General features: G+C 30.4%; 2 protein-coding genes and 1 long non-coding RNA gene across 3 annotated transcripts; all 3 read right to left on the minus strand.

Annotated features, from left to right (window-relative positions):
• Positions 1–18,681: 18,681 nt before the first annotated feature.
• On the minus strand, positions 18,682–20,375 carry LOC129322694 (uncharacterized acetyltransferase At3g50280-like). Its single transcript, XM_054969030.1, has one exon. It carries the CDS (start codon positions 20,336–20,338, stop codon positions 18,881–18,883), a length of 1,458 nt encoding a protein of 485 aa, XP_054825005.1. The 5' UTR covers positions 20,339–20,375; the 3' UTR covers positions 18,682–18,880.
• A 17,214-nt stretch (positions 20,376–37,589) lies between these two features.
• LOC129321881 (uncharacterized) lies at positions 37,590–38,145 on the minus strand. The gene is made up of 3 exons (XR_008596134.1): positions 38,098–38,145; positions 37,744–37,887; positions 37,590–37,652 (listed from the first exon to the last, which is right to left on the minus strand). It is a non-coding gene; the product is annotated as an uncharacterized LOC129321881 (long non-coding RNA).
• Positions 38,146–43,398: 5,253 nt separating this feature from the next.
• Positions 43,399–45,116, minus strand: LOC129284394 (uncharacterized acetyltransferase At3g50280-like). The gene has a single exon (XM_054919859.1). The coding sequence runs from the start codon at positions 44,592–44,594 to the stop codon at positions 43,608–43,610; it is 987 nt and encodes a 328-aa protein (XP_054775834.1). The 5' UTR covers positions 44,595–45,116; the 3' UTR covers positions 43,399–43,607.
• Between the last annotated feature and the right edge of the window lie 26,973 nt (positions 45,117–72,089).

Here is a 72,089-nt window from a genome sequence, read left to right on the forward strand (position 1 = left end):
TATCTTAGCCCTCCCCATCACATTTCACATGTTTTCCGCATCCCAGGGCTAAGATATGCACACATACTCATACAAGTACAACATGATATATGTATGTATTCCTATAACAACTTATAAATATAATTATTTATAATAAAATAATTTCATTGCACACTTAAAAGGGCTATACAGTAGTCCCACTCCTCATGGTCTAGTTCTTTCCCTTTGTGACTACCACTTTCAAAACCTATAAAATAATAACCATCAGGTGAGATAGAGTCTTAGTAAACAAATCAATCCAAAACTATCTATTAGCAAGTAAAAATATAAACAAGTAAACAAAACATTAATTATATATATATACATATATATATATATATATATTCATTTTCATAAATAATCATATCCACACGCATGACCATCCTATCACACAAAACCTCCATATCCACCTTGACTAAATCCATAGGCTCCACTGGACCAATTTTATATAAAATGATCCAGCACACCTTCAGTGGTAAAATCACCTGGCCAAAGATATTCTATATTACTTTCAGATTATGGATTTCCTCTATCACACATGCAATCGGGGTGCCGTTACTCCAACACCACATCCTACAAATGCTAAGAAGCATAATCTCCAAGATCACACCTATATAGGCACTAAGGAAAGAAATCCTCTAACACTACACCCTTTAGAGGGACATTACCATATGAAATTTCACACTAATCCATCGAGGGTGAATTCTCACCCTCTATCATAATAATGCATTTTCACAAAATATATAATCATATACCACATATGTATAAAATAGGTCACTCATTATTTAAAACATATATATAATCATATACCACATATGTATAAAATAGGTCACTCATTATTTAAAACAATCTCAATAAGTTAAATCCCCTTTCCATTCAAAATTGTGCAAGTTTCAAATCATATCAGTAACCAATATCATATATCATATTATCAAATTTACTTATAAATAGCTAAACTAACTAATAAACAAAATGAATTATCCAGTTACTTCAATGCTTCTATTTCTAAAAAGGGTTACCTGTGATATTCTTTAAACTATTAGCTATCAACCTCTCGTAGTAACTTATAAGCCACATTAATCTACACAATTTAACATTATAAGTCAATTACCAAATTGACCACAAGTACTAGTTAACACAATTAAGCTCAATTAACAACCTAATCACTTTCATTTAACAATCTTAAATCCTAACTACCCTCCATAAGCCTTCCACCAATTTTGTTAGCTTCTGTATAGTCCACACAAGAATCTCGTCCTTTAAAACATCCTAATCTAGGCCAAATTAAGCCTATAAGTTCAAAGCTCAAATGTTAATCACCAAGCTAATCAAACTAAGAGAAATTAAGGTAGAATAGAAGCATAGAGAGTACAAAACTTACATGGCAAGCGATAAGTTGCAACTAACTCCCAACCCTTTCCCTAGCAAAGCCAACTCTCTTCTCCTTCCCTTTCATGTATTTGCCCTTATTCCCTCTTCCTTCCACAAGTTGAATCACATCCTATTAATCAAATTTCTATGCCATCCACCGCAGCACACCAAGCATATTCCATAACACATGGCAAGTGAGAATATTCTCATTACAACTCACATGCTTTGCTTTAGATCACAATTCTTTTTGCTCGATCCTAATCATACAATTAGTTATCAACTCAAAATATCAATTCATTACCTAAATCACTATTAACTTAATTAATCCATTAATTTACTAATTTACCTTTAATTAGTAATTAGTTTTAAATTAAAAGTTTAGGATGTTACACTCTTGCCATTTAAAAAGATCCAGAACCCATAAAAACAAATAAAAGAATAGAAACAAGTGTAGTATAAACTCAGATTAATAAGAAGTTTGACATCTATCATGCTAACCCATATTTTAGTAACTAAACTATCACATTATCAATACACAGCAAAAAGGCCTCCAAATTATCACCATTTTAATTTTTAAAAACTCCCCTACAGCTTGCAACATTTATCAATAAGAAGTTTGACATCATACTCTTGTAGTCAATAAGAAACACTCCTTACAATATCAAATTTACTTTGTATCATACCCATATATAAGAAATGCATAATCTTTATTTCAATAACTTAAAATGAAACTCATCATTGCTTTAAATATTTTCCCTATTACTCTATCTTCTTAGTAAAGATGTTTCTCAGAAAGAAGCAAGAGCAAAAATGAAGATCAAACCCTTTATCCAATCCAAGATGTAGCTAAATGGGATGGCACCAGACATAATGAAAATGATAAATTTTGACAGAGTTTTTGGCTTCAAATGTCTTTCTAAGTTGCCTCAATTGAAAATAACAATTGCCACAGAGAAAGTAAGAAGATACTCATTGCCATTAGCGGGATGGACAATATGGCAATACAAGCATGCTCCTGGGGTTCTATTCTTGATGAAACAAGTGTGCACAATAGCGAGATCAATGATGGAAAGCTTCAATGTCGATGGCGAGGACAAGTTCACAACGTAGATGGCGGGCTAGAAGTGTAACACCCTCAAAAATACAAACCAATTTTTTGTAAATTATTAAAACCATTATCATGGTAGAAAATTTTCTTACCATGATACATCCAAGACATAACACAAGTCTTAAAATATCCAAAAAGGCAATTAAAACCATGAGGGACAGACATAATCCTCATGGTCATATAAATACTTTTAATAAAAAGGATTAGAGTTTACATGCTCCACAAAGAAGATATGTCCTAAGTTGGCACAAGATACATTGTATAATCCAAAATAAGAGGCAACGTAAAAGATGGTGTCTCATACACCATAGTTACACCTCTGGTGCTTTCTCGGCCGGACTCGCTCCTGTAAAAATATTAACCACGGGGAATGAGACTTAAAAGTCCCAGTAACCAAAAATTAATATGTAATGATGCATGCGGATGTAACTAATCATGCGATTGCTAAGTGGGCACACAAAACATTTAACCGAACAATATTTTCAAACAAACCGAACAAGTATTTAATTGCATGACTGCACCTTATATCCTCCTTTCACCATGCTCGGACGCCAAATCACCCGGCCAAAGGTGAGTTGGACCAGTGACACGCCACTCATTGGGTCCAATGAGGGCTTACCACGTGGTAATAATTAACCGAACAGAAATTCCCATTAACACCATACATTAAAATACCCTGACAAGTCATGCATCATTCAAATATCCAAACAGAAATATATCCGAACAATAATATCTCATCATGATAAACAAAAATAAATTTTTAATCCACTTGGCAATGATTTCACAGAAGTATATAACAGTATTTATTTTCAATAATTCATAATTTTTTCAAACAACAAAACAACACATAACCATTCACAAACACACCCATCACAACACATTAATAATGGTTACCTTGTGTCTTGAATAACAAGTTCCCCTTTCACAACTCCTTTTTCACCACTATCTTTGTCAATATAATCTACATAATTATTTCACAATACTATATATTAATTTTACATTAAATAAATAACTCTAATTTAAATAGTTAGAAAGTCTTAGATCTATAATCCATATTAACACTAATTTAAGATTTATGCCTCATTTAACTTCCAAATTCTTTTCTAAAATTCTCATACCCTAATAACTATTTTTTTTATCCTCAAATCACTTCTAGTATCACAATTTCATCCTTCTATATTCTTAAAATTCGTCCAAAAATAAATTAAAAATTTTAAAATTATCCTGAAGCCTCAAATCACCTTTCTATAACCTCAAAAATACCTATTCATACTTAAATAAATATTTAATAATCATAGGTTTATCCCTACATCTCAGATTGCACATAAATTCAACCATATAGATCTAGATTTTAACTCAAAAATTCTTAAACATGAGTTTCAACCTCAAGAAAATATTCTATAATATTTATTATATCCCTAAGAGTTTTAACCTATATTTTTAATCCATCATATCATCAGATTAACTATCCTATAGAAAAATCCTAATCAAAATATTTACTCTATCCTACAAAATAATCATATCACTAGAAAGCTAATATTATTTAGAAAATAACTATAAAATTAATTTTGTAATTAAATAAATTTTTAAATGCTAATCTAAACAGGAAAGTTAGAACATACCTGAAGAAAAAGAAAATAATCCTCCCTTGCGAGAAAACGCCGAGCAACGTGAGAGGAAGAGAGAAAAATAATATAAAAATGGGATTGTGAGTCCCAAAATTATATTAAAAAAAACTATAGGTTTGAATTTAATTATTCAAACCTTTGGGCCATAAGTTGCAATTTTCTCTAAATTGCATCTTAGCCTCTCATGCTTCCTAATGCACACACCCCCTCCTTTTTATACATGAAGGCACCTCTTCTCTTCCCTCATCTAACCAATGTGGGACTTAGAAACAACAACCTTCCACCCCCCTTTTTTTTGTTCCTTCTACCTTCTCTCTTTTTTTTTTAACACACACATAAAAAAAATTATTTATGTATTATATCTTAACTAAATATTGCTTATGTGGTTTTAAATTTAAATTTTTAAATTCATAATTAAATACCTAACCATAATACTATTTCTAAATAACCTCAAATAATATAAATTCCTATTATTATCATTTTTTTCCTCAAAACCTAAATTCCACAATTTCTTTATTATATAAAAATCAGGATGTTACAATTCTCCCCTCCTTTTAGAAATTTTGTCCTCAAAATTTAATAGATAAGCTTAGAAACTATGTACCTAAGCAAATAATTGTGGATAATCTCGCCTCATACTCTCCTCGGTCTCCCAAGTAGCATCACCTAGGGCTCCACCCTTCCAAATCACCTTCACAAGTCGGATGGTCTTATTGCGCAGTTGTTTGTCCTTAAAGTCCTCAATTCGCTCCGGTTCGGATCTAAAGGTCAAATTCTCCCTCAATTCCACTTCTTCAGGTTCAATAACATGGGAGGGATCCGGGTTGTACTTCTTCAACTGTGATACGTGGAACACATTATGGATACCTGCAATCTGTGGAGGTAATGCAACTCTATATGCAGCAGATCCAATTCGCTCCAAGATCTCATACGGGCCCATAAATCTAGGTGTCAACTTCTTTGCCTTAATGGATCTACCAATGCCTGTCACCGGAGAAACCTTTAAAAATACATGATCTCCTACTTCAAACTCTAATGACCGTCTCCTCTTATCGGCATAGCTCTTCTGTCGGCTCTGAGCTGTTAGCAATTTTTGCTTAATCATAGCAATCTTTTGGGTGGTCTGCTCTACAATTTCTGGACCAATGATACTCCTCTCACTTAATTCTGTCCAACACAAAGGCGATCTACACTTCCTTCCATACAAGGCCTCATAAGGCGCCATCCCAATACTAGAATGATAGCTGTTATTATAAGCAAATTCAGCTAATGGCAAATGATTATCCCAACTACCTGGTAGTTCAATGGCACAAGCTCTCAACATGTCCTCCAAAGTCTGGATCGTCCTCTCTGTTTGTCCATCTGTTTGGGGGTGGTATGCGGTGCTAAAACTCAGTCTGGTACCCATAGCCTTCTGTAGCGCACCCCAAAAGTTTGAAGTGAACCTTGGGTCACGATCTGACACAATTCTAGAGGGTATACCATGAAGTCTAACTATCTCCTTAATGTATATCTCAGCAAATTTCTCTAATGTAGAGGTAAACTTGATCGCCAAAAAATGAGCCGATTTGGTGAGTCGGTCTACTATCACCCAAATAGCATCCTTACTCGAGGGTGTTCTTGGCAGTCCAGTGATGAAATCCATGGAAATATCATCCCATTTCCACTTTGGAATATCTAACGGTTGCAGTGTTCCAGCTGGCTTCTGATGTTCTATCTTTATCTTCTGACACGTTAAACATCTAGAAACAAATTTAGTTACATCTTTCTTCATTCCTGGCCACCACCAACCTCGCTTCAAATCATGGTACATTTTAGTTATACCGGGATGAATTGTATATTTGCTCCTATGAGCCTCTTCTAAAAGGATATTCCTCAATCTTGGATCATTAGGTACACAAACTCTACCTTTATACCTCATCACTGTGTCCTCAGAGATGGTAAAATTTGGGGCCTTACCTGCCACTATCTCCTTCCTTATATTCTTCAAGTAGTCATCACTCTGCTGTGAGACTCTGAGATCTTCCCAAAATTTGCTCTCAAAGTCTGCTACCTGGAGTGCGGCCATTTGATGTTCAATCACATCCACTGGAACATCATGAAAACTGTTCCACAAATGATATTCATGAACCATCAAATGTGCAGCATGAATAGTCTTCCTACTTAAGGCGTCAGCTACCACGTTAGCCTTACCCGGATGGTAATGTAATTCAAAGTCATAATCCTTCAGAAATTCCATCCATCGTCGCTGCCTCATATTAAGCTCTTTTGATCAAATAAATACTTCAGGCTCTTATGGTCACTGAAGATTTGAAACTTAGATCCATACAAGTAGTGTCTCCATATCTTCAGAGCAAACACAACTGCAGCCAACTCCAAGTCATGTGTAGGGTAATTTTCCTCATGTGGCCTCAACTGTCTAGAGGAATAGGCAACCACTCGGTCATCTTGCATCAAAACACATCCTAAACCCTTTAAAGAAGCATCAGTGTACAGAGTGTACGGCACCACAGGGTTAGGAATAGTCAATACTGGAGTAGTGGTTAACCTCTTTTTCAATTCTTGGAAAGCAGCTTCACATTTGTTAGTCCAAATAAATGGGGCATCCTTTTTAGTCAGCTTAGTCAAGGGCATCACAATTTGTGAAAATCCCTTAATAAAGCGACGATAATAACCTGCTAAACCTAGAAAACTTCGTATCTCCGTTACAGATTTTGGCTGTTCCCACTTCATCACTGCATCAATCTTCTAGGATCCACCGCAACTCCATCTCTGGACACAACATGGCCCAAAAACTTTACTTCTTGGAGCCAAAATTCACACTTGCTTAATTTGGCATAAAGCTTATTTTCCCTCAAAACTTGCAAGACGATTCTTAAATGCTCACCATGAGCCTCCTTCATCCTTTGAATAAATAAGAATGTCATCAATAAATACTACTACAAACTTATCTAAATAGGGTCGAAAGATCCTATTCATGTAATCCATGAATACCGCAGGAGCATTCGTAAGTTCAAACGGCATCACCATGAATTCATAATGCCCATATCTCGTCCAAAATGCTGTCTTAGGTATATCCTCCGCTCTTACTCTCAATTGGTGGTACCCTGACCTTAAGTCAATCTTTGAGAAAACTGTGGATCCCACAAGCTGATCCAGCAAATCATCGATTCTCGGAAGTGGATATTTGTTCTTGATGGTTACTTTGTTCAATTGTCTATAATCAATGCACAATCGGAGGCTTCCGTCCTTCTTCTTTACAAAAAGGACTGGAGATCCCCAAGGTGAAACACTCGGTTGATGAAACCCTTCTCAAGTAGCTCTTCAATTTGCTTTTTCAGTTCTGCTAACTCTGAAGGGGACATCGATAAGGAGCCTTAGAAATTGGCCCTGTACCGGGTACCAATTCAATTGAGAACTCTACCTCACGCTTTGGGGGTAAACCGGAGACTTCGTCTGGAAATACATCCGCAAATTCTTTGACAATTGGGATATTCTTCACGCCTTCATCAATCCAGCTTGGATAGAGAAGAAAACCATGTAGGCCTGGCAACCCTTCTTCATACATCTATCAACTTGCGCCGCCAATAAGAAAACATGATCTTGAGTCTCGACTGGGGTCACCGACAAAGAAGATAAAGACACACTCCTCTCTCTACAATCTAGGATAGCACCATTTGCAGCCATCCAATTCATTCCCACAATTACATCTATACCTCTCAGTGGTAGGATAATTAAGTCCATAGTTGTTTTCCTATTTTTAAACTCGACCACTAGGTTAAGGCATGCCCTAGCAGTCCTCACAGATTCTCCCGCAGGAGTAGACACATTCATATCAAAAGGTAAAATACACACAGGCAAATCAAGGTTCTTTACACAAGTTTCAGAAATAAAAGAGTGTGTAGCACCCGAATCAAATAGTGCAATAATATCATGATGAAGGATTTTGATGTTACTTCTAATGGCATCTGGGGAGTTCATGGTGTCCTGAGTAAGAGCAAACACACGGCCAGAGACAGTAGGATGTTGGGAAGGGTTCTTCATATTTGAGCCCTGGTTGTCCCCACAAAACTTTACAATATGACCAGGTTTCCCACAAATGTAACAGACCCAGCACTGTCCGAAATGATGACGTCCGCATTTAGTGCACTGCTGAGAGTTCGCTGTACTCGAGGTAGGGGTAGATATTGTTGGGCTCCTCTGTGACCCGTGATAACTACTATGATAGCTCCTCTGTCCTTGGGCCCTTTGAAATGGACCCTTCTGCCTTCCTTGGTTCCATGAGCTACTCGAACCCTGATGGTTTTTCTTCATAATGCCTTCCGGTGGGTCGAGGGTAAGTTGGGGGTCTACTATATGAATAACCCCTCTTCTCTCTCTCGACCTCCTTCTTACTGCAAGCTACTACTTGTAGTTTTATGCACATTTCGTCATAATCTCGGATATCTAGATGAGCCAATTGCTCCCTCAATTCTGGTCTAGCCTTCTCCAATAAGCGCTTGGCCTTCCATTCAGAATCATCCCTATATTGCAGGTACGTGGAGTATCTAGATAACTCTTGAAACTTAGCAATGAATGTGTCCTTATTGAGGTTCCCTTGCTTAAAGGCATGGAACTCCGCTTCCTTCTCAGACCTTAACTCTGATGGAAAGTAATGTCTGAACAATTTTTCCTTGAATTCCTCCCAGGTGAGTGTAGAATCATCCTTGGGCCCTGCTATCTCCCACCAATCTCTTGCTGCTTTCACTATAAGCACTAATGCTACTTGTACTTTTTGATTGCTGGTACATGTGATTACTCGAAACATGGACTCGAGTCTCTTCACCCATTCCTCTACCACGGATGGTTTAAGGTTACCATCAAACGTAGGAGGGTTAAACTTCCTAACAGTTTCCCACACATCAGTAATGGTCGGTGGGGCTCTCTGTTCCTCCTGCCTAATTTCCTCCCTTCTAGACTCATGATCTCTCAGAGTGGCAAGATGTGAGGAACCGCCTTCCCCCACATGACTCTCAATATGAGCCCTATCTCCATTTTCAGTTACCTTTTGCCTCTTTAGCTCCGTCAACTCTTGTTCGTATCCTTGAACCTTGTCTGTTAATGTTTTTACAAGCATTCTCAATTCTGCCAAGTCAGGCTCCTCATTTGGCAGTGGCGGTGGCAGGTGCTCATGTTGGAATCCTGAGTTACCGCGAGTAACAGGCATTTTCTCTCCCTCCTAAAGGATACAAGATATAAATAATAAAATTAGCCTAGTTATATAATGGCCATACAATGAGAAGCACCATAACAATGTATATTGCCAACCGACTATATGCAATGCACCACACATAATAAATACATATTAAATTCACACAAATAATAGTTTCAAACAAAAGTTTAAATAAGTGTTATTAAAATATAGGCTTGAAACATAATGCTCTGATACCAATATGTAACACCCTCAAAAATACAAACCAATTTTTGTAAATTATTAAAACCATTATCATGGTAGAAAATTTTCTTACCATGATACATCCAAGACATAACACAAGTCTTAAAATATCCAAAAAGGCAATTAAAACCATGAGGGACAGACATAATCCTCATGGTCATATAAATACTTTTAATAAAAAGGATTAGAGTTTACATGCTCCACAAAGAAGATATGTCCTAAGTTGGCACAAGATACATTGTATAATCCAAAATAAGAGGCAACGTAAAAGATGATGTCTCATACACCATAGTTACACCTCTAGTGCTTTCTCGGCCGGACTCGCTCCTGTAAAAATATTAACCACGGGGAATGAGACTTAAAAGTCCCAGTAACCAAAAATTAATATGTAATGATGCATGCAGATGTAACTAATCATGCGATTGCTAAGTGGGCACACAAAACATTTAACCGAACAATATTTTCAAACAAACCGAACAAGTATTTAATTGCATGACTGCACCTTATATCCTCCTTTCACCATGCTCGGACGCCAAATCACCCGGCCAAAGGTGAGTTGGACCAAGCGACACGCCACTCATTGGGTCCAATGAGGGCTTACCACGTGGTAATAATTAACCGAACAGAAATTCCCATTAATACCATACATTAAAATACCCTGACAAGTCATGCATCATTCAAATATCCAAACAGAAATATATCCGAACAATAATATCTCATCATGATAAACAAAAATAAATTTTTAACCCACTTGGCAATGATTTCACAGAAGTATATAACAGTATTTATTTTCAATAATTCATAATTTTTCCAAACAACAAAACAACACATAACCATTCACAAACACACCCATCACAACACATTAATAATGGTTACCTTGTGTCTTGAATAACAAGTTCCCCTTCACAACTCCTTTTCACCACTATCTTTGTCAATATAATCTACATAATTATTTCACAATACTATATATTAATTTTACATTAAAATAAATAACTCTAATTTAAATAGTTAGAAAGTCTTAGATCTATAATCCATATTAACACTAATTTAAGATTTATGCCTCATTTAACTTCCCAAATTCTTTTCTAAAATTCTCATACCCTAATAAACTATTTTTTTTATCCTCAAATCACTTCTAGTATCACAATTTCATCCTTCTATATTCTTAAAATTCGTCCAAAAATAAATTAAAAATTTTAAAATTATCCTGAAGCCTCAAATCACCTTTCTATAACCTAAAAATACCTAATTCATATTTAAATAAATATTTAATAATCATAGGTTTATCTCTACATCTCAGATTGCACATAAATTCAACCATATAGATCTAGATTTTAACTCAAAAATTCTTAAACATGAGTTTCAACCTCAAGAAAATATTCTATAATATTTATTATATCCCTAAGAGTTTTAACCTATATTTTTAATCCATCATATCATCAGATTAACTATCCTATAGAAAAATCCTAATCAAAATATTTACTATATCCTACAAAATAATCATATCACTAGAAAGCTAATATTATTTAGAAAATAACTATAAAATTAATTTTGTAATTAAATAAATTTTTAAATGCTAATCTAAACAGGAAAGTTAGAACATACCTGAAGAAAAAGAAAATAACCCCCCCTTGCGAGAAAACGCCGAGCAACGTGAGAGGAAGAGAGAAAAATAATATAAAAATGGGATTGTGAGTCCCAAAATTATATTAAAAAAAACTATAGGTCTGAATTTAATTATTCAAACCTTTGGGCCATAAGTTGCAATTTTCTCTAAATTGCATCTTAGCCTCTCATGCTTCCTAATGCACACACCCCCTCCTTTTTATACATGAAGGCACCTCTTCTCTTCCCTCATCTAACCAATGTGGGACTTAGAAACAACAACCTTCCACCCCCCCTTTTTTTTGTTCCTTCTACCTTCTCTCTCTGTTTTTTTTTAATACACACATAAAAAAAATTATTTATGTATTATATCTTAACTAAATATTACTTATGTAGTTTTAAATTTAAATTTTTAAATTCATAATTAAATACCTAACCATAATATTATTTCTAAATAATCTCAAATAATATAAATTCCTATTATTATCATTTTTTCCTCAAAACCTAAATTCCACAATTTCTTTATTATAAAAATCAGGATGTTACAAGAAGTCTTCACAATTGGCTGATTTGATAAAGGCATAGTGATAAAATTGAAAGTGGTCTTAAAACTTCTAAGGGCTAGGCTCATCCTAGGAATCAATGTTTGGGGGGTAAGGATAAGAGTCAATTGAATCAAGATAGTTAAGATAAAGGGTTGATAGTGGTGGGCGAAGGAGAGTGGTAGAGTAATGAAGGGGACCTCTATGAATAGTGGTAGAGGAGAAGGAGAAGAGATTTGCGGAAGTGCCTGTTGCTGCTATGTTGACAAAGAAATAGCTTGTGTCATAAAAAGTAGGCCCCATAAACTAGTCATTTCAACATAAAATGGGAGAGATAATGGTTGACTAATAGAAAGAAAATTTATAAAGTGCCCATCGCTCCTTGAAGAAAAGTACAAGGGTAAAAATTCTCTTTAATTCTAGTCTAAACTATAAAAATTGATTTTCAATAACGGCTAAAAGTTGAAAAGTCACCTTTGAAAGTTTTCAATAGCAACAAAAAGTCATCACAATGTTGTATCAATGGCAACAAATGTCACCACAAAACAAAAAACATGTCATCATAAAAAGATAGCCATCACTGAAAGTTGAAAATTGACAATAATAAATGTCACTATAGAAACTGCACATCAATGGTAACTATTCAGTCACTGCTAAATCTTGAGCATCAACGGCGACATTTATCGTCACAGAAACTATCAATCAGTGAATACAAAGACTTTTTTGTCACCATTGAAAAGTGATACTAGTCTATCTAGCCACGTGGTGCCATGTCACCCTCTCACTTCCACGTGGTGCCGCGTCACTTGCCACATGTCACTCTCCACATAACGCCATGTCACCTTTCACATGTCAGGCTCATCTCATGCCATGTGTCACTGTGTCATCCATATATATTTCTATTTCACAAAGTACCTCCTTCATGGCTTGAACTCACGGCCTCCTTTTTTGTGTCCTACTATTTTGCCACTAAGTTAGAATAAATCTACAGTATATTATTGCATAGATAAATATATATTACTAAACTAAGCATGCACACATATATCTTAAATATTAAATATTATAAAATATTATTATTAACATTAAATACTTCAATTCAATTCTTTTAATTTATTAAAATTGAAAATTATATTATTTATTTTGTCTAAAGTAAACTATAAATATAATTGAGACCATATCATTTATTTTATTTATTTTAATTTTTTACTTCTCAAGGTTATTGTATTATTTATTTTAATAGTCATATTTATCATTATAATATAAAATATTTAAGAATAAATAATAAAAATATAGATGATTATATATTAGATCATAATTATTTATTTTTTGGACTAGTTTTAATTAAAATTTTATTTTAATTTTAATTAACAATAACTCTAAAGTAGTGTAATTGGCTTGTTTTTACATTATATTTTACTTTTTAAATTATATTTTATAAGAAAGTTATACACTATATTACCTAATTTTTTATATTTATGTCACAAGATGGCATCAAATAAAAAAAATCATATAGCATCACATACATAGATATATTTTCTATATTGTAAAAATTTAATGTAGAATTTTAAAATATCTCACTTCTCTTCTTTTTTTCTTGCTCTTTCTTATCATTAGCCATCAAATTGAGAATATCTAAACCAACATCAAGCTTCAAAGTTACTGGTATTAAATGTAAAATTTGAATTGAAAAATTAGATTAAATAAAATATCATTTTATGAATGAATAAATTTAACTATCACATGTCTAATTATTATAAATAGGTAGTGTTATTGTTTGAAATATCAATTAAATCATAAAAAATTTGAAATTAGAGACTCATTACCACATTATATGTATTCCAAATTAAAATATCAAACAACATGTTTTTAAATGAAGTTATTACTTCATATAAGAGTATGCATTGGTCAATTTAGCTAGATTTGATGTTAATTGACTAAAATCAATATACCAAACTAGCCTAAATAGTTAGGCCGAATAAAACTAAATATTACTTGATAATAAAAATTGACCTAAAATTATATGATTTTGCTTTATACTTTAGTTTGGCTCATTGACATTAGCTAATATCTTAGCCTTATCTTAAAATAATTTCATACCATAAAATATATTAAATGAAAACTCATTACATTATTTTATATATTCATCATAAAAATTACAATAATGCAACAAAATTAATGTCTTAAAATGTTAAATATTGGGTTGAATAAAAAATAAAAAAATTATGATGATAATACTTAGTTATTATTAAGTGTTATGAAAGTCAATCTTTCAGCAACAACATTCAAAGTTGCTACAAAAAGTGTGAGTTTTTACGATAACATATACTTGTTGTCATTGAAAATTTAACAATCAACAATGATTTTATATTGTAGTAGTAGAAAGTCACATTTTTAGTGGTGACTCTGCATGTAATCATAGAAGGTCAAACTTTTATCAGTGATTTTTGATGTTGCTATAGATTGTTAATTTTTAATAGCGACTTTTTAGAGTCACCCCTAAAGGTCGTCACTAAAAGTTTTTTTGTTGCAGTGTTTTTCTTACTCATTTTTAATTTTTTTAGGTTTCTTTTGTTAATACGTTTGTTTTCTTGGATTGATCCTTTTTATTATTTTCAACTTAACTACGCCATGGATATGACATACTCCCTTGATTCAAAAATATAAAGCATTTTTTAGGGAGTTGGATGTTAAAAAATATAAGGTATTTTTAATCTTTTGAGGTATAATCATTACCTTTTTTCAAAAGTGCTTCTATTGATAATCACTTTACATTTATATTTATTGTAGGGTGTTTAATAGGGATAACTATGAAAAGATAGAGTTAGTTTGAAAGTAAATAGCTACTTTATTAGGCGGTGAAATTTAATTAAAAATGCTTTATATTTTTTTAACAAAGGGAGTATTTTTCTATTTCGAAGTTACAAACTCAAGAATAAGATTCCACAACTACTGTTTTTACAATTAATATAGCTTTTTTTTTAGTCCAAAAAATTATGTCGCAATCCATTAAAAAAAATACTCAACCCAGTTGTTACTGTTAACCTAAAAATAAATAAATAAAATTTATGTATGTGGGTTAATGAGCACCTTCCAAAATCTGCAAAATTAATATTTCAATTTGACCAAACTTTTTTGCATCGAGCTGCCCAAAAAAAATAACGAAAACCTAGGTACCTTAGGTGTTTAATTCATTTCCTACAAACAATGAAAAAAAAAAAACAATTAGATACCTTACTGTAGTATTTTGTAGGACAGTTTAATATGATTTTTTTTACCATAAAAAATAATGAAAAGAAGTAAATTTATAATTTTTAAAAATGAAAAAATTGTAAAAAAAAATGTTTTATTGATAGGTTGGTAGAAATATAATCAACAAGAATACGAGTTATGCCAGCCCACACTACAATACCAGCAAATTATGAGTTGACTCATATTACTAACTCTAAGCTACTCCTTATGCTATGAAAAAAAAATAAAAAATTAATGATGACAATAAAATGTGACTAGTGATTAAAAATTTTGTAACATCTTAACGCCATTAAAGAGGACAATATTAACAAAAAAATAGTAGTTACTACATCTTTATTTATATTTAAAATAAATAGAATTTTAAAATTTGTCTTATAACTAAAATTGGTGAAAGTATATATGACATTCAAATGAAGCATGTCTTGCTAATGGTTTCACGACTGGTGAGTAGGGAATAGTGTTGTTGATCATTTAGCAACTATGCTTTGTGGATGCTAAGAAGTTAATAGCCGATGCGTGGCTGTACGTGACCACAACTTCTTTATCTGAGGTTCTAATTCATGTTAATGAGTGCTTTCAGCTATATACTTCACCCGAATTAAAAAAATAATAATTAACCTGTTAAACATGTTTTAAAATAAAAAAAAATTTCAAGTTTACTTCTATTAAAAATAGGGAGAGAGAAATATACAAGATATGATAGGACATAAAATTAAATTTACAATATAACTAAAATTAAAAAAATAATAATAATAACTCTCATATCATTTTTTGTAAAATTAAATCGGCCGATGAATTGGTAAACTAACCATGTGTTTAATTTGGTTTTGTTATTTTATTTGGCCATAGTTGACCTCAATCAACCAAGGAGACCTGAGATCAATCCGCCCAACTCACGAGTTAGGTGGGTTGGGCGGGTTATATATTTTAAGTTAGAACACTCCAAAATCACGTGTTGTTTGGAATTTTTAGTTGAGGGAAGGAGATTCTTTCCTCATCCATATCTCCACCTTTAGTTAAAAAAAATAAAGGATTTAGATTCAATTATTTTATAAAACAATTATCATAATATTATACTAAAAAATAAATAAATAATTTTAAACTGTTATAATTTAATCTGCATAGTTTATAACTGCAATAAAATAAATAAAAAATTTAATTTATAAAAAAAAATAATAACAGTATACAGCTGTAAAGCGGATCAAATTTTAATATTTAAACTTATTTTTATTTTTATATGATAATTATTTTATAAAATAAATAAATCTGAACCATTTATTTTGTTATTTAAGGGTAGAGATGAGAATGAGAAGAAGAAGAGGAGAGAAGGGATAAGGAGAGGCTCTGGGCCTAAGGAACACGTGGAGAAGAAGACGGAGACGACAAAGGAGTAGCGATAATGGAATTGGAATCTGTAGAATGCGTTGGTGGTGGGACCACAGATGAAGACAAGACGGTGGAGATGGGAGGATTAGTTTGCAGGGGCGAAGGCGGCTGAAAAATTAAGGCCAGGGTGTGTGGATGCTCCACTGGGAAAGACGCCACCCTCTGATGTCAAATTAACGTATGCCTCTCGCTAGACAACTTGTTTAGAGTGCTGTGTAATAATAAAATATTTTTAATCATTTCAAACATATTACAAAAAATTAATTTTTTTAATATCATAAAAAATATATATTTTTTGTTATAATATTTTGCACCGAGCCATTGTACTATGTTACAGCCGCTTTTTTTAATCTCAAGCAATGTTATTATTATTACTTGATAACTATTTTATTAAAGTGGAAGTTTTGTTAAAAAATTTTTATATTTTTAAACAGAAAAAGTATCTCTAATTAGGTGTCTCCTAAAACAATTATTATACTCTATTCGATCTTATTTATAAATTATTTTTATCAACTTTATCAATACCAATATAATAAAAGTATAAGAAATAAAAGTAAGTGAAATTTTAAATATAACTCTCAAATAAAAAACAAAAAATAAAAAAATAATATAATATTATTTTTTCTATCTTTCTCTCTCTTATTTTTTTAAAAATAACTTAAAGATTTTAATTTAAAATAAAATAATTTCATCAACTAATAATTTATAAATTAAATTAAATTATATTTTTAAAAAATGATTAATATATAAGATCGGGGAAATAGTTGCCAAGTAATGCAAATAGGGGGGGAAAACATTTTCTTGCGCTTTGTTGTGTCATGATCAATAAGAACTGATGAGAACCGAGACTGGTATACTGCTCTTTTAGGCCGGGTACGTTTTGAGGATCCAGGTTTGAAAGGAAAAAATAAATAATAATAATAAAAAAATTTTAAATTATATAAATGACACTTCAGTCACTAAAAATACCATAATTCCATTGAAATTTATAGTGACTTTTTTGACATTAATAAATTTATTGAAATGACCAAATTACCCTTATAACAATATTAGGAATTTGACATGTAAACTAATGATTTGTTATTGCATTGTTACAAATATAACAAGTAAATTTATGATTATTTAAATAAAATTTGTGATTATTACTTATTATTTCTAACACTTATAGTAATATCAAGAATTTGACATGCAAACTTAACATTTATTGTTATATTATTGCGAATATAAAAAGTAAAGTTATTATTATTTAAACAAAACTTGTGATTATTACTTACTATTTTCAACACTTGTAGGAATATTAAGAATTTAACATGCGAATTTGTGATTTGTTGGTGTATTGTTAAGAATATAAGAAAAAAATTATGATTATTTAAATAAAATTTGTGATCATTACTTGTTATTTTCAATACTTGCAATGATATCAGGATTTTTATTTTCAATAAGGCAATTTAATCATGTATATTAATTCATTAATAATAAAAAAAATTTTAAAAATTTTAGTAAAATTATAATATTTTAAAAGACATGTCATGTATCTAGTTCAAAGAAATTTTAATATAATTTTTCTTAAAAAATTTTAAGACATTTTGATATAAAAAAGTTTTTAGACTCTATTCTTATAAATCTTGCAAAAACATACTTGAGCTTGGGATAGCGCTTGAGCCCTTATAATTTTTTTTGTAACTTTATTTATATAATTTATATAATTTTTTAAATATATATATATATAACACAGCTTGTTAAATGTTTATTCTATGTGTTGAAGATAAAGTTATTTGATGTTGTTGAAGTATCACCACCACCTCCAAGTAAAGACCTCCCTCTCAAAGGTCTAATACTTTATTTTTGAATGAAGATTGATAATAATGAGGATTAAAGAATGTTTACATCTTATACATTTAATTAAGGTACTTTAAAATTTATATATACTTCTTTTAAATTATAATATACGGTATTTTTTAAAAGTCTTATGTGATCCAAAATATAATGTATTGTGTAACTTTTATAATTATTCAATTATATTCTACTTTATTTATCACTTCTTTTAAAAAAATGATGAACTACAATTTTAATACTCGTTATCAAAATATTTATATAAAATATTTAATAATAATAAAATTATAAAATTATAAATTTTTTTTAAAAATTAAAGTTTTAACTAACTTAAAAAAAAAACAATTATGCAAGCTTTTGGGTCTGAGCGCTGGACTTGAGAAAAATATTAATTTTAGGATAAGAATAAGCTTGGACTAGACAGCCTGCTCAATAAAGTCTAACCGGCTATTGTTGTTGATAGCTCTAGAGGTAGAGAAATGACGAAAAAATATATTAAAAAATGTCTTTAAATAAAAAATATTCGCCATAATTTTATTTTATTTTTAAGAGATCAAATACGTACAAACAAGCATACTCACACACTTATCCCTCCACCACATGGGATAGGAATATATGAAACGCACAATCTCTCTATTGGAAAATGAAAATATATTCGTTATATTTTTAGCCTAATTATTACGACAAAGATAGAGATGCTCAATGTTTAGAGCCGAGTCCGAGCTACTTTACTTGATAACTCTGTTGGTGGCCGCGGTGAGGGTGAAGGCGGCGCTACCACATGCATCAACTCAGGGTCTCTTCCCAGAGCTTCCAGTATTTCACAGGAAGCACAAATCTCGATGTCGAAGCTACCTTCTTCTGCTCCGGCATCAACCGCCAGCTTCCACACCATTGCATTGGCCGGACCGCCGCGAACCGCCTTCGGCCGTCCCCAGCCGAAGTCAATGGCATAAAAGTTGGTTCTCGGGGAGCTACTTGATGTCATAAGCTTCCCAATTAATATGGCACTTTGTTTACGCATCGTTGGCTTTTGTACCCAAGCTTCAAAGTCTCTCTTAATCCTTTCTTCTGTGTATGAAGATAACATCTTGTTCATCTCCAAAGCAAACCTCCCACGTCCTCCATCTCCCACCAAATCCCTTACTTTCATTGTCACAGTGGAAAATAAAAGTAATGTGATTCCAAAATAATTGTCTTCTATTGGTGGGTGAGAAATTCTAGATCTAGCAGATACATTAAATCTGAAAGTGACTTCTTCTTCTGGATCAAGATTCTGGTTTCTGGTCACAGATCTCCAAACATGGGCTACAATAGCTTGATAAGAGGAGATTTTATTTCTGATGACACCATCTTCCACCTCTGAATTAACTTTTGCTTTGAGTTCTGCAAGTTTTTCCTTTTTGAAGTGAAATATCCTCCTTGAAAATTGAGGTGACTGAAGCGAATTAGTTGACTCCTTGTGATAATCCTCCATTATTTGTTTGAATGGGATTCGTATGGGTCGTTCAATATTATCATGAGGAAACCATCGCTCAAATGAAGCTAGCTTCGAGTCTGAAGCTATTTGGTTTAAACCGTTTCGAGAGATCTGAGCCCATGTATTCAATAAATTCCAGAACGGCTTCGCCTCAGCAACACAATGGTTCACAGAGCAAGAAATGAAGATGCCATCAACCAGCTCTGTGACTTGAACCGCCATTAATGGAATCCGAGTTGCTTCGAAATTCTTCGATGTGATGAGTGGGAAGAACAATTTCACAACTGGAGGAACATAAGTGGGTTCGAGGATGTCGGCAATTGTAGTGTTGTCAACTATGGCATGAACAAAGCTTACTCCGGCGTTGTTACAACTGATGAAGACAGAGGAAGACGTGTCATCGCCGCCGTGCGGGACAATAACAAGACGGCCGGCAAGCGGCTGGAAGAAGTCGAGTGTGCGAGAAAGCGAGTCCTTCAAGTGCTGGATCACTGTCTCTGTGTGTTTTAAGGAAGATGATGATGAGGGTTTGTGAAAGAGAAGTCCCTTTTGAGCGTAGCCAAGTACTAAATATTGAAGATCCCATGGATTCAGGTCGATTTGTTGATGTGAGTCACCATTATTAGGGTAGTTTCGTGCTTGGATCGTAGTCGTGGAGATCACTCGGAAGGCCTCTATCTCCATGGATGATTTGTGACGTCAAAAAAGTATATTAAGAATAAGAGTGTGTTAACAGACAAACATGAAATCTGAATAAATGTGGAGAAGGCATAGTAAAGAAAAGGTCATAGAATAAAGTGAGAGAATAGAAAAAGAAAAATTAATAATTATTTTAATTATTTTAAAGTCCTCCCGTGCTGCGTCAATGAATAAGCTCTTTTAGGCGTTTCTTTGAAAATACTCATATGATTCCAAAACCTTTTTTGACCATTTTATCCGAACAGGATTTTATATTTTATAATGAACTTTTTACTTTTTAACCTAAGGTTTGGACTCCCCAATCTTAAAAAAATAAACCAAACATACCTTTGAGAAGAAAACCAGATTCTGATCAAGTGAGCCGCGCAATCTCACGTGACACATGTATAGGTTGTCACATCACATTTGATGGCGAAATGACCGATAAGACCGACTAACATGCGGCTTGTTTCGTTGTTTGTTTGTTTTTTTCTTTTGGGTTGAGAATGTGCTCACTCCGTGATAACGATAAAGCAATTTTAAAAGTATTTTATTATTTTAAAATATAAATAATTAAAAATTTATTAATATTTACTTTTTAAATAGAGAAAGAATTTACATAATATTATAGTATAATATTTAAGTGTATATGGGGCATTTTTAATATTTTATAAGATTTTTTATTTTCTTATAAAGGTATCCTTATACCGAAGAGGGTAAACATTTAAAAGAAAAAAAATTAAAGAAAGACGAACAAATTTAAGAACTATAATAAATTTTTTTGATAAATTCACTCATTTTTTTAAATTCTGTTTACTTATTTTTTTTATTAATAATATCATAATTTAGTGCCCTTCTTAAGTGTAGTGTGGTGCATGGTTAGACCAAGAGCCTTCCATCTGCCAATACATAGCCGATCGATCTAACCTATGTGGCTATTTTATCTCTCATCTCTTTGTCTCACCTTGACTTTGAAAATAAATGGTTAATGGTTAATAAATGGCTTGACATTTCAATATTAACAATTTTAAATCTGTGGTCGCGGTGATCATCATTATCATTATCGTTTTTATTAGTGGTGATGGTTATACATTGGTGATGCGTGTAGCTCCATCTCACCTTATCCCTCAAATTTTGAAGTATTGAACAATATTTATATCCTTGAACTTGTAAGTATTGGATGTCCTAACTATCAAGTAAAATAATATTGCCTTTAAATTTTAAAGGGAAAATAACAATCTAGCATCTTTGGAGTTTGGAGTAACCATTTCACACAAAAAAGATCAAAACACTCTTGATTTTATATTGTAGGATCAATGGACTAAATTATAAATAATTTTGAGTATGAAATGATAAAAATACCTTGGCTTTTCTTTTTTTTTAAAAAATCAACTTCATAATAACCTACACTAGCCCTATCGGATCACCACCAAATGTAACACACCAAATTTTTTTTATTAAATAATTTAATTCAACCATAGTTGGGTTACAACCACCCAACACATTTTATATCAATAATTTTAATATAAAAATATTTTATAATTGGCTTCAACTCCCACAATACAACATTTCAGTTAACTTTTTACCTTCCACCTGCCATTAAGCTAAATCACATTTGTCCATCCTTCTACTCTCAACAAGTAAAATAACTAATTTAGTTAATTTTCAAAACAAGCTAGTTATTTGGTCTCATAATTATACCATTTTAACCAATCCAAAGTAAACCAAATATTAAAATTACAGTCATCCAAAGTGTACCAAAAATAGAAATAGTTTAAAAAACATGATTACATTTATATATTCATAGAATTGACAATAAACAAAAAACCCTAATATTGGCAATATAACACATTATAAATCATAAATCAAATACCCAAAAGAGATAGTGGATCTATGCCACTAAGCCTCTGGGACTCCTCCACGTGTCACTCATGGCTCTTCTCCTGAAAATTGTTAACCACATAATGAGACTCAAAAGTCCTAGTAACCAAAGCCAATTTATCATAGTATATATAAACAGTTAAATATGTGCTTATTAAGTGAGAATTAAAAATAATATAATTCCAACAAATATAAAAAATATTACAATACACACAAATAACCATCCTTATATCCCTCATTAACCTCGAGCCGTAGCCCTCACTTGGTGTTAAATTACCCGGCCAAAGGTAGATTAGCCCGAGCCCTTACAAGCCACCTATTGAGCTCTAATAGGGACGTACCATGTGACACATAAATACAACAACAATAGCAAATCTCCCAACACCTCCCACAATAATCAAACAAAATCCATAATAATATTGCACAATTATACAATATTACAAAATTCATAATTTTCTCAATAATCACCCAATTAATATGAAGTAACACTAATCACAAATTAAAAGCATGGTTACCTCGTGACTTTTTCAATAAATTATTCCTTAAAATTTCTCTCCCACCACAATCTTCACCAATAATACAATTTACAAATAATATATTATTTATAAATATTAGTTTTAATTTTTGAAACTAATAAAATAATTCTAATAATAGAATTAAAAATGTAACATAATTCTTAATCTCAATCTTAATACAAATCTAGAGTTAATACTATTAAGTAAAATTTTTAACTCCTCTTTTAATTATCAATAAACATTAATAATCTAAAAATCAACTTCTAAACTAATTTCTATTATCAAATTTTTCTTTTTATTTTATAAATTCGCACCTAAAATACTCAAAAATTAAAAATTGAGTCTCTAGCTTAGAATCATAATCCTATAAGCATAATAATTCATTTCTCATCCCAAATAATCATCTAAACCTCAATAAATCAACATATATTTTCAGATCTAGTTTAGAATTTGATCCATAAGCCACAAATTCAAAGATCATCGACAAATTTATACTCTAGAACATTTATTATACTACTAACAACCTCATAAACCATATTTATTTAACATAAATTCATCCCTCTTCCAGATCCTAAATTTTCTACCACCACAAAATCAGAAACCAAAGAAGAAGGATGACTAAGAAAAATTTTAGAACACTTACTTAGTCTTGAAAAACTTAAAATCACACCCTAAATATCCTATTAAAAACTCTTACCTTAAAAATTTAGATCTTTCGCACTGGCAACTCACGCTCACAGACGCTCTCTCTCTGCCTCAGCTTGCGCACAGGGAAGAATGAAGAAATGAAGGAAACAGGTGAGTTTTTATAAAAATTCAGTGGGTCCCATATTTTTTTTATTATTTCTTCTTTCCTCTCTCGTCTTTCTTTTTTTTATTATTTGATATGTAATCATTACGCGACCGCCGAAAGCAATCTCGTTCTTCTTCTTCTTCTTCCTTTTCTTTTTTTAATACCTTTTCTTTTCTTTATTATAATAATAATAATTTAATAATATTTTTTTATTATTTTTTATTATTTTTTTAATTTTAATTTAGAATTATATCCTAAGTTAGATTTAATAATCATCTCTTACTAATTTGCTTACCTCTAAATATTTTTTTTCAAAATTTCTATTAACCCAAATTAACTATTAAAATTTAAATTGAGATATTACAATTCTCCCCTCCTTTTAAAAATTTTATCCTTAAAATTTGAAGTTAGTAACTATTAACTACTTACTTAATCAAAAAGACGAGGATAATCACGTCGCATACTGTCTTCAGTCTCTCAGGTAGCATTACCTGGAGTTATACCTTTCCAGATTACTTTAACCAATCTAATGGTCTTGTTTCTTAATTGCTTGTCCTTGTAATCCATAATCCTTTCTGGTTCAGCTCTGAATGTCAAATTCTCCCTGAGTTCAATTTCCTCAGGTTCAATTATATAAAAAGGATCTGGTTGCTACTTTTTCAGTTGTGACACATGGAATATGTTGTGTATTCCAGCAATTTGGGGTGGTAATGCTACTTGATACGCTACTGGTCCAACTCATTTTAAGATCTCAAAAGGCCCCACAAACCTTGGTGTCAACTTCTTAGCCTTAATAGCTCTTCCAACACCAGTTACCGAAGAGATTTTCAAAAATACATGGTCACCTACTTCAAACTCAAGCGGTCTTCTCCTCTTATCTGCATAACTCTTTTGTCTACTTTGAGCTGTGAGTAATTTTTACTTGATTAAAGCAATCTTTTGGGTAGTCTCATCAATAATGTCCGGCCCCAAAATAGTTTTCTCACTTAATTCTGCCCAACATTGTGGCGATCTACATTTTCTTCCATACAATGCCTCATAAGGTGCCATCTGAATGCTAGAATGAAAACTATTATTGTAGGCAAATTCAGCTAATAGCAAGTGACTATCCCAATTACCTCTAAGCTCAATGGCATAAGCCCTCAACATATCTTCAAGAGTCTGTATGGTTCGTTCTGTTTGCCCATCGGTCTGGGGGTGGTAAGCGGTGCTAAAACTCAGACTAGTACCCATGGCTTCCTGTAATAACTTCCAAAAGTTTGATGTGAACCTCGGATCACGATCAGATACAATATTTGTCGGCACTCCATGCAACCTCACCACTTCTCTTATGTAAATTTTAGTTAATTTTTCAAGAGAATACGTGATATTGGTAGTAAGAAAATGAGCTGATTTGGTGAGTCGATCTACGATTAACCATATAGTATCATGACCAGAAGATGTTCTAGGCAATCCTATAATGAAGTCTATAAAAATGCTGTCCCATTTCCACTCTGGAATATCAAGAGACTGTAGCATTCCGGCTGGTTTCTGATGCTCAATTTTGACTTTCTAGTAAGTTAAACAACGAGTTACATGTTTAGTTACATCTCTCTTCATCCTTGGCCACCACCAACCACGTCTCAAGTCATGATACATCTTAGTTGCTCTTGGGTGAATGGTATATCTACTCTGATGAACCTCCTCAAGTAGGATAATTTTCAATCGAGCATCATTAGGCATATACACTTTACCTTTATATCTTACGACATCATCATCGGTCACATCAAAATGTTCAGCCTTTCCAGCCCCAATCTCTACCCTAATCTTATTCAAATGATCGTCCTTTTGCTGCGTAATTCTAATTTCTTCCTAAAAATTATTCTCAAATTTAGTAATGTGTAGAGCAGCCAAACGATTCTCGACTACTTCTACATTTACTGCATGAAAACTATTCCATAATTCATGTTCTCTGACCATCATGTGAGCAGTATGTACAAGCTTCCTGCTCAAAGCGTCGGTAACTACGTTAGCTTTCCTTGGATGATACTTCAACTCAAAGTCATAATCCTTCAAAAACTCAATCCATCTGTGCTGTCTCAGATTGAGTTCCTTTTGATCAAACAAATATTTTAAACTTTTATGATCACTAAAGACCTCAAAAGAAGAACCATAAAGATAGTGCCTCCAAATCTTCAAGGCAAATACCACAGTAGCAAGCTCCAAGTCATGAGTAGGGTAATTTTCCTCATGAGGCTTCAACTGTCGAGAGGCATAAGCCACTACTTGATCCTCCTGCATTAATACACAACCTAAACCTTTCTTAGAAGCATCAGTATATAAGGTATAAGGAGCAGTTGGAACAGGTAAGGTGAGCACCGGTGTGGTGGTCAACCTCTTTTTTAGCTCCTGGAAAGCAACTTCACACTCATTCGTCCAAATAAATGGAGCATCTTTTCTAGTCGACTTAGTCAAGGGCATTGCAATTTGTGAAAAACCCTTAATGAAACGACGATAGTAGCCTGCAAGACCCAAGAAACTCCTAATCTCTGTCACACTTCAAGGTTGTTCCCATTTCATCACTGCATCTATCTTACTAAGATCCACCGCTACCCCTTCTTCTGAAACAACATAGCCTAAGAATTTAACTTCTTTAAGCCAAAAATCACATTTGCTAAGCTTGGCATAGAGCTTGTGCTCTCTTAATATCTCCAAAATAATTTTAAGATGTCTAGTATGGTCCACCTTATCCCGAGAATAAATAAGTATGTCATCAATAAAAACTACAACGAATTTATCGAGATAAGGCCTGAAGATTCGATTCATATAATCCATGAAGATAGCTGGGGCATTTGTTAACCCGAATGGCATCACCAGGAACTCGTAGTGCCCATATCTAGTCCTGAAAGTGATTTTAGGGACATCCTCTGCTCTGAGCCTCAGTTGATGATACCCTAATCTTAGATCAATCTTAGAAAACACCGCTGAATTGACTAATTGGTCTAACAAATCATCAATTCGAGGTAAGGGGTACTTGTTCTTGATGGTTACCTTATTCAATTGTCTATAATCAATACACAATCTAAGGCTTCCATCTTTCTTTTTCACAAATAGTACCGGTGACCCCCATGGTGATACACTCAGTCAGATAAACCCCTTCTTTAACAACTCTTCAATTTGTCTCTTCAACTTAACTAACTCCGATAGAGACATCCTATAGGGTGCCTTAGAAATAGGCCCCATACCAGATACGAGCTCAATCGAGAACTCAACCTCTTGTTCTGGAGGCAAACCGATCACTTTAGTAGGAAAGACGTTAGGGAATTCTCTTACTACTGGAATCTGATCTACACCTTCTTCAATCTCTACCTTGATTAGAAGAAAATCATAAAAGCTTGACAGCCCTTTCTTATACATTGTTCTACTTGAGCGGCAGACAACAACATAGGACTTTGGGACTCTACAAGGGTTACAGTAAGAGCTGAGAGTGACACACTCTTTTTCTAACAATCAAGTACAGCTCCATTTGCAGACAACCATTCCATCCCCACAATAACATCAATCCCAGACAAAGACAAACAAATGAGGTCTATAGTAGTTTTTCAACCCTCATACTCAACCTCTACATTTAAACATGCCTTAGCAATCCTTACAGTCAAACCAGCAGGAGTAGAAATCTTCACATTAAAAGGCAAGGTACACACAGGCAATTTACATCTTTTCATACATTTATTAGACACAAAAGAGTGTGTAGAACCCGAATCAAACAAAGCACAAACATCATTATCAAGGATTCGAATTATACCTCGGATAGCATTAGGGTTGTTAGCAGCTTCCGGCCCAGAGAGGGCATACACTCATGCTGGCACTGTAGGTCTCTAATCATTACCCTTATTCTAATTTTGATAGCAGAATTGAGCAATATGACCAGGCTTCTGGCAGATGTAACTAATCCAACAATCACCAGAATAAAACTTTCCACACTTACTGCATGCTTGATTACTAGTAGCACCAGAAGTAGGAGTAGAGGTTGCTGGGCTCCTATAGGACCCCTGACTCCCACTTTGATTTCCTCTGTAGCTCTAGCCCTTATGGTAGTAGCCCTTCTTCTTCTGATTTCTAAAACCTCCAAAAACTTGGTTGCTCCTCTTCTCTACTCCACCAATGGGTCTAGTGTGGATAGGGGGCTTTCCATGAGATTCTTTCCTCCTCTCTCTATCAGCTTCTAATCTAGCCTCTCTCTTCCTCCGAGAGACTATTCGAAGCTTATTGCACATCTCACTGAATGTCTTGATCTCAAAAGGGGCTAACTGTTCCCTTAGATCAGGCCTCGCCTTCTCTAGTAATCGTTCAACCATCCACTCCGTGTCTTCATATTTCTGGAGGTAAGTAGAGTATTTAGATAATTCTGAGAATTGTTCAATAAATTCATCCTCATCTAGATCACCCTAGCGGAATGCATGAAACTCAGCCTCCTTTTCTGCTCTTAGTGCAGTAGGAAAATAATTATCGAATAATATGGCTTTAAAATCTTCCCAAGTAAGAGAAGAATCATCCTCCGATCTTAATGTTTCCCACTACTTCTTAGCACTCTTCTATAACAGGAATATTGCCTGCTGCACCTTCTGATTAAAAGTACACACAACCATATGAAAAATACTCTCCAATTGATCTATCCATTCTTCAACCACTGCTGGCTTAAGATTTCCATCGAAAGTAAGAGGATTAAACTTACGAAAAGTACTCCAGATCTTTGTGATCGTGGATGTCTGTTGCTCAGAGTGGAGACTCACATTCTTCGAACTAGTCTCATGGTAAGAAAAGGAAGGTAAGCCTTCATCAGCAGATTGGCTCACATTGTATACCTTGGTATGGCTTCCTTCTTGTTGGCCATTTCCCTCTCGGTTGGAATTCTCCTTATATTGTCTTAAAGCAGCCAACTCTTCTTCTTGTCTATTTATGCGGTCACTAAGATTTTGCAGTAGATCCATTATTTGCCTCATGGTTGGCTCACCCTGCCTTGGTTGTGGCTGTATGGGCTCGCCCTGCCCCATTTGTTGCTGTATGGGCTCCGGTTGTGGCAGTAAATGTATGTCATTTCCTATTAGCTCTATAGAATCACCAGCAATTTTGCCACCTTTCTTAGTTTTGGACACCATCACTCCCCTCCTAAAGGATGGAAGTCACATAATTAAGTCAACACTAATCTCAAGACAAGAAAAATAATGGAGAAGTATTATGATTTAATAATGTATATTGCCAATAAACTAGGTTAATGTATAACAATTTCATAATTTATAAGAATCTTGAAACATGTAGCTCTGATACCAAGATTTGTAACACACCAAATTTTTTTTATTAAATAATTTAACTCAACCATAGTTGGGTTACAACTACCCAACACATTTTATATCAATAATTTTAATATAAAAATATTTTATAATTGGCTTCAACTCGCACAATACAACATTTCAGTTAAATTTTTACCTCCCACCTGCCATTAGGCTAAATCACATTTGTTCATCCTTATACTCTCAACAAGTAAACTAAATCATATTTGTCCATCCTTATACTCCCAACAAGTAAAATAACTAATTTAGTCAATTTTCAAAACAAGCCAGTTATTTGGTCTCATAATCATGCCATTTTAACCAATTCAAAGTAAACTAAATATTAAAATTACAGTCATCCAAAGTGTACCAAAAATAAAAATAGTTTGAAAGACATGATTACATTTATATATTCATATAATTGACAATAAATAAAAAATCCTAATATTGACAATATAATACATTATAAATTATAAATTAAATACCTAAAAGAGACAGTGGATCTATACCACTAAGCCTCTGGGACTCCTCCACGTGTCACTCGTGGCTCTTCTCCTGAAAATTGTTAACCACATAATGAGACTCAAAAGTCCCAGTAATCAAAGCCAATTTATCATAGTATATACAAACAGTTAAGTGTGTGCTTATTAAGTGAGAATTAAAAATAATATAATTCCAACAAATATAAGAAATATTACAATACACACAAATAACTATCCTTATATCCCTCCATTAACCTCGAGCCATAGCCCTCACTCAGTGCTAAATTACCCGGCCAAAGGTAGATTAGCTTGAGCCCTTACAAGCCACCTATTAAGCTCCAATAGGGACGTACCATGTGGTACATAAATACAAGAGCAATAGCAAATCTCCCAACACCTCCCACAATAATCAAATAAAATCCATAATAATATTGCACAATTATACAATATTATAAAATTCATAATTTTCTCAATAATTACCCAATTAACATGAAGTAACACTAATCACAAATTAAAAGCATGGTTACCTCGTAGCTTTTTCAATAAATTATTCCTTAAAATTTCTCTCCCACCATAATCTTCACCAATAATACAATCTACAAATAACATATTATTTATAAATATTAGTTTCAATTTTTGAAACTAATAAAATAATTCTAATAATAGAATTAAAAATGTAACATAATTCCTAATCTCAATCTTAATACAAATCTAGAGTTAATACTATTAAGTAAAATTTTTAACTCCTCTTTTAATTATCAATAAACATTAATAATCTAAAAATCAACTTCTAAACTAATTTCTATTATCAAATTTTTCTTTTTATTTTATAAATTCGCACCTAAAATACTCAAAAATTAAAAATTGAGTCTCTAGCTTAGAATCATAATCCTATAAGCATAATAATTCATTTCTCATCCCAAATAATCATCTAAACCTCAATAAATCAACATATATTTTCAGATCTAGTTTAGAATTTGATCCATAAGCCACAAATTCAAAGATCATCGATAAATTTATACTCTAGAACATTTATTATACTACTAACAACCTCATAAACCATATTTATTCAACATAAATTCATCCCTCTTCCAGATCTTAAATTTTCTACCACCACAAAATCAGAAACCAAAGAGGAAGGATGACTAAGAAAAATTTTAGAACACTTACTTAATCTTGAAAAACTTAAAATCACACCCTAAATATCCTATTAAAAACTCTTACCTTAAAAATTCAGATCTTTCACACCGGCGACTCACTCTCACAGACGCTCTCTCTCTGCCTCAGCTCGCGCATAGGGAAGAATGAAGAAACGAAGGAAATAGGTGAGTTTTTATAAAAATTCAGTGGGTCTCATATTTTTTTTATCATTTCTTCTTTCTTCTCTCTTCTTTCTTTTTTTTGATTATTTTATATGTAATCATTATACGGTCACCGAAAGCAATCTCGTTCTTCTTCTTCTTCTTCCTTTTCTTTTTTTTAATACCTTTTCTTTTTTTATAATAATAATAATAATTTAATAATATTTTTTATTATTTTTTTATTATTTTTTTTAATTTTATTTTAGAATTATATCCTAAGTTAGATTTAATAATCATCTCTTACTAATTTGCTTACCTCTAAATATTTTTTTTAAAATTTTTATTAATTTAAATTAATTATTAAAATTTAAATTGAGATGTTACATCAAAGCCCTGCCATTGGTGGGCTATTGACGATGACCAATCACCAAAGCTTCAGCATTAATGACTAATTAAATTGATTGGTGGGAAAGGTAGTCGAGAGATTAAAAAGATAGCAATTATTAAGGTTATAACAAAAATAATAAAAATATGCTTGCTTTTTTAAAACAAAAAAGAAAAAGGAAACTGCACGATAGCATCAGCCCTATCAAATCACCGATGGATCATAACTGGAGACCCTACCACCGATAAGCATATTGATGGTGACCAGTCACTGAAGCTCTAGTACCAATGACTAATTACAAAATTGGTACAAAATTGGTAGGAAAGGTGGCTTAGGGGAATTAAAAGGATAGCAATCATGAAGGTTACAACAAAATGTTGATTTGTTAATTTTTAAACATAAATTATTATTTTATTATATATACTTGTTAACCTAACATAGTTGACTAAAAAATTCATGTATTTTACAAGTTGTAATTTATAAATTGAAATTTAAAAATCATTGAAAAAACTTGTTCATGTAGGCAACAAATTTAGTTTTAAAACCACTTCTTTGTTATAGTATACTGAGAACTTGTTAATTTTTAAATGACATTTGTTGTTTTCCTAACTTTACTTGTTAATTTCATATGATTAATTACAAATTGAGAGGCTTAAAAATTCATATACTTTAAATGTTCTCGTTGTAAATTGACATTTAAAAGTCATTAAAATAACTTGTTTATATATGTAATAAATTTAGTTTCAAAACTAGTTATTGGTTATAGTATAATGATTTGTTAATTTTTGAATGACACTTATTATTTTTTAAACTTTACTTACAAATCTGACATATTCAATTATAAAAGTAAAAAAAAAAGTAAATGTATATTTAAAAAAGAAAGAACAAATATTTTTTAAATATCAGAAACTAGGATACAACTTATATTATTTATGCATGATTAACTTATATTTTATATTATGTAGATTGATTTATTTAGTCGTATTTATTTTTTAACAAAAAATATTTAATATTTATGGCTGAAAAATTACAATTACTTTATATGTTTTATAAGTATAAAAAAACCAAAAACAATTTCCTCAAAAAAAAAAAACGAAAAACAAAATTGGAACTCATTGTCATTTCAAGTGAGTGGGCGCAGCAGCGTTGTAGTGAGCACATAGCTGAAGAATATCAAAAAATATTATTACTTCCTCTGTATGCACTTCCCATTTAATAATTATTCTCAATTCAAATTATAAATATTTTTTCTCAACTAAATTTAGTAATTTATTATATATAATTTTTTTTATTTTATCCATTATATTTATTAATTTATATTTTTATGTAAAGTTATCTTTCATATATCATGAATTTCATTGATAATAGAGACTAATGGTAAAAAAATAATATATAATTTTATAAGAATTAATGAGGATTTTATTAATATGTTAATTTAAAAAAATCTTTATATTTTGAATCAAATGGAGTATTTATTTAGGAATGATAGTTAAACACTTTTAAATTTATAAAAAATTTTAAATTTTAAATTTTATTCTTCATTGAAATTAATGATCATGGTAAAATGTCTAATAATTAAAAATTTACCAACAATTTTGTGCAATTAAGAAAGGTAATATAAAAAACAATTAACTATTACTTTTTTATCCTATACTCATTTAAAACCAAACCAAATTTTAAAATTTGGGAGTATTTCTTGTATTTTTTATTTATAAATTACTTCCAACATTTTCATCATAACCAAAAAAAATTTAAATATCATTAACATTGTCTAATAATTTAATATATTTTAAAAATGAAAATACTTCATCATTCCTTCCCAATATTTAATAAAAAAAGGTAAAGATAAAAATAATAACAATTGAAATATCCTAAATACGGTCGATAATAATGATTGAGATACTTTATAAAAAATGTTTTTAAAATTATTTACAGAAAAAAATAACATAATATTATTATATAAATTTTTTATATAGGCACATATTTAAAATTTTATATACTTTATTTTTTTTTTTACTTTTTTTATATTAATATTATTTTTTTATATTGTTATTAATATAATGGGTAAAAATAACTTATCAAAAGTACATGACGAAATATATTTTTGGATGATGTGGTGGGGTAAGGGGACAATGGTGGGGTAAGGGGACAAAGATGAGACAGAGCTGTGATGAGCTGGCTCGCTGTTGATACGAATCGACTAGATGCTTTTGACAATAGTACGTAGCTTCCTGGTTGTTTTAGTTGGCGATAAGTTATATTCAGAATGTGAAAGGACAGCTTGAGGTAATGTTTTGGGGCCTGTTTAGATACCTTTTTAAAATTAATTCTGAATTTAAAATTATAATTTTAAAAAATTTTATTCAAACACTCAATTTCTCCAAACTCCCATCTAATTTTCAAAACTTCAATTAAAATAAGTTAAAATTTATTTCATTTTAAAAAATCAATTATAAACATTATTAACTTATCACTTTAAATAATAAAATCATCTACTAAAATATAATTCTAAAAAAATTATCAAAACATCATCAAGTTTATCATAATTAATTTTTAAAAATTTATTCAAATATCATCACATTTTAATAATTAATTTTTTTATAATTAATTTTTTTTTTCAATTGAAATCTAAACACAATTTGTGTGTCCTTTCTTGGTATTATATTGTTGGAAAACATATTCATTTGTAGTTTTATTAGATTTTAATTTTAATTTTTATAATTTTTAAATAAATATTAAAACTATAAAGATATGAACAACAAATGTCTTCTAATTTTGTTAAAATCATAGAGATTTAAAAAACTAAAAAAATTATAAAAATTAAAAATAAAACTCAATAAAATTATAGAAATGGATGACTATGTTTTCCTTATATTATTTACAAAGAGTGCTCTATAAGCTTCTGTATTTTACATTGTTGCATTATTGATGGTACTATGTTATACACCTGTTTTCATTGTGATTTGATGAAAAATTTGTCTTCATAATACATAATATTTATGTGTGTGTGAATGAACTAACATTATGAGAAATTATATTATGCAACCTTGAATATAACCAAATATTACACTCCATCATTTTTAAATTATAAAACACTTTTAAATAAAATTTTACAAAATAATAAACCTTATTAAATACACTTAATGATCTTACTGTTTTAAAATAAAAATATAAACTTTTAAAAATACCTTTCATTTGATATATTGAAAGAGAGATGGACAAAAATTTAATAGAGAAAGAAAAAGAGTAATTTTAGCATAAGTCTATTAAATAAAATCTTAATTTTTTCAAAATGTGTTATACTTTGAAACATCAACTCTTTGCTTAAAGTGTTTTATAATTTAGAATAGAAATATTAGTATACTCCTTTCAGTCCAAATTAAGTAACTTTCTATATTATAATTTGCATGTCAATAAAATTCAATTGTGTTTTTTTTCCAATGAAAATATAATGGAAAAACCAAAGAAAATATTTTTTAAAATATGTCGAAACAAAGTTAGTTGGGAAAAAACTTGGAACAATTTGGATCAGAGGAAGAAAAGGTTACAAGTAACTTCAGGCGATACACACACAGAGATGATGATTGACATAAATATAGTAAGAGGTTTTTCTATTTTAGTGGTGGGAAGGTGTTGTTTTATGAGTTCTGGACAATAAACGTGAGATGGAAAGGAAAGATCTAATATTCTATTTGAAAAATGTTTCTCAAGTTTCTCTCACCTTAAAGGTAAATACTCAATTTAACAAGTCCAACTCTTTGAAAATTTAAAAGTTCTTTAAAAATCATACATACTAAATAATATAATAACTTGATTAAAATTTTTATAGTGACCTCCGAGGGCATGTAAACCTATTGGGAAAACTGATAGAAATGTCAATTAAAATAGAATAAATTTTGACACGGTTATAGGTCCAAATTACTTATAAGGTGAAAGTGTCCTCAGAATATAAGAGACAAGGTAATTAAAGCATATCAAAAAATATTTTGACAATTAATTTAAAGGAAAAATCAAGGGTAAAATGATTAAAAGAGAATAAGGATAAGAAGGGAGTTTTAGAAATACGAAATTAGGAAAATCAAATTAAGGTAACATAATAAGCACAAGAACACAAAATAACTACCCCTGCAATAATTTGAAGCTTTAGAAATTTTGGATCAAGGAGCCTTGCCAAGTAACTTAAGAGCTAATAGAAACTTTTATTCCCAAAAGTGTTCTTGTATGATAATTCTGACATTAGGAAAAATATTTTAAAATAAATTTGGCAATAGAAGTTGAGTGGGAACTTGATTTAGATGCCAATTGATACATTGTGGAGAGAAGGAAAGGAAGAAAAGAATAGAGAAAATAACAAATAGATCTCAAGCGGATTAATTAATTTAAATTAAATTTTAAATGTTAAATTTTAAAAATTTACAAATTCATCTTTTAATTTTTAAAATTTTATTAAGATGAATTTGTAACTTGTGTTTTAAATTTATAATTATTTTATACATGAACAAGTCATGTTCATACATTTATCATGTCCCTTGGTGCCGCGTGTTTGCCCATCTAGCAAAAAAAGATGGAAGAGGATGAAGAAAGAAGGGGATGAAAGAATATGGACGAAGACGACGAAGGAAGATGAACTAGAAGGAAAGAACAAAGAACACCACATTGTGTGATCCAGTGCTAAAAAACTTGATCACGCCCAAAACCCTTTGGATATTTCCATGTTTTTTATGTAATTAATTTGCACACAAAATATATCATATATCCATTTTTGACATGATAACCCCATGTCAATTGGAGTCATAGACATGAAAAAAGTCATACTCATAAACATGAAGGCGTTAGATGAGGGGATGGCAGAGGCAGAAAAAAGTGTGCGTATTATATTACCTTTTTTAATTTGAATTACTTAATTAAATTATTTTTAAAAATATACCGCTTTTATTTATTATCTTTTATTTCAAAATATTTTTTATTTCTATTATTCTAACTCATTAAAACTTATTTGTATTTCTATTAATTAATCTTATTTAAAAAAATACAAAAATGTTGTGTTTTTATTATTATTAAAATTATTGTTGCATGTTATATAAGATATTAAGACTAAGATATGGCTGAATGTATTGATAATTAACATGTTCTTATTTAAATTATATTATTTTATTATGATTGATTTGATTTTGATTTGACTCCCAATTGAAGTCCTGACTTCTAATTTCTAATCTTAGCAGATTCAATAACTAGGATGGTTCTCAGTACCTTAATAAAGTCAGGAATAAGAATTGAGTTTGAAGATTTTGTTTAAATAAGGGTTTGAGTTTTGAAATTAATTTTTTTAAAAGTAAATGGGCTTGAGGGCCTAGCTCTGAGAAGCCTTGTGAAAAAGGGTTCGGGTTCGAGTAGCCTTTCAAGCCTTGATAAATTGGTTATCACACACACACACACACACAAATACATACATATATTTGTTTGATAATGGTATAATTTGATTAATATTTATTGTACGTAATGAAAAAGAAGTTGTAAAGATAATTGGCATTAAATCTTCACCTCCATCTTCAACAAGTGGACCTACATTTGAGGGATATAATATTTTATTTTTAGATGATAATGATGAGGATTTAGATTACATTGATGCAGATTTTAATCTTCATTTTAAATTTTAAATTTTAAATCTTTGTCAAATTTTATGTGAAACTTTAATTTGTTTTATGTTAAATTTTAAAGTATTATGTTTAAATTAAAACGTTAGATTTTTTTTGAGAAAGAGGGATTAAGGGCCCAGCCCTCAACCCTATAAATAAGGATCAAGCCTTAAAATTAAGTTAAATTTTTGGTAACCAAGCTTTAAGGTTGAGCCCTTAAGGGCCAAGCTCATAAGGGCTGAGCTCACCCTGATTCTCACATATATTATTAACATGAAGTTATTGAATATGCCACCCTCTTTTTACTACAATAGTAAGTAAAGTATGGACCATAACTATTTTTGCTATAGGTGTAAAGGTCTTATGGAAGTCTACACCTTCAACCTGTATAAAGCCTTTTGCAACAAGGCGGGCCTTGTGTTTGTCAATGTCTCTATTTGGCTTGTATTTTATTTTGAAGACCCACTTGGAGTCAATATCTCTCTTGCCCAATGGAAGTTTTTCAATAGTCCAAGTGCCATTTTTCTTCGAGGCATTAATTTCTTTCTTCATAGCATTAATTCACTAACATTTATGGTGGACAGCTTCTGTAAAGTTTTTAGGCTCATTCATAGCAGAGATGCCATTAGAAAGGCTTTGTGTGAATTATTGAAATGATCATAGGCGACATAATTGGATAAAGGATATACCTAGGAAGATGCTGACGTAGGATTAGGTAGTGATAGGGCTATAGAGTGCGGCAATTGAACCTCATAATCACTAAGATGTTATGGTATCTCTCTGTGTCTTGTGCTTTTATGTAAGGGGATAACAAGAAAGCTTTGACACTACCTGACAAAGCTAAAACTTTCTACTTCTTTCAACACTAGGAGAATAATCAGTACATCTTAGTGCATTCCATATCATGTAAATTTGAAATCGCAACATTGACAAAACTCACCTCTCCGTGCCCAGACCTAAGGCAGTGCAAGTCAATGCTCTCAATATAGATTTGAGTCACAACAAGAAAGCTTTCTCCCTGATACATGAGGAGAAAAAAACCTTAGATGTTGTTTAGAAAAATTTTACTTGCTAAAGTAAATGACAACTGGCAAGGAGAAGATTTTTACAGCCGTCAATAAGATTTCCTTCCAAGCATTTCTTGCAGATATCCAGAGATCTCTTAGAGGATATGTGCCATTTATGAAAAAATTTGCTGGATCTTCTCTCCAGGTTGTATACTCTTCTGGATATATTTTCTTAGCATCCGCTGCCTCCAAACCAGGAACATACTGTTTCAGTTTATGTTTAAAAATTGTAGAAAAGAACATAGGTTGTATCCAACAGTGACATACAGATCATATTTAATAGCATTTTACGAGACTACACTCAGCAGCATTAACTTTTGCAGGAAAGGAGTCTTGGCATAAAATTATTATAAAGTGAAGTTGCTGAACGTTTTCAATTGAACAGAGAAATCTTACCATTTGTCACGCCTTCTAGATGATATAGACACAACTCCTTGAGTGGATGATATAACGTCATTCATTTAACACTACTTCTTTTAAACCAATTTAACACAACTGACTATCCAAGAGTTACTACCCCAACAATAGTTCTTCAAACTGATCATTTAGAATTTGCCAACCTTGAGTTTGTTTCTATTATAGCTACTTCTCAGTGTTCATAATGGATGTAGAAGGTTGCACTATTTTCAAATTTTGTTATAGAGCATGAGTGGGATTCTGGGTTTTACGAGGTTCATGCATTGCAGCCATGTGGGTCCTACAACAAGAGCTGCATGGTCTTTTTCTTTTTGATTTCATGTCTATTAATTTTGGTGTCTGCTATTTTGTCTTAGGTTGTTGCATTCATGTTCATGCAAATATGTTATTTTCTTTGCTAAGGCTTTATCAGATTAAACTTTGGTTTCTTAAATCCTATGACAGAAATAGTATTGAATTGACCCTTGGAATCCAATTCAAACAAATGCTTGCTGCTCTTCAAATTGTTAGATTCAGACTGGTCTTTGGACTGGTTTTATATGTCCTTCATGCGAGCTCTACTACACATCATCTACTTGTTCAAGAATACTACAACTTGGGCGTTTTGGAATGCTATTTTTTTGCTTCTCGAGTTTGTTGTTTGGATTTTATTAAGTCTGTTGTATCTTTGTTTCATTCTTTTATGCTTTATAGTTTGAGTTTGTTTTTTGTTCTTGTTATGGGTCTTTAAGAGTTCTTCTTTAAGGGCATCTTACGTGTACTCATTTTACTTTTAGTTTTAATAAAAGTTGCCTTCATATCGAAAAAAAAAAACTCAAATTTTATATAAATAGGTTGTCTTTGAAATAATTTTTATACATGCAGAATTTTCATAAAAATTCACTAGTAGAAAATAGGCCATTTACATCCATACATCTACATCAGTTAAGGCTCACATAGTGTAGAAATAAGAGGCAATGGCATTTTTATAAATAAATAAGAATTTGACATGATATCTACACCAGTTCTATATGTGTAAGCGGTATAGTTATAAATATCTAATTTGGTTATAGGTGGAAACGGTACAGATATATTATGTATTTATATTTTTTTAAAAAAATTCTTGAGATATCTACACCAATTACTCATGGCACCGATATAGATATATAATTTTTTTAAAAAAATATTATTGAATATCTACACTAGTTGGTAGTTATTTATGGAACTAGCGTAGATATATTTTCTAATTTATAAAAAATATTTTTCAACATAACTACACTGGTTAGTACATTTAACCGATGTAAATAATTCACTATTTACATCGGTTATTATGTATAACTGGTGAGATGTGAATTTTAAAATTTTGCTTTAAACCTTTCTTCGTTTATTTTTCATTGCTATCACCTTTGCACACTTGAATAGAAACCCAGAATCTCTGTATGCTACTTGTGCTCATATCATCAATTCATCTAGTTTGGTTCATGGCTTGGTTCTTTGATTCAAACCCATTTCATGGTTCTTTGATTCTAATCTCAAAAACCCAAAATCTCTACTTGTGCTAGTGCTCATGTTCATGTTCATGGTTCTCTAATTCTAATCTCAGAAACCTAAAATCTCTCCGTATGCTCATGTTTGTGGTTTGGTTCTCTAATTCAAACCCATTTCATTTTTCAAAATCATCTATATTTCACTGAGCTGCATTCGATGATTCAAACACAAATTGTCTTATTCCTTTGCTACGACTAAGCTTGGTGGCTTGCATTGCCTTCTCCCTCAATTCTTCTCTAGCTTTGTCACTTGTACTTGAGCAACCTAGAATCCCATGTATGTTTTTTTAATTTTTGGGTTTTAATCCTTTGGTTTCCTATATGTTGATTTTTGATTGATTCTGGCTTCCCTTTGAATTTGGTTTTAATTTTTCATTTTCGTGTATGATTTATTATGGCTTTCCTTTGATTTGCAATAATTTATACTGTGGTGTAAATGAATTACATGCAAGTTTCTGATAGTTTTGTTTGTTGACCAGGGACCCCAAGAAGTGGAGAACAGCACAAAAGTTTTTTTTTTTTTTCTAAGCATGCAAGGGCGGACTTTCAGGTACATTATGTATGCCCTGTTACAAGGTGAAAACTAGCATGTGTCCTTGAAAATTTTAAGAAACGGTTATTCTCAAATCCCATTTAAAGTTGCATAAATATACATAAATTATTGCATGATAATTGTTCTTGTTATTTTCAAGTCTACATAAAAGTTACATGCAATCATAAAATTACTTTGAAATTTTATGTTGTTTATTAATGTTGTTAATTATTGCTAGATAATTATTAATTATTACATTTTAACCGTTAGCTGAGCAACTCCATCACTAACAACTAATATATATAGCAATAATTGACAATTTCAGTAGAAAATATGAGACTTTAGAGTAGTTCAGGTAAGAGTTCAGAGGGTGGGAAAGAGAGAGGGGGTGGGGGAGAGAGCGTTTGATGAGGTAAGTCAGGTTGACATTATTCTCTTTCTTCAATAGCGTTAGCAGCACATTGATAGAAGGTGCTAGCTACCACATTTTTCTTACTTCATAATTTATTTTGTAATACTTCATAATATAAGATATCAATACTTCTCAAAAAATAATTTATAACTAGATTTATACATTTACTTTCAATAAAATAAAACTAAAATAAGATAAAAATTAAAAATCGTAATTTTTTAGGAATAAAAATTGAAATTAGCTAAAAAAATAAATAATATTTAATAATTTAAGTATTTAGACCAACTCAAAAAGCTGAAGGTGTTAGGGTTGAACTTAATTTTATAGAATTTTTCATATGTCTGCATATTTTAAACTCAACCTGAATAAGTCAGGTCACCTGAATTACCGATTCTATTAATATTAGATCCTTGTAATTATTTTGTATTGTAAGTTATTAGTATTTTTTAAAAAATAAAAATTTATTCAAAATGATTATTAACAAAATTTACAATGTTTAAATTAATTTTTTATTAAAAGACTTTTTTAATATTATTAAAAAATTATAGATAAAATTTACTATTAACAAAATTTACAATGTTTAAATTAATTTTTTATTAAAATACTTTTTAAGATTATTACAAAATTATAGATAAAATTTTTTTTTTAGAAAAGAAGGGGAATTAACATTTAATCATTTTCGAAGAAGATAAAAAATTAATCATTTATTCATTATTTTTGAAAAAATATGGACAAGATGAAAGTAAAAGATATTTAACATAAACTAAAATAATACATATTTATAAATAGATTATATACTTTATTATTGTCATTTAAAAAAATAAAATTTAAAAATTGTTTAAAATGTTATAAGAAAATTTTTTATTATTTATATTTAAATATTTTTCATACTAAATTTATTTTCCTAATAAAAATAATATTTTTTGATGAAAAATAAAAATAAATTTTATTTAAAAATATAATATAAATAATTATATAAATTATTTTATCATATTAATATTTTTTTGTTACTGTTAAAGTTTTTTTAAAAAAAATAGTATAACTAAATCCCTTCATTTCATGGGTCATATCCAAACATTTTATCACGGTGATGTTGTTTGTCATCTCAATTCGATTTTCTCTTTCAGATTGCGCTTTTTTTGCCTCAAAGCCTAAAACAAACGACATATAGACCAAGAACCTAGCTAGCATCAGACATGCTTATAATAAAGCACTAGTTGATTTAACGAGGCAGTCAGTTCAACTACAAGAAAATTTGTTGGCCGAGACTCTTTGTCCAAGTATATTAGAATATATGAAAAGTTAAATGTAAAAAGTTTTACTTTAAAGATAATATTCTTGAAAGTGATATTGCGGTATTCTATACTCAACAAATTATCAACCAATCTTAAGTTTCAATTTAAGATCAATATTTGAACACGAAAGGCAATAAATACAAAGCTAAGTGGAGCCCTCTTAAACTCGATTGGATTAAACTTGACATCGATGATTTAGTCAATATTGATAGTACTGTTGTTTGTGGGGGCACTATTAAAAATGATAAAGGAAATTGAATTAAGGGATTTGTTAAAAACCTTGAATACTATTTCAAATACTATAGCTGAACTCTTGAAAATTCTAAAAGATTTCAAACTTTGTTGGAATGAGAAACTTCCTAAAATTAACGTCCACTTTGATTCCTTAGATGTTTTATCACTCATCAATAGTATTTGCTATGATAATCACCCACTCTTTGCGATTATAAAAAATATTAGGAATTTTATTATGAGAAACTAGGTGGTTACTTTTTATTATGTCTATAGAGAAGTCAAAAAATACATTGATCTTCTTGCTTATATGACATTTTATCATAATTTTGATATTTGTATCTTTAATAACCCATCCCTCGAATGTAATAGCCTCATAGCTATAATTATAATAGGACAATAGTTTCTTGTAAATTCTCTTGGCCTTGTATTAAAAAAAAGCACTAGTTGATTTTTTTAAAAAAAAAGCATTTTTTGCCTTTCTATAAGCACATTATAAAAGTATGAAGTACTTTTTTTTTAATGAAAATATATTAAGTATGTTATCCAACATCTATGTGTTGTGTTAATTTTGGCCATATAGATAAAACTTCTATGATAATTTGTTAAACTTCTATTTATAATAATCAAGTTGTTAATTAGTGAACAGTTATATTAAATATCTATCTCATCATCCAAATATCAACTTCACTCAATAACTCTAGAAGACTACATAATTGTGTGAGGAAAGTCATAATTATTTAAATTTTGTTGGATTGATTGATATCTTTACAAGATTTCTGCAAATAACACACGCCTAAAGCTTCTTTCACATGATACATTATGTTTTTAGATATTCCATTCATCTCAAATTATAAGATAATTTAAAATAAGATTATATAAATTAATAAAGCTCAATAATAATACTTTATAAATTTACTTTTTCAAAAAATATTGTTGTTATTGTTGTTGTTGTTGTTGTGAGGGTAAACTTAACTTTTGATCCTTATATTTTACTTGCGTTTTACTTTTAATTCTTATGCTTTTATTTTTTATTATTTTCAGTTTTTCTATAAGTAAAGTATAGAGATCTTGGAAGAACCCAAAATAATAAAAAAAGTATAAAGATTAAAATACTGAAAAAAATATAAGAATAAAAAATAAAATATGAATAAAATACATGGATTAAAAATTATATTTACCCTTATTATTATGATAATGAATAATATGGCAAGCAAAGCCTGAAAGGTTTACAAATTATAGAAAAAACTATAAATTTTTAAAATAAATATTCACACACTAAATCATTATACTATAATATTATTTTAATTCTCACCCTACTTAAAAAATAATATTAAAAAAATATAATCAATAAAAACTTATTTCTCACAAGTAATCTTATATTTTAAGATAATGAAATTCTTTTAAAATTATCTTCTAATTTGGGTAGCAAGGATTATCACATTTCCTGACTGATGTCGAGTCCGCGCTGGCTCCTTTACTTTATGCTAATGTCAGAGTCGAGTCCGGGCTACTTTATTTGATAACTCCGCCGGCAGCCACCGCAGTGATGGCGGTGCCACTGCATGCTTGAACTCAGGTTCTTTTCCCAAAGCTTCCAGTAATTCACAGGAGGCAGAAAGCTCAATGCCCAAGCTACCTTCTTCTATTCCTGCATCGACCATTAGCTTCCACGACTTTGCATTGGCCGGGCCGCCGCGAACCGCCACTGGCCGTCCCCAGCCAAAGTCAATGGCATAAAAGTTGACTCTAGGAGAGCTGCTGGTTCCCATGATCTTCCCGATTCTGCTACGTAGTGAACGCATCGTTGGAATTTGTACCCCAGCTTCAAAGTCCCTCTTAATCCTTTCTTCTGTGTATGAAGTGACCATGTTGTTCATCTCCAAAGCAAACCTCCCACGTCCTCCATCTCCCACCAAATCCCTTACTTTCATCGTCACTGTAGCAAAACGCACTGTGATTCCAAAATAATTGTCTGGTATTGGTGGGTGAGAAATTCTAGATCTAGCAGCTACAAGAAATCTGTAAGTAACTTCTTCTTCTGGATCAAGATTCTGGTTTTTGATCACTGACCTCCAAACCTGTGCTAGGATAGCTTGCAAGGAGGAGATTTTGTTGCTGATGACACCATCTTCTTCCTCTGAATTAACTTTCGCTTTGAGTTCTGCAATTTTTTCCGCTTCAAAGTGGAATATCCTCCTTGGAAATGGAGGTGGTTGAAGCGAGTTAATTGACTCCCTGCGATAATTCTCCATTATTTTTCTGAATGGGATTCGAATGGGCCGCTCAATATTATTATGAGGAAACCATCTTTCAAATGAAGCGAGCTTTGAGTCTGAAGCTATGTGATTTGAACCATTTCGAGTGATCTGAGCCCATATATTCAATAAATTCCAAAATGACTTCACCTCAGGAAGACAATGGTTCATGGAGCAAGCAAAGAAGATGCCGTCCACGAGCTCTGTGACTTGAACCGCCATTAGTGGAATCCGAGTTGCTTCGAAGTTCTTAGATTTGCTAAGCGGGAAGAAGGATTGGACAAATGGAGGAACATAGGAGGGTTCAACGATGTCGGCGATTGTAGTGTTCTCCGCCGTGGCATGAACAAAGCTTGCTCCGGCATCGTTGCAAGTGATGAAGACAGAAAAGGCATCATCATTGTCGTCATGGGCGACGACCTCAAGACGGCCGGCAAGTGGCCGGAAGAAGTCGAGGGTGGAAGAAAGCGAGTCCTTAAGATGATGGATCACCGTGTCTGTGTGTGTTGAAGACGATGATATTGCAGGCTTGTGGAAAAGAAGCCCCTTTTAAGCATACTCGACAAGTAGAAAATGAAGATCCCAGGGACTGAGATCGATTTGTTGAGGTGAATCACCATGAATAAGGTGGCTTTGTGGTCGGATTGTAGTTGTGGAGATCACCCGAACGGCTTCCATGGGGTTGGGTGGGTGGTTGGTTGTATTGATGAATACGGGAGGTTTAAATTTGTTCTGCAGATAAGGTTTGAGAGAATGACAAATAAGAATGTTATAATGTCAAATTAAGAATTTTAATATTAAAATATGGTAAAAGTATTACTAAAATTTGCGAAATGTCACTGTTAAAAAATTTTAATTTAATATTAATATTTTTAAAATGTTTTTATTCGTCATCCTCCCAAAATGTTTTGTCGGATTAAAGTATGTCAGAGAAAAAGTAATCTCATTAAAGCTGATGCGTTTGATGAAATGCTGTAAATCTTGTACTAAAGACAAGAGAAGACACTGCAAAAGCCATTAAATGATGATTTCGAATTTGTTGGAATGTGATATAAAAATTTTCTCTCGCGTACTGTACGGTTTAGTTGTTTATAATTTACAACAACGAGTTGAATCAGTATGATTTCAGTTTTCTTTAAAAAAAAAAAAAAACAATTAGTTCAATCACATTGCCATGAAGTATAATTCTTTCTTTATTTGTAAAGAGTTGATGTTAATCATTGATTAATAACGAGGGAAAATTAATTAGCAGGTGTTATAATTCTCCTCAATTTTAAATTGAATATTTATAGTTATTTCGTTTTAGTCAAACATTTAATTATATTTTGAATAATTTGATTTACAGGTAAAGTATTATTTGTATTCTTTTAAATATTGACAAAATATTTTTAAATTTGGACATATTAAATTAAATTTTTTTGAAAAAAATAATAATCATTGGCACAAAATATAATTATTTGAATTTTTTTCTTTAAAATGAAATTTAGAATTTTTATACTTTTGCTAAATTGTTGTTACTCCCTCCATTTAAAAATATAAGGCATTTTTTAAAAAGTTGGATATTAAAAAATATCAGGCATTTTTAGTTTTTTAAGGTGTAATCATTGTCTTTTTTTAAAAGTGCCTCTATTAATAAATGACTTTATATTTGTTATAGGGTGTTTAATAGAGGTAAATATAAAAAAATAGAGTTAGATTGAAAGTAGATAACTACTTTATTGAAGGATAAGATTCAGTTAAAAATGTTTTATATTTTTTAATGGAGGGAGTATATAACTTCAAAATTAATTACATACTTTTTATAACTAAAATTAGGTTATGTCTTCTAAATAATTTATATAGTTAAGGGTCATTTTTACCACTCAACTTTATCTAAAAGGTCAACAAAAATTTTGAACTCAAATAAGGGTTAATTCTATCTCAACTTTAAAAATTCTTTCCCACTACCTTGACATTTTTTCACCATCTCTTCAATGTTAGTGGGCTGCATATTATTTTTTTAATATATTTTATTATAAAATATTTGAATTATGGTGCCCATTGATCCTTTAGATAAAATTTGAGGAGCAAAAATAATTTTTAACCCAATACTTTATAATAAAAAATATTACAAAATAAAATATGAGGCCCACGAGTGATAAAAATATAGTGAGTTAACATTAGGGATAATAAGGGAGAGAATTTCTTGCATTGAGGGACATAACATATCTTTATTTGAGTTCAAGGTGTTCGGTAACCCTTTGAATAAATTTGAGAAATAAAAATAATCCTTAATCCTAATTTATATACATATAGAATTTTTATAAAAAAATTTAATAAAAATGTAAACATTGTAATTTTCTATAAACTTCAAGAGTATTTTTGTTTTAGAAAAGTTAATCATTCATTAAGAATTTTAACTTTCTAGGATTAATGTATCTATTGAAAAACCTTTCTAAAATAGCTTGATTAAAATAAAATAAATTATAAGATCTAATTTAAAATTGAAAAACACTATAAGGATTTTCTGATAAATTTTTTCCACGATAATATCTTAATAAACTAATAAAATATATATTTTATTTCCAGTTAATTATTATACTAATAATATTTTGTGCAGCCATTAAAATAAAACTATAAAAATCACCAAAGAAAAATATAAAAAGAAAAGTTAATCATTTGGTCCTTGTAGTTTTTACTTAGTTGTAACTCAATCTCTCAACTTTAACTCGTTATAATTTAATTCTTAAAGTTTTGACTCAGTTATAAATTAATCCCTGAACTTTGCCTCTTGCAATTTAGTCCTTAAAGTTTCAACCTCTTAAATATTAATCTCTATATTTTTAAAAAATAAAATTATAAAAATTAAAATTTTTTGAACTTTTAATATTTATAAATATTAAAATGGCTTAGTAATTTAAGATATTAGTAATAAATTTTAAAATATTTTTAATTTTTATAATTTATTTTTTAAATATAGGGATCAATATTTAAGAGGTTAAAATTTTAGGGACTGATTGTAAGACATAAAGTTTAGGGATTGATTTACAATCAAATCAAAACTTCAAGAATTGAGTTATAATGAGTTAAAATTTAGAAATTGAGTTATATTGGATCAAAACTATAGAAATTAAATAATTAATTTTTCCTATATAAAACAAAATATTCATGAAATAACCCGCACAAGTTTTTGCACATAAGATCTTCACCGATGTTCTTTACTTTAACTCCAAAAATCTGCACAAAATAAATATGAAATAAAATGTAATGGCCAAATTGTGACAAAAAAGGAAAATTAAGCCAAAAAAAAATCCATCAATTTATAACAAAAATAAATTCCAAATTATCTCAATTAGCAGATGATTTATAATAATTTGTCTTGTCAATCTGTTGGTTTGCAATAATTTATGCTGTGTAAATGAATTACAATGCTCGTTTGAATTTCAGTTGGGTATAATAAATTATGAGAATAATTAATTAAGTAATAAATTTTAATCATAATTAATTATGTTATAATACAATCTGTTTGAATACTATTTTTTTAAAATTAATTTTAATAGAATTGAAGATATTTTAATAATTTAATCAGAATTAATTTTTAGTTATATAAATTACTATATAATTTAATTCTTAAATACCAAATATCAATTTTATGAAAATACAAAGTTTAAATTTTATTAAGGGAAAAAAAAAAGAGTTTAGTTTTATTTTTATTAAATTATGTGTTTTTTTTATAATTTGTTGGGGCCTGTCTTTGTAATTTTTTTCAATATTTTTTGACAAGCTTTTTCGCAGAAAACTCCTATTCTCAGCTTTCGAAAATAATTGATTTTTAGCTCAAAAATTGATTAATTAAAAAAGTGAGTGTTTGAATAATTTTATGAAAAATGAATTTTTTAAATTAAAAATTAATTATTTTTGCTATTCAAGCACACACATAAGCAAGTTTCTGAAAGTTTCCTCGACAAGCGACCCCAATTGTGGGTTTATGAAAAAGTAGCCCCTTTTGACAATATCCGAGAAGTAGAAAATGAAGATCTCATGGATTGAGCTCGATTTGTTCTTGTGAATCATCATTAATAAGGTGGCTTCGTGGTCGGATCGTAGTTGTGGAGATCACTCGAACGTCTTCCATGGGGCTGTGAGTGATATTTCTCTACAATTGCTTTAAATAGATCAATACGATAATGTCTATATATACGATTATACACGCATTACAAACAGGAAAAATAACTATCTACATTTGAAAGTAAAAGGACTATGAAATTTATTTTTTTTCCCTCTGTTTTTTTTTTTTGGTAATTGAAGAGTTTGAACTTTTAAATTATCCAAAAATGATAAGAGTTCAATCTTTTATCGCACTTGCGAAATTTTTCATGATAATTGAGAAGTTTTAAATCCCATGACTTCTCGATTCTAACAAAAAATTGTGGAATTTTAATTTACATTCTTAGTAATTAATGATGTTGTAAGATATTTTTTAAATTGTATGTTTGATAAATAAAAGATATGTTAATTTTTTTAGTAGAAATGGAAATTCTATGTTACCGCTCAAAAATGCTGTACAGAGGCAAAGCTGGTTTTCGCTCAAAAAATGCTGTACAGAGGCAAAGCTGGTTTTATAAGATACTTTATTAATTAAAAACTATTTTAAACTTGCTTATATTTATATTATTATATTATAGATTAATTTTTAATATGATATATATAATTAAGTTGATGGAAATAGAAAAATTTAAAAGTAGAGAGGATTTTTAGGATAATTTATATTTATTTTAAAAATAAAAGAAAATTTGAAATTAGAATGTTTATAGCATTTGGGAATTGTTGCTTCTACACAGCACTCTGGCGTATATTTATTTTATTTGTAGTACTCATTTCTAAAAAAAAAAATTCCAAAAAGTCTGGAAGATTTTTTTTTCTTTTACACTGTATTTCAAAATCAAAACAACATAATATGGCTTGCTACCTGGCAAAAATCTGTTTTGAAATTAAATTTTTAACATCTTCTATAAAAACATCTTTGGATGCATTACAATATATTTTTTTAAAAAAAATTTGAATTATCTATGGTTTATCTTGGTTCTGATATTTGTAAAAGTGTTTTTTTTCTCTTAATAATAAGAGGCTGATCTATTTAATATTTCATATGTAATATCTCCTTTCAATGTTCTTATTATTTCTTTTAATTTTCCTTGCTCTAGTGCTTTGGTTTGGCTAATTTGGGGAAGGTTCAACTTGTGAGTAATTGTATTTCAATGTGTTTTATTCTTTTTGGGGTCATGATTGAAGTTTTGGAGGGACCTCCTATTTCTATTAATATAGATTCTCCTTTTGGAGATTCTTTTATGGCTTTAAAATTTTGTGTTTTTTTATATTTTGAACATTATCCTATATTGTACAACCATATACATGACTCCTTTTTTCTATGAGTCTTGACTACCTATTTCCATTATTAAAATTTCTCTACAATCTTCATCGCTTATTCTAGTTACATAATTTGGGAAACAATTAAAATAGAGTGGTCCTTCATATAAATTTGACTGTATAATTACTACTAAGGACTTTTGAAAATCTTTTTCTTGTCTCTTATCTCTTAAGCATATAAATCTAGGTTTGTCTAAACTTAATCTAAAGTTATTTGCAACTTGAATGATGCCTATAGGCATTTATTTATATTTTTCTCTATATTTTCTTATAGTTTATTTATGAATCATATGAATACACAATATCTCTTCATTAATTCCTATTTCTCTTTCTATAGATTGGGTTATATGAGAAAAATCAAATATTTTTTTATAAACTTCTTCTTTCTTAAAGTCGGCATACATCAAATTGGTTAATTTATCTGGTAAATCTGCAGAAGTTTTTTTGTTTCTATAAACTTGGTTTTCTTTACCTCCTCTTCTATTTCTTCTTTAGGTTCACTATTCTTTTTTGATTGTAGACTATGATTCTTAAAGCTCATCTTATCTTCTTTTCTGGATTCAGATCCTAAGATTTTACTGAACCAACTTATTTTTTCTATTTATGCTATGTTTATTTTCTACTATTCTTATTCTTCCTATGTTTTTAACGGGAACATTTCTACCTAATCCAATAGACTTAATAACACCGTCGAGTCTAGGCTCATAGACTTACCAATATTTCCATATCATAGAAGAATAAAATAGTCTAGAAATAAAAATAGTTTAAATAGAATAATAAATAAGTATATAAAAAAACCATTAGCTTTGATACAATTGGGATAATAGGGTGAATGCATGTGACTAACAAACATGTGACTATTAGAGTACAAAAAAGTTAAAATAGAACATAGATATAAACATATATCTTTATTATTATAAAGAAAAAGAGCAAAGTGCTTACAAAAAAAAGTTCGAGAGGAAAGAAGAAATTTTACAAGTGAAAGGGGGGACAGAGGATGATAGTTTTAAAAAGAAGAGAGAGGAGATAAAATTATTCATATCTGTAAGAGGAGAAGTTTGCTTCTTTTATAGACTTCAGGACAACTTTAGTTAACTTTTTCTAACTCTAGTTAATTTGCTTTTGGCACCCTTTTGACCTTTAGCTTTAGCTTTTTTTTCTTTTCTTCATGTGTTTCACTTATCTTTGTCCTTTTTCTTTTTCTCTTTTGTCTATTTGCATCTTTGTTTGTTTTTTTTTTTTTTTTTTCTCTTTTGACTATTTTAAACCTTTGTCGACCATATCTTTACTTTTCTTCTCTTCGTTTTCTTTTGTCACTTCCTTTCTTTTCTTTATGCTTACTATCCAATTTTTACTGTTGACATCGACTGTCTTTACTTTTGTCTGTCGAGACTAATTGATATTCTTCAAAATTAATGCCAAATATGTCTTCATTATTTATTTCTTGAGTAGAGGATCCCACATCAGAAGCTGCTTGTGATGCTACCTCTCAAGCATCACAAGCAACTTTTGATTTGGATCCTCTACTCAAGAGCATCACAAGCAGCTTTTGATTTGGGATCCTCTACTCAAGAAATAGACAAAGAAGACATACTCGGTGCTGATTTTAAATATTATCAATTAGTTGCCGACAGACAAAAGTGAAGATAGTCAATGTTGATAATAAAAATTGGATAGCAAGTATGAAAAAAATAAGGGATGTGACACAAGAAAAAGAAGAGAAGAAAAAATAAAGATATGACTGATAAAGGTGCAAAATAGTCTAAAGGAAAAAAGAAAGAAAACAAACAAAGGTGCAAAATAGTTAACCAAAAAAAAAGAAAACAAACAAAGTCATTCTGAAGTCAAAAAAAAAATAAAAAAGAAAAAGTGAAGCATGTAAAGAAAAGAAGAAAACATAAAGCCAAAACTCAAAATTAAAGGATCGTCAAAAGCAAATTAGCTGAAGTCAGAAGAAGTTAACCACAGTCACTCTGAAGTCAATAACTTGTAGATATCAAACATTTTATCACCTCTCTTCCTTGTAAAACTATCATTTCCCTTCTACTTGTAAAATTGTCCTTCTCCTTCCTCTCAGACTTTTTTTTTAGCACTTTCTACTTTTTCTTTAAAATAATAAAGACCTATGTTTATATTTATGTTCTATTTTAAATTTTTTTTTACTCTAGTAGTCACATGCACTCATCCTATTATCCTGTGGGTGTGTGAATGTTAATGCATTTATTACATATTATATAAACATTTTTTTTTTGAAGTAAAAGGGGCTAAACCAGTAGAGGATTGAACCTCCCACTTCTCCATACAAAATGGGACTTGGATTTCCTCGGAGGGAAGCCTCCGCTATGGGTTTCTTTGACTGAGGAGAAATCTGAATCATCTGAATTTAACGTAGATGGTCCAAATTTAATGTTTTTATTTTTATTTTATATTTTTTAAAATAAAAAATTATATAAATTATAAAAATTTTTATAAATTATTTCACTAGTTTGCACAATCCAAATTTAATATAGATAGTTCAAACTTAATATTAAAAATTTAAAAAATTAATATTAAATATGTACTATTTAAAGTTGCTGGATAATTAATTTATAAAAATTATAAAATTTTAATATTAGATTTGGACCACATATTTTAAATTTGGATTATTCAAATTAGTGAACAGATTTATTAAAAATTTTATATTTTATATATTATTTTAATAAATATAAAATAAAAATAAAATATTAAATCTTAACTATTTAAATTAAATATGAATTGTTCAAATTTCTGCCCACTTAGCAGACACTTCCCTCGTAGGAGGAAGCCAAGTCCTACAAAGCGATTACTTTATTGCTAGGATAATATATCAAGTTTCAAGGACGTATATTGATAAATATGTAACATGCACGCACCCATAGATATTAATTCTTGCACACATGTGGTTATATGTCCAAGTCATTTTTTTCTCCTTCCCAGCCATCCTCCTCTCTGTGTGTCCTTTTTCTCAAGAAATCAGTCTCAATATTCATCTTATAAATCTTATAAATAAGCACTAAGAGTTTATCATTTTTAAACTGTTTAAATCTAATATGGATAGTGTAAATTTATAATATTTTAATTGTGTTTTATTAAAAAATATTTTAATGAATACAAAATTTTAAAAAAAGACAATATCTTAACAGTTAGTTTTTTTTAAAAAAAATAATTTTTATTTAAAAAGCATTGGTTAAAAAACTAAATTTGAACTATCAAATTAGATCTAATCAACGGTTTAGAACAATGAGCTTTTAAGTGCTTATCATAGTGGTTTCCTCTCTCTCCTCTTTCTTTGTCATTCTCTACCTCTGTCTCTCTCCCTCTCCCCCCTCTCTCATTGTCTCTAAAGAAAAACTACTGTGCTCCTTTTTCCATGGCTTAGAATCCGATGCAGGACATCCTTCATTTTGCTAATGTAATTAAAAACAAGAAAAAATTTTTCTCCTACCCTTGTAAATAGGATCGGAGAGATTAGGTTAAGAGCCTCTAATGTGCTCTTTTCTAATAGCTCTTATAATGTCTCAACTTCTTAATTTATTTTTCATTTTTTTTAGATTATTGACTTTTACATAAAATAAGAGACATTTAAATATTTTGATATCTCAAAATGATGAAGATTTGTATTTTTTATGATTTTTAAAGAAAAATATCACAAATACCCCCTTTTATTTTTGAAAAATCATAAAAAATATAAATTTTCACCATTTTAGGATATCAAGATATCTAAATATCTCTTATTTTATGTAGAGGCCAATGATCGAAAGAAAAATAAAAAAACAAAATTGGAAAGTTAGAGTGTTACAAAGAGTATAAAGAAGGGCATATTAGAGGCCCCTAACCTAAAGATTAGGTAACTAAATATTCAAGCATCTAACTATCACATTTAAAGTATGTGTAAATCAACAAACCACTCATTACTAATTTGATGGCTAATTCAACCTAAACAATTTTCTGGACAGAAAATTTCTCTAACCAGTCACCTAAAGTGTTAAGCTACTGAAAAACACTAAAAGAGTACAATGATTAATATACAAGCTAACTTCTCAGTTCAATCCCGGCCCAAAGCTATATACAATTAATCAATCACAAGAGCTAGCTGTCTCTGTGCGCGCGCGCGCGCGCGTTAGATCAATCAATTATTATCAGAATAAATGAAACAGCATGAATAAAACCAGAAAATTAAAGAGGAAGAAATCGAAGTCAAGCATCAAACCAAGCTACTCCGTTAAGCTCCATGGCCGATCGAGAGTATTCAATCGTCAAATCCATGCTTGGAGCTGATTACATGAAGAAATTTAAGTCTCATGACAAGAAGAAATGAAGTGTGGAGGAGATCAGGATGGAGAATAGAGGAGATGAAAGCGAGAGAGGAAAAGGACAGGGTGGAAGTGGCCGACAAAAGGAGACCCACGAATTCATCTTGAACATCTTTGTTGATTAAAAAGATCAAACTATCCCCAAAATCCTAAAACAAACTAAAAAAAATACACAATGAAAAATGTAACTAAAATAGTATAAAATAAAATCTCCATGAAATGATTATAAATAAACCCAAGTTTTTTCACATACGATCTCCACCAATTATACTGATGATATCTTATTTAACTTTAAAAATATGCAAAACGAAAAAAAAATTAATAGGGAAAATTAAGCTAAAAAATCCATCAATTTATTAATTATGAATTAAATTATTAAGTCTCAGTTATTTCATTTAGTGGATCCTTTTTATTCTCAAAAATATTAATTTATTAAAAAAAGATTTTCAGTGATAACTTTTGGTAATGATTTTTAAGAGTGACCGTTGAAAAATCTAACTTGAATAATAATACCATGATCAATATCAATGTCAGTAATTCACTTTAAAAAATTTGAAGATTTCAAAATGCAAATTAAATGAGTGTGTGTGAGTGTAGCTTTAAAGTAAGCAAAAGTGTTGAGTAATGCTTCAAAGCCACATATATAGTCACGTTGTCACCAATAGAGTGGCGGAGCCACATTGGGTTGATGGGTGCAAATGCACCTCCTCACTTTGAAAAAAAAAAATTGTAAATAGGATATTTAAAATCTACAACTTTGCACCCTCTGAATTAAATAAAAAATATTTAGGCTAAAAAATTATTAAATATATAATATTTTAATGATTTAAATAAAATATGAAGAGTGTATTTACAATAAAAGATCATATTAATCTATTCAATATAATTTTTTAAAAAAAAAATAATGATAAAACTATTTATGTTTTTACAATTTTAATCTTAGTATAATTATTATTTTTTTACAAAATTATTTTTTAATAAATTATTTCGCACCTCTAGCTCAGGTCTTGGGTATGCCACTAATTATCACTATTTTCATGATTTGGGGATAACCTCTTCCTATTCAAACTAATATGAATTTCCACTATGTGGTATCATTATTATTGAAGATGGCTTTATGGGCACTTTGGGAATGTCAAGACTTGAACTCTAGATTAAGCTAATTTAACTCCCTTGACCTTGACCAGATAAACTAAGCGTTCCTAGTAGAAATAGTGGTTTATTTATTATTGTTGATATTTATCTTATCTTTCACTTGAGTAAGTCAAATATATTTGTTAGGATATATAGATATACCCACAATCTCCTCTTTTTTTTAAATATATTTTCAGTTATTACGTCTATATATTATTAAGGCAGCTTCGTGCTTAGATGGTAGTTGTGGAGACCACTCGGACGGTTTCATGGGATGGTTTGTGATGTTGTGTGGTGTTTCTATGCACTCAATTCACTGCCACTAATAGACTTCAAACAAGAAAACCAAATTCTCATCCAGTGATACATATAATCAATCTAAACCATTCATTTGATCTCCTACATCACTTGTATAGGTTGGGTCAGGCACCACCCTAACCCAATGCGTGACCCTATATACATATTGGAATGTTGGGCTTCTCATAGGCTTGGACCAGGTTTTGGCTCGATGCCCAAAATTTATTTTAAAAATAATTTTAAAATATGAAAATTAATTTATTAGCCAACAAAAAATGTAATTATAATTATTTAAAATGATTTTTTATAAAAGTAATGTTAAAATTTAAAGTAATAATTATAATTATTAATAATTATTCATTATTTTTACTTGATATGAAGTAAAAAAATCAATTTTAAATATTTAATAAGATGAAAAATTAAATTATAAAAAATAATCATGATTAACATTAAAAATAATATAATACATAAAAAATCAATATTAATATATCTTTAATAACAGTTCCTTTAGCTCTAGTAACTTATTTGTCTTTCTTTATTTTGTCCTCTTCCCAAAATGAATGCCATCTGTATATTATTATTGTTACAATTTTTTACCTATTATTTCCATTACAAGTCATTCAACGTCCCCTGTGAAATAAGTTGGATAAAGAGAGTCCAAGAAGCCATGCAAAAGTAAAACTGATTATTATTTGATTCTTTTCATGTATGAAATAATCACTAAATATACTCATTTCATGAGAAAATAATTTGTTATAATGATTTATATTTCAAAACTTGCCCTATATTTGAATATAATTATTATTCATACATATATTTTTATTTAATTTACAGTATTCTTTCAAAAGTTTATAGTCATATTTTAAATAAGAGCTGATATATATAATATTTGGTTTAGTTTTTTCTTAAAATTAATAAGATTAATAAATATACAACTAATTTGTACAGTTAATATAAATTATTTTTTAGTAAATCAAACATAGTAATAAATATACAACTGCTAATATATACAGTTAATATAAGTAAATAATCAGTTTAGCGCTATTCAAAAATTTTAACAAATTTAGCTAGGTCATAAAAGATGAAAAAACATCCTCCTTTTTTAAAAGCTTCAATCATTAATCGATATTTATAGGCATTTGTGTGATGTGATGATGTTCGTGTCATCCAACAACAGTAGAATCATTTTGTTATATATTTTCAAAATGAGGAGGATTTGAAGTTCATTCTGTATATGTTATGAGACATGTTCTTCAAGGTTTCACTCTCTCTGTTCATACTTGGAGACCTAATTTGCCTATCTCCAAAGTTTATTTGGATCATTTCTATGATCTGGATTCAAGTATTTGGTTTGCCATAATAGAATATTATATAATGAGTCTATTTTTACTTTCATTGGGAATCACTTAGTCCTTTCATTAAATTTGACTAGTTTCAAAGTTTGTCTGAGCATTCTTTGAATTCTCTGTTTCATGAGCTTCAATTGTTTAATAGAGATATGGAGTTTTCTTCATAATGGAACATATTGGCCAACTTTGTTTAAATGTCTTCAGTTTGGTCCCCTCTCCAAACACTATACTTTCTAAAGTTAGTATTTGGTGACAACACATTTAATGTTTGAACTTGTGGGCCCCTTTTCATTCAAGTTGATTTTTATGGTGACTGATTTTATTGTAAATCACTTTTAATATATTTTATTGAAATTAAGAAAAAATTTTAAATTCATTAACTGCGTATAAATTTTTATATTTTGTCTCTATCATATGCATAATTTAATAGTGTACTTTCTTTCACTGACATTTAATGGGAGATAAAGTGGGAAACTTGTGGTAAAAATTTAAAGATATGAAAAAAAAAATCTTTTTCTCTCTTCTTTATAAATAGGAGTAGGGAGAGAATTTTATTAAAAAGGGTACGTAACGTCAAACCTTCAAAGCCCACTGTTCAGGTTATTTTGCTCTCACTATTTCCTCTTCTTTGCTATGCGGAGTCTTGCATAAAGATGTGTTGATTTTTCAAGTAGTGTGATGCATTACAGGAAGTATGCAGCCTATATATGTTTATGGGCTTACGTAGGCATTTTAGTCTTCAAAGATGATGAAGATTTCATGCCATCTTTACCTGCTTGCAAAAATATTTTTAACTTCAATTTGAAAGGCTCTATATGGGGTTCAGATTTTTAACCATGGTATTTCTACTTCCACCGTCAAGTATAGGCAAAAAGCATACCATTCTCATTTCATATATTCTATTTATCAAAAAATTTATCCTAAAATTGGAATAAGGTAGATATTTTGAAAATTAGTGTGGACTTTTTTGTTTCTATACTATTTTTGGTCAAGAGGAATGGGTTTCATGTTGCTTTCAACCAAAAAAAGCATGCATGGTTTCATGTTACTTCAATCAATACTTCTGTTTTGTTTCATTTTATCTACATGTTTAATGTTGGTTTTTGGTTGGTTAGATTCTGGTTTATGCAGCAGCTGGTTACGAAGGTTGCGAAGTCTATACCACGTCGTTCCGGCAATACACCCATAGTGGTGGTATGGTTTTTTTTTTTTTTTGTTGAACAATGGGCTAAGCCCAAACAAAACAAGGCACATTACACGAAACTATGAGCAAAGACTCCTAATTTATCTTGAAACAATACAGATACTATCTCTCTAAGAGGTAACTCTAACAGCACGCAATTATCAGTACGATTGACGCTCTACTTGGCAAGCCAGTTAACACAGCCATTGCCCTCCCTAAGTACATGCTTAACCAAGATCTTGTATCACCATTAATAAGCTCCACACCATGCTTCTATTGCCACAACTAATTTGACTTGAATCCAAAAGATCCTGCGTATGTTTACAGACACTCATAGAATCACTTTCCACCACAAGCTTCTTAATCTTTAGTTGTTTTGCTACTCTGAGACCATGATATACACCCTATAGTTCAGCTTTTATAGGAGCGCACCGTTTCAACTTACATGAAACCTCCCAACCATTCATCTTTAATGTGACGGAGCAAGCCTCCGTAACCAACTTGTTCAAGTTGACCTGTCACATATCCGTCAACGTTCAACTTCACCCACCCATAAGGTGGAGGTTTTCCATTTAGACATTCCTCGAGATGATAACATACACTACAAAAAAAAATGACTTTTGTGACTTTTTGCGGTGATATGCACTTGTCGTTGCTGAAAGTCAGACTTTCTGCGGCAACAACATATAGTCACCGCTGAAAGTCAGACTTTCAGCGGCGACAAGTGCATGTCACCGCAGAAAGTCACACTTTCAACCGTGACATCTACTGTCGCCGCTGAAAGTTACGAATCAGCGGCAACTTTTTAGTGTCGCCACTGATTATCAATATTTTTATAATTTTTTTTAAAAAATTATGTTGTAAGTTTTAGCGGTGACATACAAGTCGCCGCTGAAAGTCAACTTTCAGCGGTGACTTTTTAGTGTCGTCACTGATTGTCAATATTTTTATAATTTTTTTTAAAAAATTATGTTGTAAGTTTCAGCGGTGACTTTTTAGTGTTGCCGCTGAAAATGAGGCTTTTAGTAGCAATTTCAAATGTCGCTGCTGAAAGTTTGATTTTGTATTATCATCATAATTTTTTATTTTTATTTATCTAATATTTAACATTTTAAGACATTAATTTTTTTGTATTATTGTAATTTTATAATGAATATATAAAATTACATAATGAGTTTTCATTTAATATATTCTATGGTTAAATTATAACTTTAAGATAAGGTTAAGGTATTATTTAATGCTAATGAACTAAAGTAAAGAATTAAGCCAAACTATATTATTTTACGTGTATGTTTGTATTAAAAATTTACAACTAAAGTTGAAATTCAATCGAGGTTAACAAACAACTAATGTAATATGATTTATGTTTGGATATATTTTTTTTAGAAGTCTGTTAGATAAACTGAAATTTATTTGGATAATTTTATTCAAAAGCCAGTTAAGATGTTTAATGGCCAAAATAAGCATGAAATTTTTAATATATATTTTTTGACTAATTAATAACTAAAACAAATTAAATTTAAAATTATAATTAATAAGTAAAAAATCTTAAATATTCAAGATAGAAGAGAAGAGAGAAAAAGCGCAAGTCATCAGATCAATGTAGAAGTTAATAACACTAATTGTTTATAATAATTAAACATGTGATACTTAAATTTATTCATTCATAGAATGATATTTCATCTAATCTAATTTTTTAATTTAAATTCTACATTTAACACCAGTAACTTTAAAGTTTGATGCTAGTTTAGAAACATAAATAATTATAAACTAATGTATAATCATCAGTATTTTTACTATTTATTCTTAGATATTTTTTATATTATAATTATAAATATGAATATTAAAATAAATAATATAAGAACCTCAAGAAGTAAAAAAATTAAAATAAATAATACAAATGATATTGTATCAATTATATTTATAGTTTACTTTAAACAAAATAAATAATATAATTTGTAATTTTATAAATTAAAAGAATTAAATTGAAGTATCTAAGGATAGTAATGATATTTTATAATATCTAATATTTAATATATATGTGTGTTTATATAGTTTAATAATATGTGTGTGTGTGTGTGTGTATATAATTATACAATAATAGACTACATGTTTATTCCAGCTTAGTGACAAAACGGTTGGACACAAAAGGAGGAGGTCACAGGTTTAAACCTTGGAGGAGATAACTTTCAAAATGGAAATATAAATTAGTGATATGATGAGACATGGCGTGTGGTGAGAGCGACACATGGAGAGTGACATGGTGCCACTTGGCGTGAGGTGAAGGCAACACGTGGAGGATGCATGATGCCACGTGGCATGAGGTGAGACGTCACGTGGTGCGAGGTGGGGCCTTATGTGGAGGGTGACATGGCGTCACGTGGTGCGAGGTGAGGCGCTATGTGGCGTGTGGTGAGAGCACCACGTGGTACGAGGTGGGCCTTACATGGAGGTTGACATAACGCTATGTGGCGTGAGGTGGGGCACTATGTGGACGGTGACGTGGTGCCATGTGTGTAAGTGAACCGATATTACTTTTCAGCGGTGACAAAAAAGTCGCCGCTAATTGGTAGCTTTTGCGGCGACAAATGTCACCACTGATACTTAACATTTAGTGGCGACAAAAGTAGTCGCTGTTGATGTGTGATTTTTGCGGCGACATCAATTTTCAACTTTCAATGGCGACTATCATTTGGCTGCAACAAATTTTCTTTTCTGCGGTGACATTTGTCGCCGCCGATTCTCAACTTTTAGTGGTAATTTTTATTATTGCCGTAGATTGAATCAACGACAGGAGCTCTCGTGATGACATTGTGGTGACTTTTTGTCACCGCTAAAAACTTTCAGCGGTGACTTTTTGACTTTCAGTTGCGATAAATGTTGCCGCAGATTCTCAACTTTCAGCAATGACTTTTATTGTCATTGCAGATGGAATCAGCAATAGGAGCTCTTGCGACGACATTGTGGTGACTTTTTGACTTTCGGCGGTGACATTTTGTCACCACTGAAAGTCAAATTTTTTGTAGTGATATACTAGCTTCACTTATCGAAAAGCTTTTATGAATAGTCTAGAAAAATGAACAACCATATTGGGAGCTATGTCATTGAAAAAGTGATCATGACGATGCTTCCAATGGTACCAAATGATAATCGCAGGAAGGGTGTCCTAATTGTAATATCTCCTACTAATATTGCATACTTAGCCATAATAATCACACTCTACTATTGTAATTAGAAGTTATCCAATCTCGATCACCTTACCATGTTAGAAAGGAATTAATTATAGTTACAAAGTGGCTAACCATAGTAGAAATAGGAAAAACACTAAATTTGAAAGTCTACTATGGTTAAGATTCTACTATGGTAGAATCCTTTTTAACTATGTATTTAAAAGCAATGATTAACCCTTACCATGGTATAAAGGATTCTACCATAGTAAAATAGCTACAACCTATGTAATTATTATAATTCTACCATAGTTAAAAAGAACAAAACTAATCATTTAAAAGCTATTATGGTAAAAAAGTCAAAAACTAATTTCAATTATGATAAAAATTGGGATCCTAAGTTTTATAGTTAAATTTCAAGCTCTTCAGGTAAGAAAATGAAATTATCAGAGTTCTAAATATATAGAAGCATGGGACAACAATAGGAATTGAAAACAAGGTTAAAAAGGTTAATTTTCACAATCTAAGACATCTGCTACATCTCATAAGGTGTCTGTCGCATTTGACAACACATAGGCTACTCCTCACAAATAAGACTCAATGCACTATGGCATACATGTCTCCGTGTCAGGCACAATGTGCCATACGCCATGATAAACTACACAAAACCTTAATTACAAAGTTTCTATCATGTAGACTTGGGAGCTGAACTTCCAGCACTCCCTAAATCTTGTTCAATGTTTGATTAAAGTGAGCTAGGTGTCCACAAGAAACTCATTTAGTAAACTAGCTAATGCAACTAGTTCCATTTCCAAATAACTTCATATTGCAAAGTTAAACACCCAAAACCAAAACAATATCATTTCAACATTTTTCACAATCCAAGGTGTCCAAACTTATCACCAAGTGCCAAAAGTCTACAACCATACCTAGAACATACTCAACAAACTTAGGACAACCTATACAATGTATCATTACTATCCAAAACATCATTTATCATGTTTTCAACCCTCAACCCATAGTTAACAAAATCAAGAAGAGGAGAATTTCAATATCATTTTCAATATTTCTAACCATAATTTATAAAAAATACTTATAATCCTACTTGCACCAATATTTTGGCCTAATCTAAATCAATAAAATCACAATACACATAATGTAACGTCATCCTCGAAATTACCAAACACACAGAACACCAAACATAGAATACCATTATGATAACTAAGATTAATTAAATCCCATAAAAATAGTTATCATAACATAAGGGTTATGAAAAGTTTAAGAAGTTGGGATCCCAAGAAAAATCCTTTTTGAAAAGCCATTTGGACTCAAACCATAGTTTAAAATAAAATATACTAGATAATGGAAGCACAGAGATAAAAAAAACAGCCCTTAAAACACATTTGGAATTATCTAAAAAAATTTAAAAATTTACCTCACCCGTCACAGTACAGGCCTCTCCCACCACTATGGATGGCACAGAGGGACTACATCCCTCTCCATGTATTGCTCTGTGGTACATGACAGTCATGTCGTAATGCACACCTACTGTCATAACAGGAAACTGCTTTCATGATAGCATTTTGGGCCAATTTTCAGAGCGCCCTCTTTCACTATTTGATGTTCGATTTGGGTGATTCAAACGTCCACATGTAGCTCTTAAAGCCACTTATCAATCCTTTTCCTTAATGCTTCTCATTTTCCCTTCCTTAAGTTAGCTCTTGTAATAAATTAAGAGAGAAGGGTGAGTATAACCATTTAATAACCAATATAACATCTGAGAAAATTTAGCCCCCAAATCTACTGAATAAATGAGATTAATTAAGTAAATTAATGTGGTGTGTTACATTATAGAGAGCTAACATATGTTTTGGGTTTTGATTTTAGCCCTATGATTGAGTCTGGAGTGAAGTCAGACTACCCAAACATACAAAAAAAAGTAAGAAAAACAAATGAAAATGACTCTGTGTCACATGCTATGACATGTGCATGGCATGCCATGGCATATGAGTCATTAGAATGTAGTAAGTACTTCTCTATACCACATGCCATGACGCATAATACAAGGGCTGTGTTGCATGGTCATGATTTTGCAGATTTAAAGGCTATATCAAACATGAAAAAGAGAAAAGAAACAAAGAAAAATGAAGAGAAACCATAGAATTCTATTAGGCCATTGCAAGTTCAAAGGATTTGGAGTAATTTAAAGCTTGTAAACATCGAAGGCAAGTCTCATAAATTCTCCACTTCCTTCCTCTTTCATTTTTCTTGAATATGGAAGTTAAGGTTTGTCAGAAAAGATGTTTTTCAGTCTATACAAAGGCTATAGGTTTGAACCTATTGAATTAAATAGAGGTAATAGGACATGTTTTAGCTATTTAAACCTATCATTTATATTATTGTGAGTTTTGATAGTTGTGGAGTAACGAATACTCAAAATTCCATAATAAATGAGATTGTTGAAGTAATGTGAAGCCATTAAAGACTAGTTGGGAGTTCCATGAGGTTAATGTGAAGCACTGTGATGCATTGCATAGAGAGAGACGTAGTCCCTTTATGCCATTTGCCACAGTGGGTGACACCTGTGCTATAGGGGACAAAACAAATTTTTGGAATTTTCCAAAATGTTATGTTGTTGCTTTTAAGACCTGTGTTTGACTTCCATGCTTCTCCTACCTTGTTTAATTTATTTTAAATTATAGTTTGAGCTCAAGCATCATTTCAAAAAGGGTTTCTTGGGATCCCTATGTTTTAAACTAATTTTCTAAACCCTTGTGTTGTAAAAACCATATAAGGAATTTAATTAATCTTAGTTATAACAATGGTGTTATGTGTTATGTGTGTTTCACAATGTCAGAGAGTATATTACATTAGATGCTTTTACATTGGTTTGATATGAATTGTGTTAGGTGGCTGTAACCCAACTATATTTGTAAATGTGCATGAGCAGTATAAAAAAAATTTGTTTTGTGTTATTTGAAAAGGTTGATAGGTGGTTATGAGATTTTAAAATGCATAACTATATTTCTATTTTTTGTGTTCTATTTTTTTTATCGTGTTTTAATTTTAAATGGGATCATATAGGCCTTTCACACTCGTTTTGTAGTATAAACGTTTGGACCCCAAATTTTTAAAATAATAATTTAAGGTGATTAATTTCATTTACCATGGTAGTACTTCTATATCTAGTTTGATTCTTTCTACCATGATAAAACCTTTCTTATATTACAACAAAACAACACAATTGTCTCATAATTAGTCTGAGAGAAAATATAAAAATACCATGAGAAAAGAGATTTCTCTCAGATTTTCTCTTAATAAATTTAAGTGAGTTATAATTCACAGGTATTTTATTTTCTCCTAAAATATTTTGAGAGAAATAGTTTCTCTCAAAATAACTTGAGAGAAAATGTTTCTCACAAAATAATTTGAGAGAACTTCTCTCAAAAAAATAGGAGAGAAATGTCCCTCTGATTTATTTGAGAGAAATATTCTCTTAAAATTTTTCTTGAGAACTTTCTCTTGAAAATGTTCCAAGAGAAATTTCTCATGAAATATATCAAGAGAAATTCCTTGAAAAATTTAGATAACATATTAAAAATTAAATTTTATTCCCCCCAATCCCCTTCCCACATATAAGCCACATCATCTATCATGTGAGCATTTATGTCATATCACATCACTTGCCATATGTGCACAACACCATGCCTTTATTTATTTTACAAATATATATGTCTTACCTTGAAGTAGAACTCATGCTCTTCACTCCACCTTTAGTACCCACCTTTTTTTCAATTGAGCTACAATGAATTTGATGTCTTAAATTAATAAATATATACATATATATATTACTAAACTATACACTTTTATAAAGTTTATATTATTTTATTTAAAAAATTAATTATATTATAGCATATTTTTAAATAATTTTAATTTATTTGACCTCAAAAAATAATTTCAACATTTTTTAATAATTTAATGGGTAATTTTATAATATATTATTTAATTTAACTTGATTTAAAATTAAATTATATTAATTTTTAAATATTTTAAATTTATATACTTTATTTTTTATTGTTAATTTTCATTTTTAGATATTTAAAAAATTATTTTTAAAAAATTATTAAATATAATTTTATAATTATGTTTAAATTGTTATTTTTTTTAACAAAAACACTTTTAGTAGTAACATTTTATTATTACTAAAGAGAAATTTTGAAAAAATTTTTTTGACTCAATAAGTGGCTAAAATATTTTCCTTGCAAAAGAGAAAAAATTGTTTAACAAGCATATAAAAAATGTGAGCCAAAGCAATATACTTGCATGTTATTCTTGCAATCAATAAGACTATAACTTAATGTTGTTTTTTAGAGTCACTTAATTTTTTATATTTTGAAACTAAATAAGTTATATTATATATATATATATATATTCAATTATATAAATAATTTTTCTCAATTGGAAAAGTAAAATATAATGCAATTTAATTCTATAGATAATTTTTTTTTTTGCAAAATTTCTTATATATTGTAGACATAAGTGAATGTATGACAAATTAATATTGATATTATTATATAAATTATAATCATATATTATATAATACTTTAACATAGATCCTCTCTCTATATATAAATAATTAGTAGTTTATTAACACTATTTCATGATTCCCACATCTATTCCCTGTTGTTTTTTCAATGGGATGCAGGTATCTAACATAGATCTAAGCAATGATTAAAACTTTAGTTTGTCATATTGTGACATAAGACTTAACTCCTGTTAGTATCTATCCCCTCTTGTTTTACAATCACTTTTGTCATATTTTAGACCATCTTATTCAATAATATACAAAATATGAGTATTGAATGGTAATAATATATATATATATATATATATATAAAATATGTATTTTATAATTTCTTTTGGAAAAATCTGAGAGAAATTTGAAATTTTGGCATGGTAAATTTTGAGAGAAAGTTTCTCATAGAAAGATCTAAGAGAAATTTTAAAATTTCTCTTAGATTGTTCTAGGAGAAAAATTTAAATAATTTAAGAAACATTTTTTCTTTGACTTGTTACAAGAGAAATATTTCTGTTAGTTTGATCTGAGAGAAATTTTCTCCAATTGGTCTAAGAAAAATTTTCTCTTAGAAAAAGTTTAAAGAATATTTCTTTCGACTTAATCTGAGAGAAAGTTCTCTTGACTTTTTTTAAAAGAACATTTCTCTCAGTATTATTGAGAGAACTTACTGAATTTCTCTCTCAAAAAAATTTGAGAGAAACTTAATGAGTTTTTATTTTTATTTTTTGATTATCAATTTCTTGTTTTTGTCGAACATTTCTCATGAATTAAACTGAGAGAAAATTTTCCCGCCATGAAGGGGGTTTTTTCTCACATCATTCTCTCATAATTTCTCCTTATTTGGGTTTCCATGAGAAATTTCATAATTAATTTTTAAAAATTTTAAAAGAAGTTTCAAGAGAACTTTTCTCTAATTTTTTTCTGAGAGAAAATTAGTGTTTTCTTGTAGTATACCATGGTAGTCATTTCAAAAGGTAGTATATTTTATAAAACTATATTCTATCCTTTTCTACCACTATAGTCCCTTGTCCACCATGGCAATGTTTCAAGTTATAGAATTGTTTTAAAATAAAAAGGAATTAATTAATTTTTGTTCACCATGGTAGACATTTTACTGCTATGGTTGAATTAATTGTTTGAGAAAAAATTTAGGGTGTTACAATCATCATCATTAATAGTATAAATAAATAGGTTTTCTCTATTAAGATGTCTAACCCATTGTAGTGACTCAAAAATTTAATTAAAAATTAAAGAAATAAAAAATGGTAAGATATTTTAATTATATTTGTATATATTTTGAGGTAGTTTAATAAGAGTAAATTGATGACTTAGTGGAAATGACTTTGGATGTTTATTTATATGATTAGAGTTCGAATCTCCTTGGTGCACACAAGACTTTTATTATGTTTTAATATAGGTGAAATTACTGTAATGCCCTTTAAAAAACATAAAAAGGAGGGATAAGAGGATCAAAAGCGAAATGCACACACTATCTTCACTCTCTCTTCTCTGTCTTCATTTCTGAACATTCCAGAGCCTAGTAAGAAGAAGGGTTAATCCCCTGCTCTTATTCTCCTTCCCTATTTTTGATCAGGTATAGCGACTGAAAGAGAGAAGTGAGAGGAAACTCAAGATCCTCACCTTCGTTCACTGTTCCATCATTATCCGTAGCATCGCCAGCTTCATCCTTGTAACATCCTAAAATTTTTTAAAGCCCAAGTTTAATTTAAAAATATATATATATATATGTAATTAAATTAAAATTAAGAATAATTTGATAGACATTTAGAGTGACTAAACAAAAGTTTGTGGAGAAGTGATAGAGAAGGAAGAGAGGGAAGCTAGAGCTTGGATACGGGAGCCTTTACGGTGGTTGTGAGCTTGGAACGCGTTATGTAAGCTCCCTACTTTGATTCTCTTCCTTCCCTCTTGGTTTTCTTGAGTTTTTGGAAGAGGTAAATTTTGAATTTTAATCCTAAAAGCTTTGTTCTTGTAAGCTTTATTTTTCTTCGGTCATAAGAAGGTTATTTTGAGTTTCTATATGGCGCTTTAATATTTTGAGTAGGCAATTGGATGAAAGAAGGAAGTTTTAGGCAAAAATTAAACTCTAAGGGATTGGGTTTTGCTCTTTAATAATTTAAGCCTATTGATTTAGTTATAATTGTACTATTTGAATCCAATAAGATTTAAATTAAGCTTTGGTTTTCATTATAAGGGCTAATTGTGAAAATTGGTAACATTAAGTGAAGGTTTTTGGTTTATTAAAATTATATGATTTGAAAATTAGCCTAGTGGTGGCTAATGAATGGTTTTGGTGGTTAAGTAGTACTGTGTGAATGGTTAGTTTAATATATGGACTATTGAAATATATTATGACCTATTGACTCAAGTTGTGTCATATGAGTTATAGCCTTCTTTTATGATATTCGCCATGATAAGTGATATGGATCACTTATATGTTGTAAGAAATTGTCAGTGGAATTTAATTGGAGGATAAGGAATAAGCCAAGTCATATTTTTGTACAAGGGAAACCCTTTTGGTATAAAAGGATTAAGGTAAAATAGAAATTTATATTTCTTATTGCTTTGTTAAGGTATTTTTGAATAAATATTAGTAACTATCATGCATTACATGTTTTAAATGATTAAAAGCAATTAATTGTGTTTTATAAGGCCTTGTGGGATTCTACTTGGATAATAGTACATATATGTTTTCTATTTATTTAACAAGAATATTTTTATGGAAATGAGGTTGTTTACATGCATTGTAATTATAGAAAATGAAAGTTTCACTTAAGAAAGTGTAACTGGGTTAGATACTATAAATAGGCCAAGGAACCGTTTAAGGTAGGAGTAATATATGTTCTACTACCTTAAAGTATTGAAGTGCTCAATACTCAGGCAAGGTATGTAAGAGTAAGAGGCATGATCTTTGTGGGAGTTCACCAATGGGGAAGTGTGGACTTGTGATATTCTATGGTACATTATCAGTACTTAATGTTGCCTTTTGTATTATGGGCTCAATGCACTAAAGTGGTTAGTTGATTGAGTATTTGACACCTCTCAATGGGGGGAGGAATCTGACATGTGAAGTGTGAGGTTGAGTGCCTAAGCCAGGGTAGCCCTTATATAGAGAGTAAGTCAAGCTGGCTTTGGGAGGAAGTTAGCTTCAACTACTTAGGATTCATGTTGAAGGGGCACGAGTAGTTCAGTGGGTTAGATCATGCCTTAGATTATGTTTTGTGCTTATAGAGGTCAAGTGGGTGTAAGGTTTACCTGATAGCTAAAGAGTGTTAGGGGATATTTTGTCGGTTAAGAAAGGTCATACCAGCCTATGTCATGCATTCATACATTTTAAATGACTAAATTTTAAGCTATATTTAATCTATTATTCATTTATTTGACCATGGCATACTTTGTAATAATAAATGTTGATTTCTTTGTTACTAATACTATAGTTGTCTCATGCCTTTATTTACAATATTTATAGATCCAGACGAAGGATCCAGTGGTGGATGGGGAAAAAAGCCGAGTTAGGGATTTGTTATGAATTGTAAAGAGCTGCAATTCTTTTCTTTTAAGCAAGTACATTGTAATGTATTTAGAGTAGAGTACCAGTGGGATGTGACTATATGTGTGTGTGTGTGTGTGAATATATGTAGATTAGATGCTTGTATATGAATTTTTATCTACTTGTAGACTTGTAGCTAATAAAAATGGTTATGGTGTGTGGTTTTGATAGATTTATTTGGTAGACTAAGTTTACACTATAAGAAAATGTTTATTTTAGTATATATGTGAATATATGTGATTCTACAAGGAAATGCAAAATAGTTACATTGCAAATGGTGCGCTATGGGCGAACATACACTTTGAACAAAGAGAGTGGGTGCATGAGCCCCACAGGAATCTTTGAGGAATCTTTGAGCTAAGTGAAAATATTTAGCATGTGTATTCATATGTGTATATGGTGTTTAGAATTATTTTTAGCCACCTTTGTGTGATTTGTGCATTTTAGGGGATCAGGGTCTATTTTGAAAAATGGCACCTAGGTAGTTAAATTTTGATATAAGGGATTTTTCTATCATTTGAATCTTTTATTAGGTACTCCTAGTCTTATTTAATGTGTTCAAAGTGTTCCTACAAGTTTGTGACCCTTAAGATGAGATTTGAACAATTTTAAAAATGATTTTTACTAAAAAGCTATACTTTTAAATCCGGGTGTCTAAATTTTAATTCAAGCATTGGATTTCTCTCAAATTTGGGTCACAAGTAAAAATTTTTATAACCTTCATGTTGGCTTTAGAATGACGTCGATTGGATAGCAGATGGAGAAACGGTGCACTTTGAAAGTTAGTTCGGAGGTGCTATCAAGACAGCAATTTAATGCTGTCATGATAGCAACAGTTGATAATGTTGCAACACGCACAAATTTCAATCCATCTGTTAGATATTTTCAAAATTTAGTATAGTAGTTCTCTTTGAATGTGACGTGTGGGCTCTGGAATCGCTTTGATCAGAGGTTGGATGAAAAATGGTGCACTCCGGAAGTTGGTTCGGAGGTGCTGTTATGACAACAAAAATGTCCAAACTTATAACATATTCAAATTTTAATCCAACCGTTAGATCTTGTTAAAATCTAGAACATTATTAGCACTCATTAAAAATGACATATAACCTTTGAATCACTTCAATTGGTGGCTAGACAGTGAATTGAAACTTCCCAGAAGTTTGCCTGGGAGTGTTGTCATGACATCAAATAATTGCCCCTGTTTGCCCAATTTGCTTCTGTGTACTAAATATTAATTCTTTAGACTTTTTTAAGAGATTTTATATGCGTGTTTTGCTATTGTGTAAATTGTTAGTGATTTAAATGGTTTGTTGACTAAGTTAGTTTTATGATGAACACCTTAACTATACTTAGTTTATTGGTTATGGTGTGCTTTTGCTAACACTCGGGGAAAGTGTTATAGTCTTCCTCCTTTGTTATTATTTGTGCTTCGATCCTCCCTTAGTTCTGTTTCTTTTTGCTGAACCTTTTCTCCTCCCTCCTGCATTTTTCTCATTTCTACATCACCCTTGCTTCAATCATCTTCCCCCTCATTACTGGTGACAGGGTGTGTAATGACCCTAAATTTTAAATCGAACAAAAATTATCCTAATGGATATTTTATTTAAATAAATTTTTATAGTAAGTAGGAATTGGTAGTTTAGAGGAATTTATGCTAGAAATGATTATGAGGAACTAAAGTTCAATATTTTTTTCACTTTTGAGAAAAAGTTTAGTTTTAAAATTTTAGAAAAATCTCGTGTCCTTTCTTGTAATTTTTTTGTGCCTTTCCTTGTGATTTTCTCATGCTCTTTTTTTATAATTTCCCCAATTGTTTTTTTGAATTAGATTTGTTTCTTGTGCATGAAGAAACAGAGAATCTCACTTCCTTCTTTTCACTACCAATATACACTCCTCTAGACACTCATAGTTGGTTTATCTCTAGTTCTCTTTAGCGTCTGAAGCTCATTGTCATGGGGTGTCAACTTTTGCTGCTGTTGCGTCACCTACTGTCATTGTGCTCATCTACATTTGCTAGCCACTGGGAGTTGATTTATTAATTCTCCTTCATTGATATGGTATTGTTTTGTCTCAATGAGAGGTTGTCTTTAGGTTGCTTTCTCGCTGCCACCTTCTTCCTCTCCTCGGTCTTCGTTTAGCTGTCATAGTGGAGAGGTTGAGTGTCTTCCTCATTTTTTTGCTCTATTTTGTGACAACGAGGGGGTGTATTATCGGTGGTCAGCTTCTTTTCTTTTTTCTTCCTTTCCTACTGTCAAGTTCAGCATGTGTATGTGCTAGCTAATGCTTTTAGTGTTGGCTGAAATTATAGTTCTTCCTTCTCGTGTGCGTTTGGTAGATTAGAACCCTGATATTTTATTCTTCTTTAATGCTGTTCAGTGGTCGACCATTGAGTTTTGTGAGGTGAGATGCTATTTTCTTTCCTTCCTCTTCAGATTATATAGCATAATCGAATCATTTCCTCCTTTCTTTGGTTGATTGATGTGGTCCTTGCTCTTTGTTCTTGATATGCTATCTATAGTTAGGACTAAAGTTGCTTGGCTGGAAACCGTTTGGTTATGTTGAATTGGGAAATAAGTAATGAAAATAGAAGTCTAGAAGTAGCTAGAATTTCTTGGTCATTCATTTCATAATTTTGTAAATGATAAATACATAACTACAAGGTATTTGTAAAATTTTGGAAGAAAAGAATTTGACAAATTA

The sequence above is a fragment of the Prosopis cineraria genome, unplaced genomic scaffold, assembly GCF_029017545.1.
Source record: "Prosopis cineraria cultivar Desert tree isolate PC_DT_omini unplaced genomic scaffold, ASM2901754v1 PC10, whole genome shotgun sequence".
In the NCBI taxonomy this organism is placed as follows: domain Eukaryota; kingdom Viridiplantae; phylum Streptophyta; class Magnoliopsida; order Fabales; family Fabaceae; genus Prosopis; species Prosopis cineraria.

Coding starts and splice junctions, on each gene's coding strand:
- LOC129322694 (XM_054969030.1), bottom strand. CDS start 20,338: ATGGAGATAGAGGCCTTCCGAGTGATCTCCACGACTACGATCCAAGCA.
- LOC129284394 (XM_054919859.1), bottom strand. CDS start 44,594: ATGGCGGTTCAAGTCACAGAGCTCGTGGACGGCATCTTCTTTGCTTGC.